The 72,089-nt window shown below is 38.8% G+C and overlaps 1 protein-coding gene across 1 annotated transcript; it reads right to left on the bottom strand.

The window, feature by feature from the left end:
* Positions 1 to 67,109: 67,109 nt before the first annotated feature.
* CXCL2 (C-X-C motif chemokine ligand 2) lies at positions 67,110 to 69,806 on the bottom strand. The gene is given in 5 exon segments (XM_069091726.1): positions 67,110 to 67,724; positions 68,424 to 68,507; positions 68,614 to 68,737; positions 68,958 to 69,087; positions 69,090 to 69,806. Coding segments are annotated over 5 exon segments (480 nt in total). The 5' UTR covers positions 69,219 to 69,806; the 3' UTR covers positions 67,110 to 67,711.
* Between the last annotated feature and the right edge of the window lie 2,283 nt (positions 69,807 to 72,089).

The raw sequence follows: 72,089 nt of genomic DNA, 5'->3' as shown, positions 1-72,089 counted from the left end.
CAACATCTGGGTTTTTCAAAGCCGGGGGGCTCTCAACAACAGCTTCCCAGAATCTCATCTGATCAAATCACAGAACACTTCTCAAAGTGAGCCCCAAAACAAAGCTACACATCAGGGCTTATATAGCCTTCTCCTGGCTCAGAGAATGTAACAACCTTATTGACCCCCTGGCAAATACAAAAAGTATCTACTGAAAAACAAGTCTCCCACCCCAGGCTCCAGGTGCACTTTAGCCTAGGGGCAGGGAAGATCTTAAAAATGTACATTCCCATTACAGACAGTGAGCTCCATTTTGGACATGCGGAGTTGAGATGTTTCCAGGACATACAATTTGCAATGTCCTATAGAAAACTGGTCATTCAGGACTGAGTCTCAGAGTAAAGTAGGCTGGATACATAGATCCTGGAGTCATCTGCATAATGATGGTACTTAAATCCATGGGAACTGATGGCATTGCCCCAAGTTAGGGGTATGACATGGATGGTGATCCAGTAAAGAAGACTGATGAAGAGGTAGGTGGTGAAGAAGAGAATTTTTACACCAAAGCCTAGAGAGAAAAGAATATGCAGGAGTGGTCAGTAATGTCAAATGATCGTTTGAGTAGGCCATTAAGTATTAGAACTGAGAAAAGATCCTCAGATTCAGCAACTAAGTTTTTATTGGTTAATCTGAAGAAGGCAGTTGCAAATGATTAATGAGTTCAAAAGCCAGGGGTCGAGGTGATCATGAGAGAAGAAGTGGAGTACCTAAAGAATTTGGCTAAGGGAGGGCAGATAGCGAGTAAAACTTTGAGAACATAGGAGAGTCTCCTGAAGGTTTTTGTTTTGTTTTATTTTGTTTTTAAAGTATGAAGGAGATCTGGGCATGTCTGAAGGAAGTAGGAAATAAACTAGTTGATATGGAGAGATTGGAGGGGGGAGATGATGACTGAAAATGCAGTCTCCTGTCAACTGAGAAGACAGGAGGGAGTGTGATCAAATGCAGATACTGGGAGAAAGAAGAGAAGGGTGGGAGAATATGGCAAGGTGATGTCATGTCTTTGAGATGAAGAGAATGGAAGAAGTTAGTGCTTAATACATGCTTTTCATTTAGCTATTCATGAGTAGTATACTTCCCATAAGCCTGAGACCCATTCAGTTGAGTGGGAGTGGAAAACTTGACCCAAGTTTCTACCTTCAAGAAAGTGTCATGGAGCCCAGTAACCATAGGAATACTTACTAGATGTCATTAGCAAAATGGGTTCTAATCAGTTGCCTCCCAACTGAGAGCCTGGTTGCCACACACTCCTTTCAAGGACATCAGAACTCTACAGATTAATTTCCGCTGTAAATGCAAAAGAAGTGGAAGTTAATCCATTCATCTTTACTGATAATAAGGGCATTACTCTCTTTTGTCACTAAGAAAGGTGAGCTGTGATATTGTGCCCCTTGGGATTATAGTGAAAAGGTACATTTTGGTTTAGTGATCTTCCTCCACTCCAAGATATGCCAAGTCCTGACCTCATTAGTCTCTACCAAGTATTATGATGGAGGATAGAAGACTTTATTGCAATTTATTGTTGTTGTTGTTGTTCAGACCTGTGAGTTCATTGATATAGGAACCTGCTAGTGTGTAAGTTTGCTCTACTAATGTATGTCATCACCTACCTTATGACTTCTAGCCATAGATATAGATATGGCTAGATTATTAATTTTTCCTCATTTTTTTTGCCTTTTGGAGGGAAATTGGGGTTAACTTGCCCAAGGTTACACAGCTAGGTTTGTGTGTGTGTGTGTGTGTGTGTGTGTGTGTGTGTTTGTGTGTGCTAAGTGTCTGAGGCTGGATACAAACCCAGGTCCTCCTGATTCCCGGGCTGGTGCTTTACTCACTGAGCGACCTAGCCACCCCGATTTTCCTTTCTTTTTTTTTTTTTTGAGCAATTGGGGTTAAGTAACCTGCTCGAGGTTACATGGCCAGGTGTTTCTGGGTGGGTGCTAAGCGGATTCGATTCCCCAGGTCATTCCGACACTGGGGCCAGTGCTCTTACTCGCTGTGCTACCTGGCTGCCCCTTTCCTCATTCTTAAAAGAACAAGAGACTACATGGCTTAAAAGTGTTAATACCTTGGCACCCTCACTTATCTTTCTCAAGGACAGAAGAGAAGGATTACTCAAGTTTGGCTGTCATGAGTGAAGCAGAGAAGGAGGGGAAAACAGTTCTCAGTCATCTTGGGACTTGAACACAAGGAGTTTCAAGGAAATCCAAGGGGGAATTTTGGGAAATTCACTGTTGTTCAAGAGAACAGCAGTGATGGCACAATGGTATTCAGGAGGGAGAGGGTCTGCTCTGCACATGATCACAGTTCTCTTTTATGAGAATGTGTTACCTCCAGCCCAGAGCTCATGCAGGAACCAAATGGTGAGGCAAGATTTCTGTGCCATAATAACAATAAACATTTATATAAGCTAAGCATTTTCCCATTATTATCTCATTTGATCCTTATAATAACCTTGGAAGATGGGCACTATTATTATCCCCATTGTACAGATGAGGAAACTGAGGCAAACAGGAGGTTTGAGTCATATAGCTAGTATCTGATGCCAACATTTTGTCTGCTATACCACCTAGAGGCCTCAGGGTCTTAGCAAGGGCAGAGCCCCCTGTCAAGAGAAAATGCCACAGGAGCTTCTGTGTGCACCATAGGCTCTCCAGAGTTCAAGTCTCTGTACTTAGAGGAGAAGCTAGATTTAGATCTGGAATTTCTGAGTCTTTCATCTAATATCTAACCTTGTGGATGTCACCAGTTGAATGCTAGCTGGCATTTCCTTTATACTTTTGCTTATTTCTGTGAAGAGTAACCAGGGAACTAAGAGTGAACTTGATTTTACTTGCTGCCAGAGGTGGGAAGTGACTGGAAGATCAACAAGATCCTACAGCTCTAGGATACGGGGACTTTTCTTCTAACCTGGTTAAAGCTTATTTACATCTGGGAGAAATGATAGGCATATGGTGGGTGTACTATGAGGTTTTCTTGTGTTCATTCTATGCCAAAGACTGAGAAGTTCTTTGTTTTTGAGGCAAGGGGTCTCATTTTCTTTGGTTTCCTGTAGGGAATTGCCTCCTAAACTGAACTGCTATGTATCATACTAACTTGAATTTATGTTAACATTGTTGTAACTATATATTTTGCTTCAATTTATGTTACTTCATTTTGAATTTGTTCTAATTTATGCTGATGCTATTATATCCCACAACTATGTAGCATGGCTATTAGTTTGCACCGTTGTGTAGTATGCTGAATCTCTGCTAATATGTAAGCTAATTTCTAATTTATACTACATTATAAAATTTTCTGATTTCTCACTTTGGTACTAAAGATTGGGTGTTCTTTGGGTACATTTCAATCCAAAGTGAACAGTATGGATTTAAAACATTTAGACAATTGATTTAGGGATTTTAATTAAACCTATAGAATGACTTTTGATACTAGTAGTACCTAATTTTTGCTGAAAAGAAAGCTAAGGGAAATATCTGAATGGAATGTGAGTGTTAAGTTTCAGGAAGTACCCCCCCAACAAAAATGTTAAGACGTCCTAGTTTAGTGAAATATGAAATGCTTATTAAATGTTACAGGAAGGCAGATAGGGACCTCTCTATGCTCTGTGAGTTGCCTGAATAAATGGAACATTTTAATTTCCCTAGAAAGATGAACTGGAGAGAATGCCTAGAAATTAGTCACTGATTTCTTAATGGAAGAAGAAAGATATAAAACTCAAGATTTTCCTGTAAAGGGAAGGACTATGTGAAGATTCTAACACATGTGTGTGTGGGGGGGAGAGAAGAGTTCACATCTGGTGGGAGAAAATGAGTTTTGTACACAATAAAGTAGGGACTTCACTTCAGAAAATGATGCTTTTCAGGAGAGTTGCCATATTAAAATGGTACGAAATCATTTGAGTCCTGGATAGGATATATCATAGTGAAACTACTGCAGTTGCAAGTTATCAAAGTGGAGAAATGGACAAAATTTTCTCTTCTTTATATTGCTAGCAGTATAGTCTTAGTGGGTTGTAGTTTTTTTTTTCACTTTATTTGAACACTCTGGATTTTGGCTATGATATTCATGGGTATTTTCTGTAGCATATTGCTTCCAGGAAACAATTATATGTTTTTCCTAGTATCCCTTTGCTCTCATGTCCTCAAAATATGGTATCTTCATTTTGCTGGGTCATGGTTTTCATTATTCTTAATATTTGTCCTTGACATGTTTTATAGCTAGTAGATATTCAGCTAGTGGATATTAGTAGATATTAATGATAGTAGATATTTTGTGTGTTTCAATTTTTCATTCTTTTGAATTTGTTATGATGTTCTCTTATTCTCAGGAAAGCATTGAGTTCTCTTTGCTCCATTCCATTTCTCAGAGTGTTCTCTACTTCAATAAAGTGAAATAGAACCAAGCAACATAAGATTTAGGATGTGGAAGGATTAATCTCTCTCAAAATACAGTAGTAGTAATTATAGTTTTATTAAGAATCATTAAAGGATACAATAATTTTTTTTTGCCTCATCAGAGGAGAAATCTCTCTTTCAACCCTACCCACCACAATTGCTGAGAAGGAAATGTCAAACCCCTCTAGTATCTTTGCCAAGAAAACGCCCCAAAGGGGTTATGGAGAGTTGGATATGACTAACATAAAAACACAACGACAAAACATTGAGTATTTTTGTGGGTAACTTGTATTAGGGGAGACCCAAGATATTAGCCATGATCAAGTTTTGTTTTAGATACCTTTGTGGAAGGTTCTAGGTGGAGGCTTTAATGACCCAAAAAGAACCTCACCCTCTTGAAAGTGAATGCTTCCTGGAATGGACCTGTCTGGAATGGCCAGACTTCCTTGTGGACTCTGGGTGACATTCATTGTTTTTTTTTTTTTAGAGAGTATTTTCTATGCTATCTTTAAGGCAACAGGAAGTCACTGAAAAACTTCATGAGCAGGAGAGTAACACTATCAGTCTTGTGCTTTAGAAATAGCAAGTCGGCAGCTGTGTGGAGGATGGATTAGAGAGGGAGGCCAAGTAGGAGGCTGTGTGCTACAATGGGATGAGAGGTGTGTTTGGGCTTAGATGGCCAGTCTTGGATCCTTGATATGTGGGTAACTTTGGGCAAGGTACTTCACTTCTCTTGCCCTTGATTTCATCATCTGTAAAATGAAAAGATGGGATGGCATAACTGCTAATACTCATTCCAGCTCTAAACCTATGATCCTACCTCATATGGCCTTTTTTGAAAGGAAGTAATTTTATAAGCAGGATGTACCACTATAGTGGAAAGAGCCCTGGATTAGGAGACTGAAGATCTGGGTCCAGATTCTGGCTCTTCTCTTTCCTTCTCGTGCAATCTTGGACAAGTCGCTGTGCTTTTCTCAGGTAAGTTTCTCATCTGAAAAATGAGAGGTTCAGAATAGATTCTGATGCCTAAAATCCCTTTCATCTCCCTCCATCTGTAAAGAATGTGAATGTAGGGGCGGCCAGGTAGGGCAGAGAGTAAGAGCACTGGCTCCAGTGTCGGGATGACTGGGGGATAGAATCCCAAGCTCAGACACTTAGTACCCACCCAGAAACACCTGGCCATGTAACCTTGAGCAAGTTACTTAACCCCAATTGCTTAGGGGTGGCCAGGTGGCTCAGGGAGTAAGAGCACCGGCTCCAGGGTCGGGATGACCTGGGGATTGAATCCGGCTCAGATACTTAGCACCACACCCAGAAATAACTGAATAACTGGTCAGTAGTATAACCTTGAGCAAGTTACTTAACCCTGATTGATTTAAAAAAAAAAAGAATGTGAATGTAGGGGTGGCTAGGTGGTGCAGTGAATAGAGCACTGGCCCTGAAGTCAGGAGGACCTGAGTTTAAATCCAGTCTCAGACACTTAACACTTTCTATCCATATGACCTTGGACAAGTCACTTAACCCCAATTGTCCTGCCTTCCCCCATCCAAAAAGCAAAAAAAAAATGTGAACCTAATCATATGGACTTTAGTATTATCTGATACACTCATTGTTACAGAGGTAGAATGGGTCTAAGTCAACATCTTGTCAAATGTCTTCATTTTACAGATGAGAGAACTGAAGCCCAATGATATGATCTATCATTCATTAATTGACATTTGTGCAGAAAAATATAATCTTGAAGACAGCTAATTGCCCTCAAGCAATTGATTACTAATTAAATTGATTGATTTAACTTCACCTTTCTTCAGCTCTACTTGCATATTTAGGCAGCTAGGTGCTGCATAGTGGATAGAGAATTGGGTCTGGAGTCAGGAGGACTTGTGCTAAAATCTGGTCTTAGATATTTACTAGCTGTATGACTCTGGGTAAGTCACTTAACCCTGTTTGCCCCAGTTTCCTCATCTTTAAAATGAGCTGATGAAGGAAATGGCAAATCACTCCAGTATCTCTGTCAAGAAAATCCCAAATGGGAGCATGAAGAGTCAGAATGACTGAACACCAACAATAACACTTGCAGATTTATTCTTAAGTATAATGAGGAAGTTGAAAGTAGGGTGCCATCACAATACAAACACAGCAATAATGTATTCTTTAAAAAGTAAAAAAAAAACATAAACAATTTATATAGATAAATCACTTTTCTTATTTGGGTCTCAGTTTCCTTAATAGTAAAATGTAGATAATGCTAATACTACTTACCTTACAGGGAAGTGCCAAGAGCTTTGTGAATCTTATAGCACAATTATTTTGCAGTTGAATATATAAATGTAGAATATGATTGCCAAGCCAAACAATTGATATTTTTCTTGTATCCTGTATTTTTACACAAACATCTCAAAAATGTGTTTTTGCAGTCATCGAATTAATATACTTCAATTATAATTCCCAGATGTTTTCAATTTTCTAATAAAAGTTTAATTTCTAGTAATAAAAGTTAGATTAAAAAAATGATCTCATGACCTTAAGTCATTCTATAAGCCTTTCATACATAAATTATTCAGTAGAATTTCCTTTAGCTACATTGCCGCCTCTTGTGGTAGACCATATTTTCCCCTGGACAACTCTTTTTCCCAAGAAAAAAAACTAATTTTTTCTCATTGAAATTTCCACATATCACTCATTTTTCTGCTGCCAGAGATCAAAGAGAACAAATATAATTCTTATTTTGCATTATGGTTCTTCTGATATTGGGACATAGTCTCCTCTTCCAAAGTTAAACATTCCTAGTTCTCTCAACTAATCTTTAGATGACAATCTTAAAGTTATTCATTATCCCAGTTGCCCTCTTCTGAAGGTTCTCATTGTTGTCAGTGACTTGTTCAAATAATGGTGTCCAGAGTCAAACACATTGCTCCCAATATGTTCTGAGAAGGATAGCATATAGTGGGACTATGACCACCACATTGCTGGAATGCAGCCCAAGATTAAATAATGAATGGTGGGCAAATTGTTGAGTAAGATATTATTGTGATATGCTTTCATTTTGAGACAATAATGCTCTTGTTTATTTTTCTACTGGAAGTAGGCTAACTCAGAACATCTAAACTTCACCAGAGACAGATGGAAATCATGTCTTTTCCTTTAGTTAGTTCTCTGTCAATTAAGTATTAGATTTCTTGACATACATACATGTTTCATTGTTCTATTTTGTTATGTTTTTAGTTCTATGGTTTTTAAAAATGGGTATTATTCCAAGGATCAGGAGAAGGCCATTTTAAATGATGAAATTAACTTTTTCTTTCTAGCTTATTTCCAAACCATTGTTGGCAGAAGTACAAATGAGCTACTAAGAGCTGAGAATCTTTGTCAGATTGTAAAATATCCACACCCCAAAAATGTTTGATTTTTTAACTTTCAGTGGTCCTGTTTTGTCCTCATTGAAAACATAGTGAACGCTCATAAATATATCGATGTGCTAAGAAACAGAATTGTCCCAGAAATAGAGAAGATTCCAAATGGATATAGAGTTATAAGGCAACTCTGTGCCTTACTACATGTCAAAAATATTAATAAATATATTACTGAGATGGAGACAAACATGCTTCAATTGCATAGGAACTCACCTGATTTAAATGTCATTGAAAATCCATGGGTTATAATCAAAACTTGACTTGGAAAAAGAGACTATTCATCAATTCTACGTTAAAAGTAATTAAGAGAATATGTGTCAAAAATCTTTTGGACTTTTCATGATTACTAAATCATGAAAAAACATATCATTACAGTCAGAGGAGGATACAATTCATGTTGAAAGTTTTCCTAAAGATGGAAGAACTAGTAAGGTTTGTTGTATGTCTGATAAGTTTAATTATTTTACTTTGTCCCAATTAATTTGTACACCACCATATATAGCATTATATGCTTTCATTTCCAAATCATTTCTTTCTGTTAAAGGAATTGGGATGGATTGCAAAATAATCACTGTCTTAATGTATTAAAAGACTTGTTAAGTGGCTCAGAGGATAGAGAGCTGTTCTGGAGGCAGAAAGACCTGTATTCAAGTCTGGTCTCAGAAACTTTTTAATTGCCTCACCCTGTGTAATTCACTTGCTTTAGTTTTCTTATTTGTAAAAAGAAGGTAATAATATCACCTACCTCTCAGGGCTGTTATGAAGACCAAATGAAATGTTTGTGAAGCTCTTTGCAAACCTTAAAGCACTACATGATTGCTAATCAATATGGTTGCTAATGTATTATATTAATTCATGTATTGTAAGGCACCTCAGCATATATATTATTATCCCAGGGGGCAGAACTAGGAACAAAACATGGAAGTTGTAAGAAAGTGGGTGTTGGTTAAAAAAAACCTTTTAAACCATTTCATCCATCAAAAAAAAAATGGACTGAAACCCTTCAGAAGGCAGTGGGGTTCCTAGTTCTTTGAAGGTCTTTCAGGAGGGTGGTAGATGAGCACTTGTGGATACTATAGAGTCTTATAGAACACTCTCAACAATATTTGAGATCACTTGCAACTCTGAAACTGATGATTTGAAAATTGAGATGGAGTAATTATAGTTCTGCTTGAAAGATGATGTCAAGTTGAAGAAGTGGACTGGTCATGCTAACAGTCAGTGGAAAGTCTTAAGAGAATTTCAGCATATGAGCGCATCACACAATCACAGTGATTAAGAGTAGGAAGGCACCTCAACAGCCCAACCTCTACCCAAAAGGAATCCCCATTCCAACTTATCTGACAAGTTGGCATCCAATCTACTCCAGGCATTTTCTCCAGTGGTTGCTCATGCATGGAATGCTCTCTCTTTTTCATCTAGTCCTGCAGGCTCCACCTCAAGTCCCAGATAAAATCCATCTTTTACAGGAAGCCCTTCCTGATCCCCCTTAATTCAAATGCCTTTCCTCTGTTGATTACCTACAATTTAACCTGTTAAGCTGCTTAGCATTCATTTGTTTCCACACTGTTTCCTCCTTTAGACTGTTAGTTTAAAGTGAGTCTACAGAGCAAGGATTGTTTTTTTTACCTCTCCTTGGATCCCTAGCACCTATCCCAGTGTTTAGCATGTAGTAGGCACTTAATAAATATTTGTTCATGAATAATTAGTTGATAATTACTAATAAATAAGTAATAAATGTTTGTTAATGAGTGATAAATATTTGGTGACAATAAATATGTATTGATTAAAAATAAATGTCTAGGGTAGCTTAGTGCTGGACCTAGAGTCAGGAAAGTCTGAACTCAACTCTGGCCTCAGAAACTTATTAGTTTTATGACCTTGAGTAAGTCACTTAGTCTCTGTTTGCCTCAATTTCCTCATCTGTAAAATAAAGATAATATTAATAAGTATTGCTAGGGTAGTTGCGAGGATCAAATGAAATAATATTTGTAAAGTACTTAGCATAATGCCTGGCATAAAGTAGGCATTGTATAAATGCTAACTGTTGTTGTTGCTGCTGCTGCTACTGCTGCTGTTACTATCTGGCTGACTGAAAACCTCCAGGGAAGTAGAATCCTGAAAATTATACTTCACCTAATGCAGTCCATCAATGGGCTCTTTTTTTGTTTCTACATCATAGTACTAACTCATATTGAGCTGTACTCTGTTAAAATCCCATAGATCTTTTTCAGAACAAGTGCTGTTAATCAAGTCTCCCCTATCATGTACTTGTGAAATTGATTTTTTGTACACCAGTGTAAGACTTTGCATTTATCCCTATCAAATTTTATGCTTGATGGCCTAATCTGTCAAGATCCTTTTGGATCCCAATTTCCAAACACATTCATTGTACTGGCTCTCCCAACTTTGTGTCATATGAAAATTTGATGAGCCAAAAAGATTTTTCTTTATCCAGATTATTTATGAAAATATTAAATGGTACAAAAGCAGAGATCTCTGGCATGGTCCAATGGAGAACTACTGTTTGAGTTCAGTTATCCAATCACTGTTGCATCCATCTCAATGTATCATTTACTCCATCTTCTCTACAAAAAGAGCTTTTTTGAATAAAATCTAGGTAAACTCCTAATATATCAATTTAGTGTCTCTATCATAAAAGGCAAAATATTACCACTGACAGTGTGTGTTACAGATGGCAGCAATGTTGATTGATTTCTTTCCATAGAGTCACTTACAACAATTAGCAAAATAAAAATCCCAGGGGAATGATGAGGTTTCCTAACATAGACAGTATATTTACTGCGGTTAAAAATGTTACATGTGGCATAATGACCACAAACCAAAATTACGTTTACTTGAATATTCTTATTGCAACAACCACAGAACAGATATTCATGATTCATTTTTCAATTTCATCTGTGTACTAATTTTTAACATCTGTTCTATGATGAGTTACTTTCCAGTTAAAAAAATGTTTAGAACTAATTCAATCCCTAAGTATGTGTTTTCTAAATTTTTACAGACAATCCAGTATTGTAAGAAGAAATGCTCTACAAGTGGGCTTTTTGCAATAGCTTGGTCAACCACTAATTTCATAGTCAAAACTTTCATCTACTAATCTCTCTTTAATGTTGATTTCTTAAAAATGTCAAGTTCTTCAAATTAGTGCCATTTCTTTTTGAGAATAATGTATCCAACTTCTTCTGGTCATATCATCTGGAACACTCCTCATGAGTGAGTTACAAAAAAGGCAGTTCATATTTGAGGCACTTCATGGATTAGTACCTATCAAAAACTATAGCTAATGAGCCCCTATCATGTTTTTACCTTTAGCAACTAATAATAGAGCATATGAATTCAAAACAAAAACACTTAACAGAACTACATAGAAAACAAAAAGACAAGAAAGATTTCCCCATGCATACATGAAATACACACTCCTGAAGGTTACCACACTCCCAATAATGGAAAGCACATATTCAAAGAATACATCTCACCATGTAACATCATTAATAATGCATATTTAAGATGTATACATTTCCAAAGAATGTGAATAAAGAGGCACATGCCAGTAACTTTGCATCAAGGGCATACATATAGGGACCAGAGCATGTATGTGACCAAGGCATATAGTGCCTCCAATCTTGCAGGATTGCCAATGTCTGTTTTGTTTCTGTCTTTTTGAGGCAGTTTGGTAGCTCAGTGGATCAAGAGCTGGGTCTGGAGTCAGGAAAACCTGTGTAAAAATCTAGCCTCAAACATTTACTTATTAGCTATGTGACCTTGAAAAAATCACTTAACCTTTGTTTGCCTCATTTTCCTCATCTGTAAAATGAGAATAATATTAACAGCTACCTCAGAGTGACTGAAAGGACCAAAGGGGGGGGGGGGGAAGAGTCAAGATAGTGGAGTAGAAACAGGACTTCCACAGGACTCAAGATTCCATCTACTCCAATTCATGTAAAAGGGGAATCTGAATAAACTTTGGAGCTACAGAACCCACAAAATGACACAGAGAAGCTAACCTCCTACTGAGAACAGCCCAGCAGGTCAGCAGGAATTGGCCAGTGCAGGATTCAGGGAGCCAAGCCCAGCCCCAGGGGAGCAGGAGGTTTAGCCCCAGGGAAAGCCTGACCAGCCAGCAGCTGAAGAGACTTCAGATCACCAGCAACTGTGGTGGTTACCAGAATTATCAAAACATAGATGCAAAGGACAAAGTGAGATGTCAGTGCAGTGTGGACTTTGGGATCCAGTAGTTGGGAGTATGGTTGGCCTTTATCTCCTGGAGGGAGAAGCCGCTGAGGCTCTGCAGACATGCAGCTGCCCCCATGTGGCAGCTTCAGCTCCTGGTGTGCAGAGTGTAGGGTGACAAAGCAACCAGTCAGAGGGGTAATTGCTCTTGCTTTAACCTGCTTGGATTAGGATTGCGGTCTAGGGTGGAGGTCCTGAGGTGTGTGACCAGCTTGCTAGAGCATGTGGAGGCTTTAGAGAGGGCACCCAACTAATACCTCCGGCAGCTGAGAACCCAGCGTTTGGAACAAAGCTCCCCTGTCTGTTAGCAGAGTCCTACTGTGGCAAAAAGCCCAAAAGTTAAGTAATTGAGTGGCAACATGAGCAGGCAAAGGAAGCAAAGCAAACAGAAAAATCCAACATTAGACTCCTACTTTGGGGACAAATAAGATCAAAGCATGGAACAGGAGGAAGACAGTGAAATCAGAACTCCTGAACCAAAAGCTTCAAAGAAAATTATGAGCTGGTTACAGGCCATAGAGGAAAATAAGAAGCAGATAAGAGAAGTGGAGGAAGAATTGGGAAGAGAAATGAGAATGATGCATGAAAATTTTGAAATGAGAGTCAACAGCCTGACTAAGGAAAATAACACCTTAAAAAATAGACTAACTCAAATATCAAAAAAGGTTCAAACAGGCAATGAGGAGAAGAATGCCTTAAAAGGATGAATTTGCCAGATGGAAAAAGAATCCCAAAATCTCACTGAGGAGAATCATTCCTTCAGAATTATATTGGAGCAAATGGAAGCTAGTGACTTTATGAGAAATCAAGATACTGTTAAACAGATCCAAACAACTGAAAGAATAGAAGGCAATGTGAAATATCTCATGGGAAAAAACACTGACCTGGAAAATAGATCCAGGAGAGATAAATTAAAAATTATTGGACTACCTGAAAGCCATGATCCAAGAAATACCCTAGAAATCATCCTCCAAGAATTCTCAAGGAAGACTGCCCTAATGTTTTAGAACCAGAGGGCAAAATAGAGGTTGAAAGAATCCACCAATCACCTCCTGGAAAAGATCCCAAAAAGAAAACTCCTAGGAGTTTTATATGGCCAGGCTCTGAAATTCCCAGATCAAGGAGAGAATATTACAAGCAGCCAGAAAGAAACAATTTGAATATTGTGGAAACACAATCAGGATAACCCAGGATTTGGCAGCTTCTACACTGAGGGATCAAAGGGCTTGGAATGTGATATTCCAGAGGTCAAAGGAGCTGGGATTAAAACCAAGAATCTCCTATCCAGCAAAACTTAGTATCACAGGGGTGGCCAGGTGGCTCAGCGAGTAAGAGCACTGGCCCCAGAGTTGGGATGACCTGGGATCGAATCTGGACTCTGATACTTAGCACCACACCCAGAAATAACTGGTCGTATAACCTTGAGCAAGTTACTTAACCCCAATTGCTTTAAAAAAAAACTGAGTATCATGTTTCAGGGGAAAATATTGTCATTCAGTGGAATAGAGGACTTTCAAGTATTCTTGATAAAAAAAACAGAGTTGAATAGAAAATTTGACATTCAGATACAAGAAGGAAGAGAAGCATGAGAAGGTAAACAGGGAAAAGGAATCATAAGGAACTTCTCAAAGTTGAACTATTTACATTCCTACATGGAAAAATGATAATTATAACTGATGAAACTTTTCTCAGTATGAAAATAGTTGAAGGGAATATATATATATATATATATATATATATATATATATATATACACACACACACACACACACTCATACATATACATATATGTCTATATAGGAGGGTATATGGGCATATGAATACATATGTGAATGTGTGTATATATGTGTACAGGTATATATAGATAGGGGGCACAGGACCAATTTAACAGGAAGGGATGATACTTAAAAGGTCAAATTAAGAGGTGAGAGAGGAATATAATGAGAGGAGATGTGGGGAGACAGAATGGGGTTAACTATCTCATATAGAAGAGGCAAGGGAAAATGGTCACAATGGTGAGGAAGAACAGGAAGGCAAAAGGAAATGGGTCAACCTTAGTTTCATTGAATCTGGCTCAGGGAAGGACATACACACTAAATAGGGTATCTCACCCTACAGGCAAATAGGAGGGAAGGGTTTGAGAGGGGCTATGATGGAAGGGAGGGTAGGCTGGGGGGAGGGAAGTTGGAAGCACCCACTTTTGAAAAGAGACAGGATCAAAATAAAGAATAGAACAAGTGGGAAGTGAGATAGGAGGGAGGGAAATATAATACATCTTTTACAATATATCTACTATGGAAATGTTTTGCATATCTACACATGTACAACCTATACTGAATCTCTTATCTTCCCAGTAAGGGTGGGAGACAAGGGAGGAAGGGAATGAAACTGGAATTCAAAGTTTTATAATCAAATGTGATATATATATATTTATTGTGTGTGTGTGTGTGTGTGTGTGTGTGTGTGTGTGTACTATTATTAATACCATCTTACATGTAATTGGGAAATAAGATATACAGGCACTGGGGCATAGAGATCCACCATGCCCTACTGGAAAAGTCCAAGGGGGTATGGGAGAAGATATGGGATAGAGTAGATTGGAGGAGGGGATATCCTGTGGGATCGCTATTTTGGGGTGGTGATTAGGGGGAAAATGGGGAGAAAAAAACTTAAAATCTGGTGGAAATGAATGATGTCAACCAGAAGTTAATAAAGTTAATAAAGCATTTGGAAGAAAAATAAAAAAGAAAGGATCAAAGGAAATAATATTTGTAAAGTGCTTAGCACAATGCCTAGCACAGATTAGATACTTAATACTTATTCTCCCCTCCTCTCTGATGGACATTGCATTTTGTCACTGGATGTCTTCACAGGAATCACTGTCACTGAACTTGTTTATGTTATCATCATCTGGGATTTAGATGATAGAGAGATGAGAAAAGGCCATAGAACAGAAATGTGAGGAATACCCACAATCAGGGGGTAAGATGCAGATGATGGCAGAGAAGACTTAGATTGAGTGGTCAGATTGGTAAGAGGAGAACCAGAAGAGAGCAATGTCACAGAAACTCCTAGAGTAAAGATGATTCAGTAAAGGGTGACCAGTTACATCAAAAGCACCATAGAAGTCAAGAAGGTTGAAGAATAATCAAAGATTTCCATCTCCAGTGCACTAATCAGAGAATTCTAGCACAATTCATTATTGCTACTTCTATCCCTTCCTAAAACTTACAGTTTGTTTCTTCTATTAGAAACCCAATTTGGACTAGATTATCCTTTATTCTGAAATACCATGTAAGCTCCTTAAGGACAGGGAACAGGGTTTTGTTTTTTGTTTGTTTTTTGGTCTTTTTATTCCTTTCTAAAGATAATTGAATTTTGTAATAGAAAACAAAGCTTTTTGTAAAAGAAAGCACATCTGTTATGTGGTACAGTACTGTGACCCCAATGCAGTGATGCTATTTTGTCCTCTTTGAGGATTAAGGACAACCAATCAACCAACATGACATAGAACTGTGAAAGGTATTTTAAGGGATACAAAAGAAATAAGATGTAATTTTCCCCTTGGAGGAATTTATAATCCAATAAAGGAGACAAAACCTATATATGAAATAATTTGCTAATGACAAGTGCAAAACCTCATGATAAAATAACATGTCTAGATTCTCCCATTAAAAACATGCCTAATGAATTTGTGTACTCATAAAGTCATAGAATTTTTAGGCCTAAGGGACCTTGGGAACATATTGTCAAATACCCACCTGAGCAAGAAACCCTGCTCTAGCATCTGAAAGCTATGTCAGGAAGTAATCCTTCCCACTTTTAGACAGCTTGAAGTGTGAGGAATTCCAGTAACTCTTCTATTCATTGCAGATGGATACCTCTTGAATTCCAAAGAGTAATAAAAATAATTAACTGAATCTTAAGATCATAGTATTTAGAGCTGGAAAGATTCTCAAATACCATCTCCAGTCCTGTAATAGAGACTTCCTTTATTGTTAGTAAGTTAACTTGTTCTGAAAGTATAAATGAGAAAATTGAGACATGTCATTAAGAACCCAAGAAATTTATCTTTAGGGTTATATATTAAGGAATAAGTTTCCCATCTGTATACTTTATAATTTGGGGACAATATTTCATTTCTTTGAGTACCTGTGATTTTACGGCTGTGAGTACTCTTTCACTAACTCCCATTGCAACTTTTTATGATTTACTAAATGGTCCTCAAGAGTATTATATCCCCCAAATCCATCACCCCAAAGCCAACATGGCAATAGTAACAATTAGCATTTTATAGAGAGCTATAAGATTTGCAACACACTTTGTGCATGTCATCTCATTTGGCCCTCACAACGACCATATAAGGTAGGTGCTTTTGCTGTCCCCATTTTACAAAGGAAGATGCTAATGATGAGTGTTTGTGTTAAATCAACAGGCCCCAAAATGCAATTCATTATTTTTTCTCCTCCTAAGCAAACTCTTGCTTCTAATTCCCTTGCTTCTTTTGAGTCTATCGCAATCTTTCCAAACTTTTGGGTTTTCAGCTTTGAAATCAATAAGCTAATACGTATTTATTAAGTGCCAACTACAGGCATCTAGGTGGCTTATTGGATAGTATGCAGGATTTGAAGTCAGGAGGACCTGAGTTCAAATCCAACCTCAGACACTTATTAGCTGTGTGACCCTGGGCAATCACCTTAGCCTTGTTTGCTCCAGTTTCTTTATCTGTAAAATGAGCTAGAGAAGGAAATGAAAAACCACTCCAGGATCTTTGCCAAGAAAATTCCAGATGGGGTCACAAAGAGTCAGACACAAGTGAAATGACTGAATAAGAACAAACCATGTGCCAGACAATGTGTTAAGACCTGGGGAAAGAAAGGCAAAAGACAACCCCCTCTCTCAATGAACTTACAGTCTAATTAGGAAAACAAGAGGCAAATAAGGTATATCCAGGAAAAAAAAAAACAACATATAGCTTCCTAAATGTAGGTGACTTGCCCAAGATCACACTGCCTACCATTTCTGAGACAGAGATTTTGATAGGTGGGTCATTAGACAATAGATGTACATGTCACTGTTATGTTCATATTCAAAGCTTCCCTGTCCTGATAGATCTTGGCAGGGTTTGCATTCTATTGGCATAGTTGTCAGGAACCTAGATGCCACAGTGGCTATTAGATTGCAACCTTAAATCTCCATTATTTTTAGTATTCAAGTATTAACTTATAGTCCCCCTACTTAACAAACAGAGTGTGTATCAAAAGTATGTTTGTATATCAGTTGTTTGTAATGGGGAATACATTATTCCCTCATAAGCAAAACAATAAATTGTGAGTAAGTTCTTAGAATAACCAGAAACATGTGTTGAGTCCATCAGAAAATAGTTATTTAAATTAATTAAATATGTTAGTCATATTGCATGTTAGATAGAATTTTGTAAGTCATGCTGGGAACCTATCTACAAATCATAACATAGTTTCTTTGGGGAAATGCACTCAGCTCCAAATAACTGACTTACAAACATTTAGGGAATATATTTTATATATAGGTTTGATACTGACTACTGTTGTTAGACCTTCATTTCTTGAAAGGGACCAGTGACATCATGGAGTGACTTGACTTGTGTGTGAATTGGATTTAAGGTCATCAGCCTCACTCTCTCTTCCATAGTCATCAAATTCCAGGGTCAGGACAAAAGTGAAGATGGGATGCAGTGGGTGACCATACTGTCTTTGATGTCTGACCAAGCTGTAAGCATTCCATAACACTTGGTCATTCTGCCTTCATCATCACTGCAACAAATTGTTCTCATCTGCCCATCCCACCAGGGGTCTTTACATGCCTGGGGTAGATACCTCATTCACTCACTGAAGGGTTTGAGCCCTGTCGCTTACCTCAACTTGGTTTAGCCTGAGACAGCTTTACCAGGATGCATTGCAGCACATACTTCTTAGAGTCACAGGTGAGAGTCAGGTGACAGATGGACACCAAAGGTGAATGAACACCCCTGAAAAGGGCTCAGCAAGCTCTCATGCCAGAGGTCCTAGTCCTGAACACAAGGCTGGAGAGGAAAGAAGCCATTTTGTGGACATAGGATCTGAGAGGGCTTGGAAGGAAGGAGGGCTCACTATATGTCAAGAGAGGCCAGGTAAGCTGGCAAGAAAACTGTGCTCAACTGGAGTCAGCAGGAACTGATTATGCATAAACGTAGGGTAGGGCTTGTGTCCTACAAATGGCAATGTCATATATTATCATATTGGCACTCAGATTTGGACTTTGAATATCCACATAATCTGTGGCCTTCTCCCCATTTGTCCCACCTTTATCCAGACTCTGGGACCACATGGAGTAGGCTTAATCATGCAGTCCTGAACCCAAGAGGGTCAGTCTCTCCTTTTAGTTCATTGCCCCCTGCTTGGAATAGCACAAATAAAATTACCCGAAGTGCTCATGATATTATTCAATTCATTACCCATTTTTCTTAAATATGGACAAAAGAGAAAAGAGGACCCCAGCTCCCAAATAAGTATTACAGTTGCTATGGGCCTTTATTGAACTCTCCTGAAAATACAGTAGATGCAAAAAGTCACTGGAACCTTTGGACAAAGAATATATAGAAGACAAAGTCCTCAAGTAGTGAATTATCTTCCCGGAGAAGGGAATTTAATTTAGAGCTGCCATAAGAGCAACTGTAATGTTCCAATGGGCAGCTGGGTGGCACAGTGGATCACATCCAGTATCTTTGCCAAAAAAAACCCAAATGGGTTAGTTAGTCACAACTGAAACAACCAAAAAACCTTCCAAAAAGTTGCTTTTTTTCATAGAAAGATATATGGTCCTCTCAAGACTCCTACTATCACATTGTAATTTAGATTATTGACTTTCCTTCTACCCCTAGGTAAACCTATTTTTAGTTCTATTGAGAAAACAATCCTCTTCCTGTGACATCTGCATTGAGCAACATACTAACTTAACTTTCCATGTAAGATTCTGTTCAGAAAATATGAGGACTGACTTCTCCTTCCTCTGTAGGACACATTACATCAACAAAATATCCCCCTGGGGTGGCCAGGTAGCACAGCGAATAAGAGCACTGGCTCCAGTGTCGGGATGACCTGGGGATCGAATACGGGCTCCAACACTTCGCACCCACCCAGAAACACCTGGCTGTGTAACCTTGAGCAAGTTACTTAACCCCAATTGCTTAAAAAAAAAAAGAAAAGAAAACATCCCCTTATAAAAGGTCTATGACCAAACTCTCAAAATCAGAAACTCTCAAACACATGAGGACACATGAAAAGTTTGTTCCCAAGAAATCTTTCTCTGGTCAGAAAAGTATTATTGCATTATCATACTGACCAGGAAATTTGAAATTCAAAATCCTACCTCCTCTACATAGGAGTTAAAGTTCATAAAGGCTGTTTATGAGTTTACTTCTCTGGTCAAGTAGAAATATTCATATTTGCCACTTTTATGTCTGTCTGTATGGTGTCTATCATTGCCCCAGTTACTGCCATGTAAAGGAACTAAGGAAATCCAGCAAGAGATCTCAAGGGACTGCCTTGTTTTCAGAAAAGGAAGCAGAAAGGCACAAGGTAGCCAGGAGCTTGAGGCCTGCCTTGGAACTCCTCTCTCAGGGTAACTGGACAAGCATATCTAACTCACCACCTGCTTCTACTGAAGCTGCCATTAAGCTATCCCTGGAAGAAGGGGGAGGGGAATCCTACATCTCCTAGTATTTTACACAGAGGAGAGGGAGACAGGAAAGAGGGGGGGAGGAAGGGTGGGAGGGAGAGAACAGGGAAGGGGAAGGGTGGGGAGAAGAGAGAGAATGGGGAAGAGAGGGAGAGAAAGAGAGACAGAAAGAAAGAGGAAGGGAGAGAAAAAAAGGAGAGGAAATAAGAGAGATGGAGACAGTGACAGAAACAGAGAGGGATAGATACCAAAAAAAATTTTTAAAAACAGTGAGAAAGTTCAGTCACAGAGCATAAGAAACACAGTGTGATAGCAACAGAAAAGAGTGAGAAAAAGAGATACACCAAGACAGAGACTATAGTTTACTTTTATAAACCACAGAAAGGACTCCTCTCAAAATATACCTTCTTTCTGTTACTCAGTTAACCAATCATGTTGAATTCCCTGTGTCCTCTTGTAATGTAATACCAAGCAAAGGCAACTTCCCAGGTTCAAAATACCAGCATAGGTGCTCTCTATTTTATTCAGTAACAAACCCAGAACAGAGAAGATCAAAACATGACATCATTCAAAATACAGCATTTACTAAGTGTGATTAAATAATCTCCAAGTACTACCCCACCCCAGGACCTTCCATTCATTCAATCAATTACAAAGTCTCTGTTCTAAATACTTCTCCACCCCTAGGCTATACCTTAATTAAGTCCACCACAAAGCCCCTCTTCTCAAATGGAGATTAGTTTCCAAACATAAGGTCAAAAGTTCCCCACCCCTGGATCACAACTGAATCTACCCCAGAGTTACATCAAGTTTAAACACAGCATTTAATACCCAAATGGAGGTCTTTTCTTCATCTTGACATGAGGCAAGTTCTCAGCAATCTTAGTTCCTGGGGAGACAAGGCTTAGTAAGGCCATAAGATACATTGCCAGTCCCTTCATGAATTTATCCTCTGTCTGTAGAACAGTCCTAGAACCCCTGAACACATTAGCAAAGCCCTCTCCCAGGATTTCTGTAAACATACAACAAGAAAATCCTTCTTCAGGGCTTCCGAACCAACAGAAAGGTTCCCAGACCCCTGCAACAACAGCATTGTCCTTCACCAGTGGACAGTATTCACTCTGTCTGCAGGACAGTCTCCAGACCCCTGCAACAACAGTACTGTCCTTCACCAGTGGACAGTATTCATTCTGTCTGCAGGACAGTCTCCAGACCCCTGCAACAACAGCACAGTCCCTCACCAGTGGACAGTATTCACTCTCTGTCTGCAGGACAGTCTCAGGGCTTCTTAGTGAACAGCCAGGTTCCAGGACTTCTTCAACAAAAGGACTGTCTTTCACCAGTGGACAAATCTGGCAAAACAACATCAAAACAGACAGACAAAGTACCAGCAAAACAGCCATGTCTCCTCAGTCCTTGGCAGCTCAGGGGGCAGGTCTCAAAAGTCCAGGGCAATTCAAAGTGGCCCCCAGCAATTCTCTTAGTTTCTCTCTCTCCACGAGGTGCTGCTTCCAAAAAAATCTTCCGCCTCTCTCTTGTCTCTCCAAATCTACGTCACCAGCTCCTCCCAGTTCAGGACTTTCTTTTCACATCAACAAGTCCATCCCACAGGTGGGATTAACAAGCTCTGGGTTTTAACACAATCAATTTGAAAACCAAGCCAATACAGGGGAATCTTTAATTGCCATTACTATCACACCTCTCAAGCAGTTTTCAGTGGGAATGTCTATAATTTTAAGGAGAAGTGTCCTTTAGATAACAGGGAAAACTCCACATCTTGTGATCTCATGAAGATTGTTAGTTAGGGAAACCATCAAATTGAGCAGACTCTCCTGAGTAATCCCATTGGATATGGAATTATGGAATAATATGATATTCCTAAAATTACTTTCTTGATTTATTTTTATATCTATATTCTGAGAATAATCTAATATGTCATAATTCTTTAAAATAAGGTTCTATCCAATTTCAAATCATAGGATGCATTGAAAAATATTTTATACCTATAATATTTTGCAGTTGTCAAGGTACAGTCACATTATTTCATTAAAGAATAGTCAAAGTTATATTTATTCTTATACCCTTCAACTCTTATCTCTCAAAAAACTTTTCTCTGTTTTGCTTTTTGGTTTTTTTTAAGCAATTGGGGTTAAGTAACTTGCTCAAGTTTACACGGCCAGTTATTTCTGGGTATGGTGCTAAGTATCAGAGCTCAGATTCAATCCCAGGTCCCGACTCTGGGGTTGGTGCTCTTACTCACTGAGCCACCTGGCTGCCCCTTCAATAAACTTTTCTTTAAACCAACATATATTTTGTATGTGTGTTGCATATTCTTGCCTTTTTCTTTTCAAAGGGATATTTCTCTTCTCTTTTTTTTTTGCTTTTTTTTTAAGGGCAATTGGGGTTAAGTGACTTGGCCAAGGTCAGATGGCTAGTTGTTGTGGTAAGTGTCTGAGGCCATATCCAAACCTAGGTCTCCAGGGACGGTGCTCCATTCACTGCACCACCTAGCTGCCCCCAGAGGGATATTTCTTGTCCAGTCATATTTATTTCAACAGTTGTTCACTTTCCTGTACTTTTGTGCTTTAATCACTGAACTCCACCATGATCCTTGCCCCATTACTTATCCTTCAACTTAGGTCATTTTTTTCCCTCAAAATTAACTGAATATTTTACACAGACCAAAAGAATTATTGCACAATACTGACTTTTCCCTTTAGCCTCTGAACAAAGATTTCAATATCATGTGGTTTTGAGATCTCCCACACACACGCCTCTGGAATGTCAGAATCCCACTTTTTTCATAATAGTTGGACTTCAATCAGATTTTCTACCATGTTCTTAATATGTAGAGGTAGTGTCAATAGTGACCAGTTGTCCTAATTTTTTTAAGAAAAAAAGAAGACTTCAAAGAAAAGAGTCTTTATTCAAATCCAGCCTCAGACACTTAACACAAAACTAGCCATGTGACCTTGGGCAAGTCATTTAACCTCAATTTCCCTACCTTCCCCCCTCCAAAAAAAAAACCCAATAGAAATGAGAAGAGGCTTTAGAAAAATCAGATTGTGCTGAAATGGGAAGTCAATTAAGCAAGTATTTATTCACCATCAACTGTGGTCAAGGCAGGGTACTTTCCCCATTTATTTAATTATTTTGAACATTCATTTTTCAAAATTCTGATTTCCAAATTATCTCCTTCTCTCCCACCCTTCCCCATTCATTGAGAAGGCAAGCAATATGATAGCAATTATACTTGTGAAGTCATACAAAACATAAATTCATACTATGCTGCAAAAAAACCCAATAAAATCAGAAACATTTTAAAAGTGAAAAAACTATGCTTCAATCTTCACTCAGAGTTCATCAGTTATCTCTTGAGAGGTGGATGGGATTTTTTATCATGAGTCCTTTGGAATTGTTGTGAATCATGGTATTGCTGAAAATAGCTAAGTCATTCACAGCTGATCATTGTACAATATTGCTGTTACTATGTACAATGTTCTAATTCTTCTTGTTTTACTTTGTGTGAGTTCACTAAGTTTTCTCAGATTTTTCTGACACCATTCTGCTCATCATTTCTTGTAGCACAATAATATTTCATCACAATAACATACCACATCTTGTTCAATGATTCCTCAATTGGTAAGTATCCCCTCAATTTCCAATTCTTTGACACCAGATAAGTACAAATATATCCTTTCTCTTTTCTTTGATCCCTTTGTAATACAGATCTATTAGTGGCGTTGCTGGGTCAAAGAGTATGCACAGCTTAATAGATCTTTGTGTGATAATTCCAAATTCTTCACCAAATTCCTGAACCAATTGACAATTCCAACAACAATACATTCATATAACTATTTTTCCACATCCCTTCCCCAGAATTTGTCATTTTCCTTTTCTGTCATGCTAGCCAATCTGACAGGTGATTTGCATTTCTCTAATCAGTAGTGATTTAGAATATTTTTATGAGACTATTGATAGCTTTGGTTTCTTCTTCTGAAATTTGCCTGTTCCTATCTTTTGACCATTTATCAACAGGGGTATGGATTTTATTTGGGCAAGGAATTGTTCGAGATGATGGGATACAACAATGGATTAACTCTGGCTGTCAAGTAGTTCATTTTCTACAGGGAAACCATGAGCTAATTCAGATAAGTAAATCTAAACTATGTAAGAAACAAACTACCAAGAAATTTTGAGGCCATGGATTCATTAACAATTTGTGGGAGGACAAGGAAAAGCTCTAATACTTGATATGAACCTTTGGAAGGAGTTAGGAATTCAAAGAGATAAAGGTCAGGAGGGAGAGCAATCCAGATATGGGAATGAATTTGTGCAAAAGGATGGAGTCGGAAGATGAAACGTGATATACAGAGAAAAAATAGGTCAACTGGTATAGAACAAAGAGAATGTGAGGGGGTGTAACATAAAATTAGGTTAGGACAGGCTAGAGTCAGATGGTGATCTTTAAACACTAAATAACTTTTGTATTTGATACTAAACATAACAAGGAGTCATGTGGTCAGACCTGTGCTTTAATAATACTAATGTGATGGGCATAGGGAGGATCAATCAATGACTAGAACTTCTATAGATCAATAATGGACAAAAAGAAACAGATGAGAGAAATGTGGTAAAAACAGAATTAACAAGACTTGGCAAGTGCTTGGATGTGAGAGGTAATGGAGACTATAATTTCCTTGAAGGCAGATTCCGTTACTTTTATATTTATATCCCCAGAACAGCGTTTGTCAAATAGAATTTAATAAATACTAATTAACCAATTAAATTTCAAGGTTACAAACCTGGAAGCCTGGAAAGATTTGGTAGCTTCAAAGGAAGTAAGAAAAGTTAGCTTGTTTAGCTAAATATGATGAATTCCATTTTTGATACTTTGAGTGTGAGATGCTTATGAAACATCCAAGTAGAAACATCCAGAAGCAAACTGATAATTCAGAACCATACCTAAGAAGATGAATGAAGACTGGATAATTAGACCTAGGAATTATCTCTTGATAACAATTAAATCCCTGGATGCTGATCAGAGGGAGGACATACAGAGAAAAGGCTCAGGACAGAACTGTGAGGAAACACACTCATACATTGGGGATGAAGTTTATATAACAAATAATCCAACAAAGAAGATTGAGAAGGAGGAGACATACTGTTAGGAGGAAAACTTGGAGAAAGTAGCTTCATTAAAACCCAAAGAAGAGATAGGAGCTAGAAGGAAGGTATATTCAATAGAGTTGAAGTTATAGAAGATCAAAAAGTAATGGGAATGGGATAAGACCATTGGATTTAGCAATTAATGGATAAATCTTGGAGAGAGTAGTTTGATCAAGTGGTGCAATTGTAAACCAAATTGCAAAGCACTGAGAAATAGGTGACGAAGTGGTGACAATGAACCTAGATAGCTTTTCTCAGTTTGACTAGGAAAGGTAGGGGTGATTTAGCTTGAGGAAATGGCTGGGTTAAGGTCTTTCAAGGTTTGCTGATGATGTTTTCTGGAAAAGGAAAGGAGTCAATGTTTGAAGAGTGATTGAAATTTAGGATGATAGAGAGGACATGAAACAAGCTCCTGGACTATATATGGTTGCATCACAGTCCCAAGTAGAGGAGGGTGACATCATCAAGCAGAAAAGCTGTTTTTGCATAAGAGTAATGCAAAGGAGAAGAGAATGGGAGTTGACACTGAAGGAATTTTAGATGTAGAATTGAGAAAGGTGTTTTCATAATGATAGTCTCTATTTTCTCTATAAAATATGAGGTAAGCAAGGACCTCTGCTTAGAGGGAAAAAAGTGATGCAAATTGACAGAGGAGAGGAGAGGAGAGGGAGAAGGAGAGGGAAGGGGAGAGAAAGAAGGGAGGGTATACAATATAATGAGGATGAGGATGCTCATTTTATATTGTGATTATTTTCCTTCTTCCTTTAACTGAACTGAATTATAGTCTAATAAAGTATAGGGGAGGGTAAGTTTTCTGATAAAGATGAAACTACCTGTATAAGGAGAAATGTAGAACTATACAACTCTCTGTTCCAGTTTAAAAGCAACATGTTTGCATGGATATTCATATTATTAATGGCAAAGTGTTGCTTATTATTGAATTATACACTTACATCAATTCTCAACTTAGCCTCATTTTGTTAACCACATATGTATACCCTTACAGTCCTTTGGTTCCACTTATATTTCTTTTTTCTCTGAGATATTTTTTAAAAATGCATATGTTATCACAAGAAAAACCAATGGTGGCTCAAAGTCACACCAGATGGACTTTGTTAAAAGGGGAATGAACTGTCAGTATTTGCACTACTTTGTGTAAACTTCATTTAAGTGGAATGAGTGGGAATAAATGTGGGTAAAAAAATGCAAATTAAGAAACTTGGGAAATAACCTTAGCAATAATCTACCCTTATTGTACAATCCATTTCTTAAGTAACTCTTTTAAAGAAATATTTGCTATGATTTATTATTCATACTTATTCAACTTTTACACCATTTCTCCATCCTTCTCCAGCCCCAGCTCCCTCAAAAATAAAGATCATCCAGAACCAAAGTAAAATCTGTTGGTTTATTACAAATTAAAATATCAAGACCAAATGAGACTGTGTTCTTAGGTCAAAGTGACATCTTTAGCTATAACTTCATATGTTCCTTTGCTTACAGGAAGACTGATCTGAGCAAAAATAAATATTCACAAAATTAATTTGGTAACAGGGTGTAGGATAGAAGATTAGAAGACTATTGAAAAAGGAATATTGACACTACCTGGTAAATGATTATCTAAGATAGAGTAAGGAAGTAGAGTGAGTCAAAAATGACTTCTGCATAGCGTAAAATATATCTTTAATATCTCATTTATTTCCTCCTTCTTTACGACTGCCTTTTGCCTTAAAGTAAGAAATCACCTTCCTTTATAATGCTAGTAGTGTGCTCCACCTACTTGGAATGTTGCTTCCCATTTCTCACCCTCCAAGATAGAACTTGGCTTTTAAAATCCTGCTAGTAATTTTCTGCAAGCATTTATTAAGTGTCTACTATATACTAGGCACTGTGCTAAATCCTGGGAATACAAAAAGAGGCAAAAGACAGTCCCTGCCCTCAAGAAGTTCACGATCTAATGGTGGAGACAATGAACAAATATGTACAAGCAAGTTATAGATGGCATAAACAGGAAATAACAGAGAAGGCAATAAAACTAAGGGGGACTGGGAAAGGTGTCCTGTAGAAAGTGGAATCAGGGCAGTTAGGTGGCTGAGTAAATGGAGCACCAGCCCTGGAGTCAGGAGGACATGAGTTAAAATTCGGCCTCAGACACAACACAAAAACTAGCTGTGTGACCTTGGGCAAGTCACTTAACCCCAATTGCCCTGCAAAACAACACAAAAAAAGAACAAAACACATAAATAAATAAATATTTAAAAAGAAGGTGGAATCTAGGAGTCATATTTAAACCCTGTTCTCCTTCATTACACTTAACATACAAAATAAAGTAAAAGAACAAGACAAGGGGGAGATAATCTTGCAAGCAGCTAAAAAGATGCCCTTCAAATAAAGCTCAGTCTCTGTGAAATTATTCCATATCTATAGGAAGTGAAAGGGAAGGTGACGATCTTACTTGCAATACAATGGAAATTGACCTACATGTTCTAAGTCACGACATATTCCAGCAAAGTTACACTTAACAACAAATTTAAAAAGAGAGATTTTCATTAAAGAGAAGAATTTAAATCTAGTGCAGAATCCAGATTTGAACAAAGTATTTAACATGAAAATTAATAAAATAAAATAAACTTAAGAAACTTAAACAAGTTTGCAAAATATGAAAAGATCAACATGATAAAGTAATGTTTGCCATGCTTCAAAGAAAAAAAATGTTGCTTTTAGAATTCTGAGAACCCTAGAGGGAACAGAGAGAGAACATTTAGTAGCAAAACTCATCAAGGATGGGCAAACAAAGGTAAGTATAGGGAGGGAAGAAGTTTGGAGGAGAAAAGTTGAATTAGTAATCCTTGCTCTGGGACATCATTTATGAGGGTTAATAGAAGAAAGAGAAGAAGTAGAAGGGATTCAATATTATATTCATGTGTGGGTTGAGCAAAGGAGAAAAAATATTTCACCTTGTCTATGGAACATTAAGAGAATTAAGAGAGAATATTATTGGACAAAACCTATGAGACTATAATGTGAATTATTCTAGAAATTGAATGGGGGCATGTGTGTGGAAAAGGTAGCTAGAAGACACAATGGATAGAGTTCCAGGTCTGCAGTCAGGAAGACTCCTCTTTGTGAGTTAAAAATTGGCCTCAGACTCTAGCTGTGTGATGCTGGACAAGTCATTTAACCCTCTTTGTCTCAGTTTCCTTAGCTGTAAAATGAGCTGAAGAAGGAAATGGAAAACCACTCCAGTATCTTTTCCAAGGAAACCCCAAATCTAGACACAAAGAATCAGACATGACTGAACAAAAACAGCAACATGTCTGTGAGAATAATTAATAGGTTCATCAAATTTGAATGGGAAAAATATTGAAGATTTTTTTCAGGATCTTAATATGGGGTTAGTGAACTTCTTAAAAACATTTTATTACTATTTCAATATAATGTGTTTCCTTTGTAATCCAATGTATTTTATTATTTTAATTATGTGAATTTAATAACATTATTTCATGAATAGGGGTAGCACTATAATAGGCAGTGGGGCAGGGTTCCAGAAGGCTGGTGTAACTATATTCACTTCTTTTCATCCCAAGTGAGAAAGTTGGAGTGAGCAAATGAAACAGCATGCTAAACAGAAACATCCCTGGCTCTAAAGTCAGAGGAATTGGATTCAAATACTTGTTTCTTATGTTCCCTGGGTCTCAGTTTCATCATTTGTAAAAGATGGGAATTGGACTGGATGACTTCTGAGGGTCTTTTCAGCTAGGTTCCTCACATTTCATGCATATTAGGGATTGTATTGCAGGAGTTGTACAACAGAAGACCTTCAAAGGAGGAGACAGATCCTCCTAAATTTGAATCTTTTTCCCTAAATTTTCATCCCTTTTCACTTTTTCAGTTCTAGAAAGAGACGCAATAAAAAAATGTCAATTAAATCAGGAGGAGAGTTTATGAAAAGGGGCACAGGAAGGACTGTGAATTGAAATCTTGCATAGACAGGACAAAGGAAAGAGAGAGAGTAACAATAGGAAAACACTATAGAATTAAAGAATCCCTATGGTAGGTCATGGGGTATGCAGGAAGAGAATGGGATTGATAACAGCTTAAGCAAAAAGAATCCAACAGATCCTTCTCGTGATGGTTTAGCAGATAAGCTGTTGTTGTTATTCAATCATTTAGTCATGTCTGACTCTTCATGACCCACAGATGATAATGCACAAGATCCTTCTATCCTCCACTATCTCCCAAAGTCTGTCCAAGTTCACATTCATTTTTTTCCATACCACTATCTGTCCATCTCATCCTCCATTCCATTTTCCTTTTGCCTTCAATCTTTCCAAACATCAGGTCTTTTCTAATGAATCCTTTCCTTTCATCATGTGGTCACAGTATTTAAGCTTCAGTGCATGACCTTCCAGTGAATGGTCTGAATTAATTTTTCTAGGCATTATCTAATTTGACTTCTTTGCTGCTGTCCAAAGAAGTCTTGAAAATCTTCTCCAGCACTACAATTCACAACTGTCAATTGGGTGCTGCTTAGCTTTCCTTATAGTCCAACTCTCACAACCATGCATTGCTGCTGGAAAAACCATAGCTTTGACTATATGGACCTATGTCAGCAAGATGATATCTCTGCTTTTTAGTATGTTGTCAAGGTTTGCCATAAGTTTCCTATGAAAGAGCAAGTGTCATTTACTTTCATGGCCACAGCCACCATTTGCAGTGATCTTTGAGTGCAAGAATATAAAATCTGACACTGCTATCATTTCTTCTTCCTCTATCCGAAAGTGATGGGACCAGTTACCAAGATCCCAGGGGTTTTTAATGTTAAGTTTCAAACCAGCTTCTACAGTCCTCCCTTTTACCCTCATCAAAAGGCTTCTTAATTCTTCTTTACTTTCTTCCATCAGGGTGGTATTGGCTGCACATCTGAAATTGTTTGTATTTCTCCTGGCAACCTTAATTCTGACTTTTGATTCATCCAACCTGGCATTTCACATGATGTAGTCTGCATATAAGTTAGATGAATAAAGTGACAATATGAAGGCTTGTCATACTCCTTTTACAATCTTAAATCAATTGGTTGTTTCATTTTTGGTTCTAATTGTTGCTTCTTGGCCCACATAGAGGTTCCTCAGGAGACAAGTAAGATACTGTGGTATTCCCATATTTTCAGCTTGCCTCATTTTGTTGTGATGAAACTAGTCAGAGGCTTTAGTGTAGGCAATGAAGCAGAAGTAGATGTTTTTTCTGGAACTCCCTTGCTTTCTACATAATCCAGTAAATATTTGGAATTTTGTCTCTAGTTCTTCTGCCTCTTCAAAAACCATCCTGTTCTGGTAATTCTCGGTTCACATGTTGAATAAGCCTACCTTGTAGAATCTTAAGCATAATCTTGCTGGCATGTGAAATGAGTGCAATTTTTCACTAATTTGAAAATATGCCAAAGATAACATTGCCCTTCTTTAGAATTGGGACATAAACTGCTATTTTCCAATCCAGTGGCCACTGTTGGGTTTTCCAGATGTGCTTGCATATTGAGTGCACTTTAACAGCTTCTTCTTTTAGGGTTTTAAGTATCTCAGCTAGAATCCTATCACCCCCATTAGACAATTGTTAACAGTGCTTCCCGAGGCCCCCTTGACTTCATTCTCCAGGATGTCTGGCTCTAGATCAGTAACGACACCTAATGACACCATCATGATTCTTGGTAATATTAAAATATTTCTTGTATAGCTTTTTTATGTATTCTTGCCACCTCTTCTTAATCTCTTCTGTTTCTTTTAAGTCCCTATCATTTTGATCTTTTATTGTGTCCATTTTTTACATGAAACATTCCCTTGGTATCTTAATTTTCTTGAAGAGATCGATCTTTTATCTTTCCTATTCTATCATTTTCTTCTATTTATTTTCATGCTAAGAAAACCTTTATATCTCTCCTTGCTATTCTCTGGAATTCTGCATTCAGTTGGATATACTTTTCCCCTTCTCCTTTCTCTTTCCCTTTCCTTCTTTCATCAGATATTTATAAAGCCTTAGCAGAGAGCCATTTGGCTTCCTTATTCTTTTTCTTTAGAATGTTTTTTGTTCCCTCCTCCTATACAGCATCATAAACCTCTGTACATAGTCATTCAGGCACTATACCAGATATAATACCTTACATGTATTCATCACTTCTACTTCCTATTAATAAGGGATGTTATGTAGGTCATACCTCTTCAGTCTGATGATTTTCCCTACTTTCTTCAATTTAAGTCTAAATTTTGCAATAGGAAGCTCATGATCTGAGCCACAGTCAGCTCTAGGTATTGTTTTAACTCACAGTATAGAACTTCTCCAACTTTGGCTGCAAGCTGTAATCAATAGGATTTCAGTACTGAAAACTGGTGATGTCCATGTGTAGAACCATTCAAAAAAGAGTGTTTGCTATGAGCAGTGACCTTGAAAAAACTCCATTAGTCTCTGCCTTGCTTCATGTTGTCCTCCAAAGTCAACGTACCTGGTATTCCAATGATCTTTTGATTTCCTACTTTAGCATTCCAGTTCCATAGGATAACAGATGTTATTATGGAGCAATGGTCAGTGATATTTGAAAGATAATGGAAAATTACAGAGATGCTACAAGAAGGACAATGTCCTGATTTTACAAAAAAAAGGAAGAGTTTAGAGGCTATAAACCATAGGTCACTGAGCTTGGCTTTGATTCCTAAGAAAATTCTTGAAAAGAAAAGCAATGCTTAATAAAACCAGATGGCTTCATTAGGAGCAAGTCATGCCAGACTATTCTCACTTCCTTTCTTGATAAGATTAGCAAACTAGAAGATATAAGGAATGATAAGGATATAGTTTAGCTAAATTTTGCCAAAGCTTTTCATAAAGTACGTCATATTATTCTTTTGAAGAAGATGAAGCAATATAGATGAGACAATAATACAATTAGATGGATTCAAAACTGATTAGATGGCCATCTAATGATGGTTTCTAATGATTCAGTGTCAACATGGCAGGAGGTCTCCACTGAGTCACTCAGAGGTCTGTGTTGTTTAGTATTTTTATCAACATTTTACATAAAGTTATAGATAAAGTACATCAGATTTACATATGGTAAAGCAGGGAGAAATAGCAGAACCCATCCATTGTCAGAGTTGAGATCCAAAAGGATCTTGACAGACTAGACATTGGATTGAATCTCATAAGATAAAATACTAAAGGGATAAATGCAAAGTCTTGTGCTTAAATATAAAAACTAAACTCCACAAATATATCATGGTGGACAGATCAGTAGTATCTGCCATTGTATGTATGATGGAGTACGGGCCAATCAAGTCACAGTCCTTAGAGCATATGAAATATGTTTGAACATTATAGTAAGATAATAACCCAAAGCAAATTTAAACAAATTGTGTCTCAGATAATCTAAAAAAGTAATAAGTATAGCACCAATGGGGAAAGGGGAGGAAAACCACTCCTAGACATCATTTAAGGACTACATGATTATTCCTTATTCTGCACAAATTATTATTAAAATAGAGAAGTCACTCTACAATATTCCTTTATGAGGCAAATATATCCCTGATATACAAATGAGGGAAGAGAGAGAAAGATAGAAAGAAAAGATCAGAAAAAAGAGCCTTAAGGCCCAATTCATTAATGGACATTGATCCAAAAATTTAAATAAATTTTAGCAAAGAGATTGCAACAATGTATCCAAAAAATTCATTAATATTGATTTGGATTTTTGCCAAAGATATAAGGATGACTAAGCAAGTAGCACAATGAATCAAAAACAACTGAAGCAACCAAAATCACATCATTGCATTCATAGATGGAAGGAAAACTTTTGACAAAATGGTAACAGTTATGTTTTTAAAATATATATAGGCAGGGGCAGCTAGGTGGCATAGAGGACAGAGCACTGGTTCTCTAACAAAGAGGACTTGAGTTCAAATCTAGCCTCAGACACTTGACACTTACTTGCAGTGTGATCCAGAGCTAGTCACAACATTGATTGCCTCAATATCTGTGTGCGTAGTATTCATAGACATACATATGTATACACATGCATATATACATGTGCATATGTATATATACATAGCAAAATATGTATATATACATATATATTGTTTGTATGTATATATATATATATATATGTATGTATTCACAAAGACAAAAAAGAACCTTACCTTAAAATGATCAAAACGACTTGAAAAAACCAAGAGCTAGCATTATTTTTAAAAGAGAAAAAAATTCATTTTAGGAGATGAAGTAAAGGTTTATTTTTTTCTCTCCACTAAAAGTGCTAGATAGGGCAATATAAGAAGGATTTTTAATAAATACATGTATATATGTACATATATACAAATACAATGAGAAAAATCTTTAAAGATATAGAAGACCAAAATAATTCAATAGTATTTTATCTTACTAGATTCAATCCAATTCTCTAGTCTGTCAAGGTCCTTTTGCATCTCAACTGACAATGGATGGGTTTTGCTATTCCTCCCTGTAATGGGAATGTAAATTTTAAAGATCTTCCCTGCCCCTAGGCTAAAGTGCACCTGGAGCCTGGGGTGGGAGGCTTGTTTTTCAAAAGATACTTTTTGATTGGCCAGTGGGTCAAGAAAGTTGTTACATTCTCTGAGCCAGGAGAAGACTATATAAGCCCTGATTTGAGGCTTTGTTTTGGGGGCTCACTTTGAGAAGTGTTCTGTGATTTGATCTGGATTCTGGGAAGCTGTTGTTGAGAGCCCCCCTCGGCTTTGAAAAACCCATATGTTGAAACCCAGATGTTGATTTGGTATGGATGTAATGGTTGGACAGTTTGGAAACTGTCTACTTGATCTGTTTCTCTGTCTTGATAATTCTGAGTGTATATTCTGAAGTTCAGGGTGCTGACCTTTTTCCCCTGAACTAGGTAAACAATACATATTTGACTGATTAAAGCAAGCTTGTTAACCCATTTTGAGTTGCTTTCCTTTATCAAAGCAGATGCAAGAACCTGTGTTGGCAGCAACCCCTGGGGATGCTGGGGTGTTTGCTGCTACACTCTCTGATATACCAGCTGTAAAGCTTGAAAGTTTCTGGTGGACTACACCAACATAATTTTTATGACTGTACTACCTAAATTAATCTACATATTTAGCAATATACTTATTATACTACCAAGAGAATACTTCAAAGAGATGGGGAAAATATTTATAAACTTCATATGGAAGGGAAATGTCAACAATTTCAATGCAAATAATGAGAAAACACAGATAAAAGGGGGTAGATTTCAAATTATAAAAGAGAAAATGCCATCTCCTACAGGCAGCTTTTCCTAGCTCCTCTAATTCCTGTGCTTTCCCTCTTTTAATTATTTCCTGTTTATCCTGTTTATAGCTTTCCTTGTAAAGATGTGTTTGCTTGTCTTGTTTCCCATTAGATTATAAAATCTTTGAGGGCAGGGACTGATGTCCTTGTATCCCCCACAGCACTTAGCACAGTGCCTAACATTTAACAGATATTTAATAAATGTTTATTGAATTGAATTGAATTAAAATTAATATAGAGACATGAAACATTCAAGCCAAACTCAGCTCCCTGGAGAACCATGTAAGGAATAAGGAAGAGAACTAAATGAAAGAAAGATTTAACAATCCTAAGGAAAAATGTCCTTGAACTACTCCTTGTCTAGGATTGCACCAGAAGACAAGGCCTAAAACATATAGAATTCCTACTTGAAGGAAAGTGTGTTAGGAAACTGTCCTGAAGCCAGGAACTTCCTGACTGTGGTTTGTGCCAAACCCCAAAGTCAAGGACTTCCTGCTCAAGGACTGCAAGAGACTAGATTGTGGTTGCATCTGGGGCTGAGGTTGGTGTGATTTCCCTATTAGGAACTATGTCAGAGGTCATGGTTTCCTGGAGTTCCAGCTCCAAATCTTCATCCCACATCAGAGTTCCAGTTTCAGAATATGGAAGGAGGCAATTTCTTAGCCAATTATTATAGCAGGAGAGTGGGGGGGACAAAGACCCAGCCACCCCATTCAGAGCTAAGACAGGGCAGTGTCAACTTGACTACAATAGGTATGCTACAGGTATACTGCAACAGGTTCCATTCCAGATTTGCATACCTCTTCCACTGAGCCCTTTGAAATACCCATTCTTTAACTAAACAATTTCCTTTCATTTTAGACTTCTTCCTTTTTTGCCCCATACCTCTTCTGCCACTTACTGAGGCATGGTTCCCCACCCAGTCACTTGGATGACACTATATCCTTGGCATCCTTTTCAGATTCTCTCATATCCTCAAACTTGTTCATCCCAGTAGAGGAGTCAGAGTACTGTTTGCTCCCCATAGACAATTTCAAAATTTTCCTTCCAGTGACATCACTCAACAACTTCTCCTCCTTTGAGGTTTACTCTAACTAAATTTATCACCCAGTCTAGATCCTGATTCCCCCACGATATCCTTCCTCTTTTCTCAATGAATTCTCTGCCTAGCCCACAATCTCCTCATTCACCCAAGCTTATTCTGATACATATGTTAAACATTTCAATTTCCCAGTTCCTCAATTTATGCAACTCTTATGATCTATTCTTATATTTGATCAATTAACAAGTATTTATCAAGCCCTTATCATGTGCCAAGCACTGTGCTAAGCACTGGAACTACAAAGAAAAATCAGAAACAGTCCTTGCCCTCAAGGAGTTTACATTGTAATGGTGAAGACAAAGTGCACAAAATGCATAGAGTTGACAGAAGATCACTTTAGAAGGGAAGGTATTAACATCTGGGAGTGTGGGGGGAGGAACCAGGAAAGACATTCTGAAGAAAGTGATATTTCAGCTGAGTCTTAAAGGAAGCTGGGAATTCTCAAAGACAAAGGTGATGAGGGAGACAATTTTATGCATAAGGGACAGTCATTACAAAGGTTTATATCAAGGGGATGGAGAATTCTGTGTGAAGAATTTCAAATAGGCCAGTATAACTGGAACAAAAAATCTGAGTATGAAAGAAATATGGAAGAATTCTTGGAAAATAGAAAGGGACTATATTGTAAAGATCACTAAATATCAAACAAAGGAATCTCTATTTAATCCTAGAGGTAATAGAGAGAAACCAAAGCTCATTGAGCAGGAAAGGAGGTGTTGTGTTCAAATGTGAGTTTTAGGAAAATCAATACATCAGCTCTGTAGAGGATGTGTTAGAGTGAGAAGAGACTTGAGGAAGAGAAGCCAATTTAGAAGCTAGAGAGATAATCCAGAGAAGAGGTGATGAGGACCAGAAGTGAGGTAGAGGCTATGAATGTGGAAATATGGGATGCATATGAGAGATGTTTAAAAAATGAAATGGCAAGAATTAGATCTATGGGGTAAGTGAGAGTATATAGTTGAAGATGGCAGTGAGGTTAGGAACCTTGGACAACTGGATGGTACCCTCAATAGTGATGGATATATTTAGGAAGAATATAATGGGCTTCCTTAAGACATGCTGAGTTTGAAATGCCCACAAGACATCCAGGTCAAAATGTCTAATAGGTGATTGATAAAATACCAGAGCTCCATAGTGACTAGAACTGGATTATATATTTATCTGGAAATTACAAGAATGAAATGATAATGATGAAAATAGAATCCACAGAAATTTATTAGATCACCAAGTGAAAAATATGGAGAAAAGAGAAGAGGGACAGAGCCTACCATTAAAGGACCTGGTAGTCCAGCAAAGGAGGCAGAGAAGGAGCAATTAGAAAGGTAGGAATAGAAGGAAGAAGAGTATAACTAAATCTCTCAGAGGAGAGAGTAGCTGATGTGGGCAACTATGCCAAAGGCTTCAGAGAGAACAAGAAGGATGCAGATTAATAAAAGACATTAAAGCTGACAATTAAGAGAAAATTAGTGTGTTTGGAGAGGGTAAACAAATTGAAAAGCATTTACTGAGTGTTTGCTATGTGCCAAGAACTGTGTTAAGCACTGGAAATAAACATGCAAATTTTAAAAATCTCAAATTCCAAGGAGCTTCAAACAGATGGATATAGCACATATAGGGAAGGGGAGGAATGTTTCGGTTTGGAAAATTACTACAATGATGAGTAGATCATACAGGGGTAGATTGACTCATTCTTTCCAGAAACAATGACAGAACTAATTTGATTATGGGTCACAAGCTGGGGAAACAGGTGGGGCAGAGGGTATATGTGTGGCAACATGGCAGCTGTTGAGAAGATGGTCAAAGAATAATGTGAATTTGGGTCCAAGACAAGTTTCAGTGGATTTCTGAGACTTCAATGTTAGATTTTCCAGGAGTGATAGGACTAATTCCCCTGGGTCATAATTTCTAACGCCAGTGAGACGTAACTGCAGAGAATGAAGAGTTATGAAGTTAAAAACCAAAATGAAGAGTGTTAAAACAAGAGGGAGAGGAAAGGGAAGTTAAAATATTCAATATATATGACCCAGAGAGAGAGGGAGAGAGAGCGAGAGAGAGAGAGAGAGAGAGAGAGAGAGAGAGAGAGAGAGAGAGAGAATGAGAAATGGGCTATTGGGGTAGAATAGAAAATTACATAAAGAAGAGTTAAAGGATTGCCTTTCCTTATCCTTATTCGGGGCCCAATTGAAATTGGACAGCATTCCTATGTAGTGGACCCACATGCCTAAGTCATGTGATTTTTTCCAGCACCACTTAGCGATGAATAAGTAGGAATAGAGAAGACAGTTAATGCCAATATTCTGGGGTTATGATGTGGCAAGCTGTGAGTCATGATTGGATAAGGGAAAAAATAACTTGAGAGGAGAAGATAATGTAGAATTCAATTAGTTTACTACAAGGTCATGATGGGTAAGAAAGGAAAGTATAGCCAGAACAGAAGAATGACCTTGAGAAAAACTGAGAATGGGAGGTATTTTCAGAGCAGAGATGAAGAATTAATGCAAATAAGGAATAGGGAGAGATGGAATTATAGGAAGGTATGATTAGATGGAGGAAGTTGTTATTGTTCTTAATCATGGAAGTGTAGCATGTGAGTGATTGTATGATCAAGGGTATGATCATTGTCATATATAGTTGAGGGAGAATGGAGTAATATAGAAATTGAGTGTAATGAAGACCTGGGAGGTTATGGTGTTTGAGGGAATTTGATAAAATTTCATGTATATTGTAGTCTCTTGGAGCACCTTGGAGGGTGAAGTAGATAGAGACTGGGCTTGGAATCAGAAAGATTCATTTTTGTGAGTTCATATCTGGGCTGGCTGCAAAATCTGGCATAGGCTTGGACTCCCAGAATCTAGAGGCTTGCTCTCCTGGCATTTGAAACTCATACAGTCAGTCAAAAGAATTGAAGCATGTTCTCACAGGGCCACACGTTAACCTCAGAAGAGACAAGACCCAAATCCCCTTCTTTTATAGCATTGTTTTTTTCACCAGACACCATTTGTGATTGAGTCAAACCACCAGAGTGGAGCCAAAGAGAAAAATGGCTGAAACTCTAGTCTGGTCCAGCCAACCTCAAAGTCTGTTATTTATTATGTGGTTAGCTAACAAGATCCAGCTACAAGATGTCTCAGCATACTTCAGTGACCCTTCAAGTCACTTTCATTTCACATCATCTTGACTTTCCCCAAAGTAGGTACCCCAGTCCCTTCAGGTGAGGATATGTTATCAGAGGTCCTGTGTGCACAGCAGTGTGAAGAAACCAACTCAAGTTTTCTCTCATGAGCTGAGTGTTAAATTTACAGGATGAGCATTTTCATTTCAAGAATAGCCAAACACTACAAATTAGAACTTGAGTTGTTGTTATGTTGATTTAAGAAAATGATGAAGAAAATGTTAATGATGCTGATTAAATTCAAAAGTGTACGTGTGTGGGGCGGCCAGGTAGCACAGCAAGTAAGAGCACAGGCTCCAGTGTCGGGATGACATGTGGATCGAATCCAGGCTCAGACACTTATTACCCACCCAGAAACACCTGGCCGTGTAACCTTGAGCCAGTTACTTAACCCCTATTGCTTTAAAAAAAAAAGTGTACATGTGTACTTTTCCCCCCTGGAAAACCAGTTGTTAAACATTTACCAGCATTTACCATTTTCTGTGCATGTACTAGTTTCTATTAAATATTGCCATAATTATTGTACCATGATTACAAGACACTGCAATTACATTAATTAATGTAATATAATTAATCCCTATACAATCATCTCTTTTTTCTTTGCACATTGAAATGTTTGTGCTTGATGATTGAAAGTTTATAATTAAAAGAAAATTAAAATATCATAAATCAACAATTGTAAAAAGTATTTGTTACTAAAAAAAAATAGAAAAGACTATTATAATAGATGAGACAAGAAATACCTAGAGACAAAAGTTCAGTACCTGATTAACATAAAAGTACAAACTCCAAGGGGACAGGCATGCTACTAGATAAGAACTTTTAAGAAACCTGGAAAGTATTAAATTGAAAGCAAATTTAGACCAACATCTCAAATGATATGCCAAAACAATTTTCTAATGGTTAACCAATCTAAATATGATAGACTTTGAATGAGGAAGGTGCAGTCTCAATATTCACCTCTACCATTTACTAACTTTGACACAATGGACTTAACCTTCCTGAGTTTCTATTTGCTCTACTGCAAAATGATGATACTGTTACCAATAGGTAGTGCCACAGCTTAGTCATGAGGCTTAAATTAAATGTCAGTTAAGCCCTTTGCAAACTTTACAGTATTTTATCAAGGTCAGTTATTATGAATATTATGTGAGTAAGAAGATATGGAAGGTCCTATCTTTCAAAACAGATTAGAAGGAAATGACGTATGACTAGACAAGGGATTGAAAATATGGTAAAGTACAAAACTGATCGTTTTATTATAGAAAACTAAAAAGTATTTGCATGAAGACAAATATTGTAGCTAGAACTTTTTTTTTCAGTTATGGATTGGTAAAAAAAAATGTCAAATATCTCTGATAAAAGTATGACATCCAACTCTATAGAGAGCTGACACAATTTATAAGAGAAAGGGTGACTCCCCAATTGATATTTGGTTAAAAGATATAATCAAACAGGGTGTGGTTTTTATGTAAAGCATCAAAAATTATGTGAAAATTGCTCCAAATTCATTGTAATGACAGGAGATAGGACAAAATGGAACAATAATGACGTTTGACCTCATTGTCATCAAATTGGCAAAGAAAAGATGAAAATAGTCAACGTTTGAGGGGAAATGAGAAATGGACACACAAATGCTGGAGCTATAGAATAATCTAACAATTCAGGGAAAAAATTTTGAATTGTGTGTGAGAGGTTACAAAATTAATCATATTGTGTAATCTTGGGAGCCCATTATAAAGTTTGTAATCTAAGAATGTCAATTACAGGGGGCAGAGTCAAGATGACGGAGTAGAAAGACCTCCCCTCTGCTCTGGCTTCCACTTTCCCCAATCCATGTAAAAGGAGACTCTAGACAAACTTTGGAGCTGCAGAACCCACAAAATGACACAGAGAAGCTAACCTCCTGCTGAGGACAGCCTGGCAGGCCAGCAGGAATCGGCCAGCACAGAGCTCTGGGAGCCCAGCCTAGCTCCTCTCCAAGGCTTTAGCCCCAGGGAGGGCCTGACCAGCCGCCTGCCAAGGACTCCAGATCAGCAGCAGCTGTGGCCGTTTCCAGATTTATCAACACATACATATGAAGGACAAAGTGAGAGGTCAGTGCACTCTGGACTTTGGGACCAGTAAGTGGGAGTGCATGGCTTTTGCTCCCAGGGCGAGAAGCCACTGAGACGCTGGCACAGCCAGCCAGCATCATGTGGCAGCTTCAGCTCCTGATCTGCAGAGAGTAGGGGGACCAAGCACCAGTCTGAGGAGTAATCGCTCTTGCTTTAACCTGCTTGGATCTGGACTGAAGTCTAGGGTGGAGGTCCTAGGGTGTGCAACCAGCTTGCCAGAGTGTGTGGAGGCCTCAGAGAGGGCACCCATCTAATACCTCCAGCAGCTGAGAAAACCCCAGGGTTTGGGACAAAAGCTCCCCTGTCTGGTGGCAGAGTCCTAGAAAACCCCAGGGGCCAAGTGACTGAGGGCGACATGACCAGGCAAAGGAAACAAAGCAGACAGAAGATTCCAACATTACAATCCTATTTTGGGGACAAAAAGTAGCACAGCATGGAACAAGAGGAAAACAGTGAAGTCAGAACTCCTTCACCAAAAACTTCAAAGGAAAATACGAGCTGGTTACAGGCCATAGAGGACCTTAAGAAGCAGATAAGAAAAGGGGAGGAAAATTTGGGAAGAGAAATGAGAACAATTGAAGAAAATTACGAAATAAGAGTCAACAGCCTGACTGAGGAAAATCACAACTTAAAAAATAGGTTAACTCAAATGGCAAAAGAGGCTTAAAAACGCAATGAGGAGAAGAATGCCTTAAAAAAGCCGAATTTGCCAGATGGAAAAAAGAATCTCAAAAGATCACTGAGAAGAATCATTGCTTCAGAATTAGATGGGAGCAAATGGAAGCTAATGACTTTATGAAAAATCAAGATGCTGTTAAACAGATCCAAACAAATGAAAAAATAGAAGGCAATGTGAAATATCCCATAGGAAAAACCACTGACCTGGAAAATAGATCCAGGAGAGATAATTTAAAAATTATTGGACTACCTGAAAGCCATGATGAAAGTAAGAACCTAGAAATCATCCTCCAGGAAGTTCTCAAAGAAAACTGCCCTGATGTTTTAGAACCAGAGGGTAAAATAGAGGTTGAAAGAATCCACCGATCCCCTCCTGAAAAAGATCCCAAAAAGAAAACTCCTAGGAATATTATAGCCAGGTTCTGGAATTCCCAGTTTAAGGAGAGAATATTACAAGCAGCCAGGAAGAAACAATTTGAATATTGTGGAAACACAATTAAGATAACCCAGTATCTGGCAGCTTCTACACTGAGGAATGGAAGGGCTTGGAATATAATATTCTGGAGGTCAAAGGAGCTGGGATTAAAATGAAGAGTCAACTACCCAGCAAAACTGAGTATCATGTTTCAGGGGGAAATATGGTCATTCAGTGGAATAGAGGACTTTCAAGCATTCTTGATGAAAAAACCAGAATTGAATAGAAAATTTGACATTCAGATACAAGAAGCAAGAGAAGCATGAGAAGGTAAACAGGGAAAAGAAATCATAAGGAATTTATCAGAGTTGAACTATTAACATTCCTACATGGAAAAATAATAATTGTAACTTATGAAACTTTTCTCAGTAGTTGAAGGGAATAGAAATATATATATATATATATATATATATATATATATATATATATATCTATGAGGGTATATGGGCATATGAATACATATGTGAATGTGTTTACATATGTTACAATTATACATAGATAGAGGTCACAGGACCAATTTAACAGGAAGTGATGATACTTAAAAGGTGAAATTAAGAGGTGAGAGGAATATAATGAGAGAAGATGGGGAGAGACAGAATGGGGTAAACTATCTCATATAGAAGAAACAAGGGAAAATGGTTACAATGGAGAGGAAGAATAGGAAGGCAAAAGGGAATGGGTCAACCTTATTCCTATTGAATTTGGCTTGAGCAGGGAATGAAATACACACTAAATAGGGTATCTCACCCTCCAGGAGAGTAGGGGGGGAGGGAATGAGAGGGGGGATGATGGAAGGGAGGTCAGGCTGGGGGGGGAGGGAAGTTGGAAGCACCCACTTTTGAAAAAGGGATGGGATCAAAGTAGAGAATAGAACAAGTGGGAGGTGGAATAGGAGGGAGGGAAATATAGTCAGTCTTTTACAATATATCTGCTATGTTATTGTTTTGCATTAGCCACACGTGTACAACCTATATTGAACTGCTTATCTTCCCAGTAAGTGTGGGTGACAAGAGAGGAAAGGAATGAATCTGTAATTCAAAGTTTTAAAATCACATATTCAAATATACATATATATACACTATTATTAATACTATTTTACATGTAATTAGGAAATAAGATACACAGGCACTGGGGCATAGAGATGCACTGGAAAAGTCATAAGAGGTATGGGAAAAATATGGGAGAGAGTAGATTGGAGGAGGGGATATCCTGTGGGACTGCTATTTTGGGGTGGTGGGTAGGGGAAAATGGGGAGAACATTTATAACTCAAAATCTGGTGGAAATGAATGATGTATATCAGAAGTTAATAAAGCATTTGAAAAAAAGTCAATTACAGAAATCTCCCCAAAATAATCATAGCAACACTATCTAAATTGCAAACATATCAAAACAAAATTGATTGGGGGTAATACCTGAATCAATTATGGCATGTAAATTAAATGGAATGAAGAATATGAAGGAAATGAAGAAACATGAAAAGATTTGGATGAACTAATGCTAAGTGACTCAGTAAAAACAAGAACCACCCCCTATAAACAATGACTACAATTATAAAATAAAGACACCACCAAAAGACAGAATAATTCAGGGCAAATTCAGAGTTAATGTTGGTTATGATTAACTGATATCAGAACATAATTTTTCCTCTTTGTTAAGAAACAGTAAATTCTAATAGTGAAGTTATATGCAAAATACTTAGATTATTTTTTCTGAACTGGATTTTAAGGGTGTGCATTGATTAAATTGAATTTTAAGGGAAACTAGTATAGGGTATGCATTGATCAAAAAAGAACAAAAGGAAAACAATTTAGTAAAAGAATAGTAGAAGACAATCACAAGAAACAACATAATGCGAATAGCTTTTTGCTTATAATACTTCAATTTTTTTTAAATGCTTCTTGTGGTATAACTGCTAAGTTAAACTTCCATCACGTAACTAACCTTCCCAGGGCCCTAAAATGACTCCCACTAGCCTACCTCATTGTCAAAACTACTTTGCCCAACTTCCAAGGCTTTCTGTATTGTGAGCCCATCCAATACTATGTACCTAATTTATCTCCTACTGCCATCTAATATGTATTCATTCTTTCTTGATATTAGATAAATGAATATTGTAAAAGAGAGTGCCTGGGAGACTAAGAGATCACTTAGAGGTCCCCCAGGCAGTGAAAGTCCGTCTCAGAGTCTACTAGAGTTGTACTGGCCAATAAAACAGGCATCACTGCTAGACATATATTGTAAGATAGTCCCCAAAGATAGCCACGGCTCCAAGGATCATGACCCTTGAAAATGTAGAGAAATCTGGTTATGGATTACAGAAAGTCCCCATGTTCAGAGGCCATCAGAGAGCTACACCTAAGGGGAACCTGATGAGTATCCCATGAAAGGAGGAAAGCCTTCCAGGGCCAGAACGTCAAATGGACCCCTTAGGCATTTATAAACATATTTTCTCAGAACCATTGTAATTTTTTTCGGAACCTAAACTCTCCAAGTTTGAGGTAAAGAAAGAGCTTGGGGGACATTTTTTTTCTATAAATTCCTTTCTTTAAAAAAAGGAAGCTTAAAATCATTTTTTTTTATTAATAATGACTTTACTGAATGAGGGCTCCCAAGCAACAGTACTGGAATCCTTTGGGTATTACTCTTAGAATCCTGAGGGGAGCATTAGTCACTGTCCTCCAGGGATCCAACCATGGCCAAACAGACCAAGGGGGACATCAGTATGTCTCAGACTTTCTGAGAACAGTGATTGGGATATCTTGTGGTTGTGAAAGGAACAAGCCATTGCTAACATGAAGTCACTTATTTTAAGCCTGGTTCTATAGAAACTTGAGCTGATTCTTGAGCAAGGGTACAAAGGACTGAAAATGAACAAGATGAAAGAAATAGCATAGCAATAAATAGAGCAGCAAGTATAAACAGTTTTTCCTTAGGGTCTGACCACAAACGGGAGTAAAAATATAGAATTTCCCAAACAGTCTTAGTGCATTTTTAAGCTATTAATGTTTAATAGCTTACTAGGCCAGGATAATGTGTCTTCTAATAGAGAAAGAACTCAGAATACAGACCCAGTTACCTCTCAGTCTTGCATATAAGTGGAGTCCTCAGGAAATATCTCTTGATAAATTAAATGATTCTTTGTAAAATTATAATGATAATAATATTTTGGAATTGAAAGGGATCATAAAAGCTATCTAGTTAAAAACCTTTCATTGCACAAATGAGTAAACTGAGGTACAGAGGGTAAAATACCTACCCTAAAATCACATAGGTAGTGCAGAGCCAAGATTCAAATCAAGGTCCTTTGATTCAAAATTTATCCTTTTTTTTCCTTTTTTCACTATTCTACATTGCCTCTAGATATTGTGGATGTTGTTTGAGTTATTTTCAGTTGTTTCTGACTCTTTGTGACCCTTTGGGGGTTTAGTTGGCAAAGATACTGGATTGGTTTCCATTTCCTTCTCCAACCCACTTTACAGATGAGGAGACCAAGGCAAATAGGCTTAAGTGATCTGTCCGATGTCACAAAACTAGTTAGTATCTGAGGCTGGGCTTGAACTCAGGGCTTTCTGACTCTAAGCCTGGTGCTGTATTCACCACCTAACCACTCTTACCCTAGATATTAGCCGCAGTCAATAGTGGAAGGGGGGATGGAGATAATGCTTAGGTAAAATTCATATCCCTCTCTTAATCTTTTTTTTTTTTAAAGCAATTGGGGTTAAGTAACTTGCTCAAGGTTACATAGCCAGTTATTATTTCTGGGTGTGGTGCTGAGTATCTGAGCCCGGATTTGATCCAGGTCATCCTGACACTGGAGCCGGTGCTCTTACTTGCTGAGCCACCTGGCCGCCCCTAAGCAATTGGGGTTAAGTAACTCGCTCAAGGTTACACGGCCAGGTGTTTCTGGGTGGGTGCTAAGTGTCTGAGCCCGGGATTTGATCTCCAGGTGTTCTCAACACTGGAGCCGGTGCTCTTACTCGCTGTGCTACCTGGCCGCCCCCCCTCTCTTAATCTTATTGCAGGTAACATAGTCATGGAGAAATGTTTTAGGATACAGATGAACTTCATATTTATTTGACCTATGATGAAGAACACCAAGACATGCTGCTAACCATCCCTAATTCATTTATCCCTTTCTCATGTGGCATGGTTTCAACTCCCTTAAACACGACAATCTAGCTCAAATCTCTTTACTTCCTTTTTCCTCTTCTTGTTCTGTAGTGGTGGAGATTGTTTCCCCATCACCTTCACCTCTGAGGTTTCCTGACTTTTTGAAAGACTCAAATCCCATCTTCTTCAGGAGCTTCTCACCCCCACCCCTGTCCCTCAATGCTAGTGTCTTCTCCTTTCCCCTTACCTTTATCTACTCTGTACATATATCACAGGGACACATATTATTCATAGACTTTCCCCTTAGAATGTGAACTCCTTGAAGGCAGGGATTATGTTTTTGTTTAGGTTTGGTTTTCCCCTTTCTTTCCATCCTTAATGCTTACTACATTGTCTGGCATATAATCGTGCTTAATAATTCTGGTTGACTGACTGACTGTCTGGACAACCTCTTCTTCCTGAAATATAATACCCAGAATTGAACAAAGTACTGCTGAAGTCATCTGACCAGGACAGAGTCCAATGGGACCATTTCCTTGTACTGAAAACTATAGTAATGTTTTGCCTGATAGCTGACTTTGAATGGTTGCTTCTTCACACCATTGCCTTTTTTGCACCTACATAAACTCCAAATTTTTTCACCTAAAAGTGATACTCACCCACATCTAATTCAGTAAATATGTGTGTAATTTATTTTAGTAAGTTTAGGACTTTCTATTTGTATCTATCATGCTTCCATAGCATCATTATTCCATCCTGCCAATATGCTGTGACATTCCTCCTTCCATCATGTAATGAATTATATTAGCTACCTTTACTAGTTTTGTAGTAATTAGATATAGGATAAGAATGCAGTAGTTGTCTTCATTAAAATGGGACCTCTGGGTCCAAGCCACCCAAGTAGAATCTTTTGCCAGAGGTATCTGGGCCACGAAGAGCCTATATTCCTTTGGTAATGTCACACTCTTGGCTCAGGTCCCAACCTAGAAACCTGGGAGAATGTCTCTTAAGTAGGAAGAACGGTGCAACAATCCCCCATTGGCAAGTGCCCAGCTATTTCTTCCTCTCACTTGTTCAGTGCAGACTGATTTACATTCAAGGATCAGAGAGGCTTTAGAGCTGTCAGGATCCTTACTGATTATGCAGACCAGCCCCTAAGTGAGGAGGCTACTGAAGGGATAAGGAAACATAACCAACCAGTAACAGCCCAGAAAATCGTCCCTAAAAGGGAAGTTCATTTTGTTCTTGAGGGGAAGGCACAAGTCAGGTGGAGACATGATGAAACAGTTCCATGAAGAAGACCTGGTAAGCTTTTTCTAGACAATTAACAAAGAAAACAGAATAAAGGGGAAAAGCTGGCGGGGCTAAAGCTGGTGGTGGGAGTTGAGGTGGAGGAGGAAATAGAGAGAGATTAGCCAGGTGGCATTTCCCTGTACCAAGGACCCTGCAGCTCCTAACTCAAACATAACCTCCAGGCTTTCTTGTAATAACCTATGTCTGAGTTTGTTTGTGATTCTTTGGAACTGGAGGAAGGAAAAGTTGGAGTTTAAAGGCTTCTTTCATTAACCAATAGAAAAGGGTACTTATTACTAAAATAGTACAATAAGAACAGTTTGTATAAATCATTCTTCCTGAGAGTTTTAGAAATACTCGCATAGCAATAAAACAAGAAAAAAAACCAGGAATTTAATTTTTTAATGTTACTTTTTTACAAGTCACATCATTATTTCCTTAGAGAATCCTAGAAATTAAACTAAACATTAATTGAGATAATTAAACACATCAATAACACATCAGGATATAAAGTAAAGCAACACAATTATTAAAAGATAGTTGTTCCCTCTCTTTAAAAATATTTAAGCAAAGTCTAAATTATTTGAAAGGGATTTTAGAGAAGGAAACGTTTTTCAGGTACTTAGGAGACTAGATAGTCTCTGAGACCCCTTCCAACTCTGAGTCCCTGTGATTCTAGAAAATCTCTTTGATAGGGAACACAGAAATAATATAGAAACAAAGTAGTTCCATTTTTCTCCTTATCTCCTATTAACATTAGTCCCAGAGAGTGTCCCCACCCCTTCCTTGTTCCTGTTGTCTGTTGTTCAATCAATGTGGTTGTATTCAACTCTTCATGACCCCATTTGGGGTTTTCAAGACAAATATACTGGAATGGTTTCCCTTTTCCTTCTCCAGCTTATTTGACAGACAAGGAAACTGAGACAAACAGTATTAAGTGACTTTTTTTCCAGGGTCACACAACTAGTGTCTGAGACCTAATATGAATCTGTGAAAATGATTCTTCTAAATTCCAAGCCCAGTGCTCTACCCACTGCATCATTTAGCTGCCCCTTTTTCTTCTAGCTCTCAGCACATGTCTGCAATGACCTTTGCCAGCCTTCCATTTATTTGGGGTCTTATCTTTCCTGAAACTATGATTATTTTCCCAGGCCTGATCTGTTGCTACAATCATCCTGAGAGCAGTATCAAACAAATTAACAATCCAACGTTCAACTGGTTGCTTATTGCTTGGCCTTTATGAGAGTTGGGAAACCGTGAAAGATTCACTGGCACTGTGCACAAAACGCACAAACATAACCTGCCTATATCTCCATTTCTAGGTGTTCAGATAGGATGTTAGTCTGTTTTAATAACCAGGTTTCCAGATTCCATGGTTATAGTAGCAATGCAAAAATTCTAGAGATAAGATGAATAGACATTTAAGGAATCTGAAATAAAGCAGTAGTTCTGAGCTGAATGTTCCAAGTATCTCCTGACTAGTCTATCACCTTCTCATCTCTTTCTTTTCCAGACTATGCTCCATATAGAGGCCAAAATAATCCTTCTTAGGCATTTATCTGATGATATCACTGCCCCGCTCAGGAAAGTTCAGAAAACTCCTTTTGATAAAAATATAACTGGACTCTGTACTCCATCTCTTAACCTTATCACAGATGCTTTCCTCTATATCTGGAATGAATTACTTCCTCAATCCTACATCTCAAAATCCCCTGAAGTTAATTTTTATTTCTTGTCACTATTCCCTCATCAACTTTGCCCTTCTGCTTAGACCAATCCCCCTCCTTTTTTGGACTCTGTTTTCCTGTTTAATTTAGCCTATCTCTAAACCAAACTCCTTGCATGTATGCATTCAATCTCCCTTTTTCTGATCATATAAGAATAAGATTCATGAGATATATGTCCCTCCTTTTTCTGTTTGCATACTTTTCTCAGTCACCTCAATAAAGAGAAATAGCTATTTTTCTGCTCTCTTCCTTATTTCTTCCTGGTTATATTCCTTTCCCATTCTCCTTTCTTTACCTCCTTAAAACCAACAAAATGGAACAAAGCCATACTGAAACCCAATAGTTTTGTCTTCCTTTCTCTATCTCTTCCTTCCTTCCTTCTTCCCTTCCTTCCTTCCTTCTTTCCTTCCTTCTGTCCTTTCTTTCTAAAATATTGAAGGCCGTCGAATTTTGAAGGGAAAGTTTTTTCTTTTCCTATTAGACTAATTGTCTCCTTTTAGACTATCAGTATTCCATATAGACCTTTCCAATTGCCTAAATATATTTATCTTTCCAAGTTCTTCTTGTCTCTTATGTTTACACTTCAAAGATCCTGCCCATCTCTGGTCATGTCATCAGAAAATTTTGAAATTCCTTTGTTCTATTAAAGGTTAAGTTTCTCCAACATTGGAAGATCCCTAGTTTTGTCACCTAAGTTATTCTTCATTGTAATCCTTTATCTTTTGTTTTGGGGATATTGTATTCCAAGATTTCCTCATTACAGTGATTGCAGAATAGTCTTATATTATTCTAAATGTGCTTCCTCTCTTTCTGGTTAAGTAATTTTTTTTTTCCTTTGACCTGTAAGTTTTAGATTTTGACTGTGAAAATCCTGAGTATTCTCTCTCTCTCTCTCTCTCTCTCTCTCTCTCTCTCTCTCTCTCTCTGTCTCTGTCTCTCTTTGTCTCTGTCTCTCTCTGTCTCTCTGTCTCTGTCTCTGTCTCCTCAGTCTGTCTGTCTGTCTGTCTCTCAGTAGCCAATGAATCCTTTCTAAATTCACTTGCCTCTCTGGTTCCTTCAGATCTGGGAAGTTTTCTTTCATTATTTCTTGAAATAAATTTCCAGATTTTTTTGTTTGGTTATTGTTTTTAAGAAAGAGTGAGCAGCATTTCTTAAATTAGAGTGAGCAGCACTTCTTAAGTTATCTCCATTCAATCTGTTTTCCAGGTCATTTGTTGTTACTAGTAGAGAGCTACATATTCTTCTAATGTTTTACTCTGTTAATTTTGTGGTATTTTAAAAAATTTATTTATTTTTAGTTTTCAACATTCATTTCTACAAGATTTTCAGTTACAATTTTTTCTCTCCCCGTCTTTCCCCTGCCCCCACCCCAAAATAGCAAGCCTACTGAATACCCCCTTCCAATCTGTAATCTCTTATATCCTCCCCCTTCAGCCCCTAACTTTCTAGTAGGGCACGATGGGTTTCTATACCCTAGTACCTGTATATCTTATTTCCCAGTTGCATGTAAAAACAAACAAACACATTTTTAAACATTTGTTTTTAAAACTTTGAATTCCAGATTTTTTTCCTTGTTCCCTCCTCACCCACCCCCACTGAGAAGATAAGCAATTCAATATAGATTGTCCATGTGTAGTTTCCCATATCATTTCCATAGTAGTTTTATTGTGAAACACTAACTATATTTCCCTGCATCCTATCCTGCCCCCCACTTAATCTATTTTCTCCTTTGACCGTATCCCTTTTCAAAAATGTTTGCTTCTAACTACAATCTGCCCTCCCTTCTATCTCCCCCCCCCCCCTCTTATCCTCTACCCTTCTATTTTCCTGTAGGGTAAGATACTCTATATAGTGTGTATGTTATTCCTTCCTTAGGCCAAATTCAATGAGAATCAAGTTGTCCTATTCCCTTTCACCTTCCTGCTTTTCCCCTCCATTGTAACAGTTTTCTCTTGCCTCTTTTATATGAGATAATTTACACTAATCTATCCCTCCATTTCTTCTCCCAATAAATTCCTCTTTCAACTCTTAATTTTATTTTTACATACCATTCCTTCATATTCAACTCATCCTGTTCCCTCTGTCTATGTATACATGAATATACAAATGCCGACACACACATATATATATATATATATTTGTATACACACACATACTCCTATACATACATATGTATGTATGTATGTATATATATACATTATATTCCCTTCAACTATCTTCATGCTGAAAAAAGTCTTATGAGTAACAATTATTATTTTTTCCATGTAAGAATGTAAGTAGTTCAACTTTAATAAGTTCCTTATGATTTCTTTTTCCTATTTACCTTCTTGTGCTTCTCTTGCTTCTTGTATTTGAAAGTAAAAGTTTCTGTTCAGCTCTAGTTTTTTTCATCAAGAATGCTTGAAAATCCTCTATTTCATTGAATGACCATATCTTTCCCTGTAGAATTATACTCAGTTTTGCTGGGTAGGTGATTCTTGGTTTTAATCCCAGCTCCTTTGACCTCCAGAATATCATATTCCAAGGTTTTGATCCCCTAATGTAGAAGCTGCTGGGTATTATGTTATCCTGATTTTGGTTACACAATACTTGAATTGTTTCTTCCTGACTGCTTGCAGTATTTTCTCCTTGACCTGAGAACTCTGGAATTTGGTTATAATATTTCTAGGGGTTTTCTTTTGGGGATCTTTTTCAAAAGGTGATTTGTGAATTCTGTCAATTTCTATTTTGCCCTCTGGTTCTACAATATCAGGGCAATTTTGCTTGATAATTTCTTGAGAGATGGAGTCTAGGCTCTTTTTTTTCCTTTTGAAGCAATTGGGGTTAAGTAACTTGCTAAAGGTTACATGGCCAGGTGTTTCTGGGTGGGTGCTATTTGTCTGAGCCCAGATTCGATCCCAGGTCACCCGGACTCTGGGGCCGGTGATCTTACTCGCTGTGCTACTTGGCCACTCCTCTAGGCTCTTTTTTTGATCATGGTTTTCAGGTAGTCGAATAATTTTTTTTCAAATGCTTTATTAACTTCTGATTTATGTCATTCATTTCTGCCAGATTTTGAGGTACAAATTTTCTCCCCATTTTTCCCCTACCCACTGCCCCCAAAAGAGCATTCCCACAGGATATCCCCTCCTCCAATCTGTTCTCTCCCATATTTTCTCCCATACCTTTTCGACTTTTCAAGTGGATCTCTATGCCCAAGTGCCTGTATATCTTATTTCCCAATTACACGTAAAATAGTATTAATAATAATGATGATAATATATATATGTATATTTGAGTATTTGATATTAAAACTTTGAATTCCAGATTCATTCCTTTCCTCCCTTGTCACCCACCCTGATTGGGAAGATAAGCAGTTTAGTATAGCTTATACATGTGTGGCTAATGCAAAACAATAACATAGTAGATATAATGTAACAGACTGACTATATTTCCTTCCCTCCTATCCCACCTCCCACTTGTTCTATTCTCTACTTTGATCCCGTCCCTTTTCAAAAGTGGGTGCTCCCAACTTCCCTCCCCCCTAGGCTGCCCTCCCTTCCATCATCCCCCCTCTCATCCCCTTCCCCCACTACTCTCCTGGAGGGTGAGATACCCTATTTAGTGTGTATGTCATTCACTCCTCAAGCCAAATTCAATGGGAATAAGGTTGACCCATTCCCTTTTGCCTTCCTATTTTCCCCCTCCATTGTAACCATATTCCCTTGCCTTTTCTATATGAGATACTTTACCCCATTCTGTCTCTCCCCATCTCCTCTCATTATATTCCTCTCTCACCTCTTAATTCCACGTTTTAAGTACCATCCCTTCCTGTTAGATTGGTCCTGTGCCCTCTATCTATGTATGCCTGTAAACATATATACACACATTCACATATGTATTGATATGCCCATATACCCTCATATATATTTCTAATCTCTTCAACTACTGAGAAAAGTTACATCAGTTACAATTATTGTTTTTCCATGTAGGAATGTTAATAGTTCAACTTTGATAAGTACCTTATGATTTCTTTTCCCTGTTTACCTTCTCATGCTTCTCTTGTTTCTTGTATCTGAATGTCAAATTTTCTATTCAACTCTGTTTTTTTTTTTTCATCAAGAATGCTTGAAAGTCCTCTATTTCACGGAACTACCATATTTTCCCCTGAAACATGATACTCAGTTTTGCTGGGTAGATGACTCTTCATTTTAAACCCAGCTCCTTTGATCTCCAGAATATTATATTCCAAGCCCTTCGATCCCTCAGTGTAGAAGCTGCCAGATCCTGGGTTATCCTGATTGCGTTTCCACAATATTCAATGTGTTTCTTCCTGGCTGCTTGTAACATTCTCTCTTAATCTGGGAATTCTGGAACCTGGCTATAATATTCCTAGGAGTTTTCTTTTTGGGATCTTTTTCAGGAGGTGATGGGTGGATTTTTCAACCTCTATTTTGCCCTCTGGTTCTAAAACATCAGGGCAGTTTTCTTTGAGAACTTCCTGGAGGATGATTTCTAGGTTCTTACTTTCATCATGGCTTTCAGGTAGTCTGAAAGCTTCTTGATTTCTCATAAAGTCATTAGCTTCCATTTGCTCCAATCTAATTCTGAAGCAATGATTCTCCTCATTGAGCTTTTGAGATTCTTTTTCCATCCATCTGGCAAATTCAGCTTTTTAAGGCATTCTTCTCCTCATTGTCTTTTTGAGCCTCTTTTGCCAATTGAGTTAATCTATTTTTTAAGATGTGATTTTCCTCAGTCAGGCTGTTGACTCTCATTTCATAATTTTCTTTCATCATTCCCATTTCTCTTCCCCATTTTTCTTCCACTTCCTTTATCTGATTCTTAAGGTCCTCTATGGTCTGTAACCAGCTCGTATTTTCCTTTGAAGCTTTTGGTGCAGGAGTTCTGACTTTACTGTCTTCCTGCTGTTCCATGCTTTGCTCCTTGTTGTCCCCAAAATAGGATTGTAATGTTTGAATCTTTTGTCTGCTTTGTTTCCTTTGCCTGGTCATGTCGCCCCTCAGTCACTTGACCTCTGGGCTTTTTGCCACAGTAGGATTCTTCCATCAGATGGGAGCTTTCTTCCTGATTTCTGGGGTTTTTCGGTTGCTGGAAGTATTTGGTTGCCCTCTCTGAGGCCTCCACATGCTCTGGCAAGCTGGTTGCACACCTCAGGACCTCCACCCTAGACTGCAATCCAGATCCAAGCAGGTTAAAGCAAGAGCGATTATCCCTCAGATTGGTGCTTGGTCCCCCTACACTCTGCAGTCTAGGAGCTGAAGCTGCCATGTGGCCCTGGCTGGCTGTGCTGGTGTCTCACCAGCTTCTTTCCTTGGGGGCAAAAGCCAAGCACTCCCACTTACTGGGTCCCAAAGTCTAGACTGCACTGACCTCTCACTTTGTCCTCATCTATGTGTTGATAAATCTGGAAATGGCCACAGCTGCTGCTGCTCTGTAGTCCCTCAGGCCAGGGGCTAGTCAAGCCTGCCCTGGGGCTAAAGCCTCAGAGTGGGGCTGGGCTCGGCTCTCAGAGGGCTGGGCTGGCAAATTCCTGCCAGCCTGCTGGTCTGTCCTCAGAAGGAGGTTAGCTTCTCCGTGTCATTTTGTGGGTTCTGCAGCTCCAAAGTTTGTTTAGAGTCCCCTTTTTACATGGATTGGGGAAGGTGGGAGCTGGAGCAGCAGGGAGGTCCTGCTTGTACTCCGCCATCTTGCCTCACTACAATAATTTTTAAATTATCTCTTCTGGATATATTTTCTAGGTCAGTGGTTTTTCCAATGAGATATTTCACATTCCCTTCTATTTTTTCATTTGTTTGGATCTGTTTAATAGTATCTTGATTTCTCATAAAGCCATTAGCTTCCAATTGCTCCAATCTAATTTTGAAGGAGTTATTCTCTTCAGTGACTTTTTGAAATTCCTTTTCCATCTGGCAAATTCAGCTTTTTAAGGCATTCTTCTGCTCATTGGCTTTTTGGGCCTCTTTTGCCATTTGAATTAGTCTATTTTTAAAGGTGTTATTTTCTTCAGTGCATTTTGGGGCCTCCTTTAGCAGGCTGTTGACTTACTTTTCATGATTTTCTTGCATAATTCTCATTTCTCTTCCCAATTTCTCCTCCACTTCTCTTACTTGATTTTAAAAATCCTTCTTGAGCTCCTTCATGGCCTGTAAGGAGTTCATATTTTTCTTGGAGACTTTTGATGCAGGAGTTCTTCCTCCTGCTCCATGCTTTGATTCTTTTTGTCCCCAAAAAAGGATTCTATTATCTGTTTGTGCTTCTGTTGCTTGCTCATTTTGGCAGCCAATTACTTGACTTTTGAGCTCTTTGCCACAGTAGAACTCTACTTCCAGAATGGAGATATCTATGTCCCAAATCACTGGGGTTTTTGCAGCTGCTGGAGCTATTTTATGGGCACCCTCTCTACAGCCCTCACTCACTCTGGCTCACTGGTCACATACCCCAGGACCACCACCCACGACCATGATCCATATCCAAGCAGGTCAAAGCAAGAGTGCTTCACCTCTGGATGGTCTCTTGGCCCCCCTACAATATGCAGGTCAGGAGCTCCTGAAGTAGCCATGCAGTAGTGGCAGCAGCCATGGCACCTCCTCCACTCCTCACTCTGGGTGTAGCAGCCAGGCCAGAGTCTTCTATTGCCCACTGGGCCAACCAAATTCCACACTGACCTTTTACTTTGTCTTTGGGATTTATGAACTGAGAAGTCTGGAAACTGCTGCAGCTGCTGGTGATTTACTCTCCAGAAGTTTGCTCTAGCCACAGCTCCTTGGCACTGCCCGGGGGCTAAAACTGTGGCTCAGGCAGGACTGCCCTCAGCTCCCAGCATTCTGCAATGGACCCTTCCTGCCAGCCTGCTGGGCTTCCTTCAGCAGTAGATGTGTTTCTCTCTGTCACTTTGTGGGTTCTGTAACTCTAACGTTTGCTTAGAGTAATTTTTTACATGTTTTAGAGGAAGTGGAAGCCAAAGCTGCACGGAATTCCTGTTTCTACTCTATCATCTTGGCTCTGTCCTTTTGTGGTCTTTTTTTATAAATGTCTGAGTTTTGTTCAATTCATTCTATTTTTATTGGACACCACTACCTTGATAAGATTATCTACTTAGCTTTCAAATATTTATTCTTTTTTATTTTTCCCCTCAAGAGCTCTAATTTCATTTCTTCTGGCTCATCTTGGAGTCCTTTTTGGCCAATGTATTTTTGTCTTTCTCTCTATGTTGCTGCTGTTTGTCTTTTGTTTTTGAAGAACAATGACATCAGTGTTGGAGTCAAGTACCATGTGTCCAGCTGTGGCTGAAGAGACCAATAAGAGTTCCGAAGGCACTACCCTAGGCAGGACACAAGTGGTCTTTTAGATCATTTAGAGTGGAAGTGGCTCTGGATTTGGGCATCCAATATTTCCTTTGTGCTTCCATGCGCATACAGTATAGGACCTTCTTTGATATGGTCACAGCATGCTGGACAGTCCTGTGCCTGCATTTCCCATGTGTTGCAGTCAATACTAAAGTTCAGAGATACCTTGGGAGTGTCTATAAATCCCTTCTCCTGCACACAAGATGAGAATTTACTATGCGTGAATTTTCTGTAAGATAGTCTTTTGGATAAGGAAGCATTTGACATTTTAACTATGTGTGCAACCCATTAGAAATGAACCTTCTGCAACAGAGTTTTAATGCTTGGAAATTCAGTTATAGAAAGCATCTTACTGTTTATATAATCTTTAGACTATTCCTAAGACAATTCAAGTGGAAGTGACTCAGTTTATTGGCACGGGGCTGATACCCTGTCTGGATTTCCTGGCAGACAATACTATAGTCAGCCCAACAGCTCTGCAGATCTTCAGGTTAGAATGCAGCCTGATACCTATTCTCTCCCACACTTTCTTCTTAAGCCTCCCAACTGCTGAGCTAACTGTTGGCAATACGTGCATCAACTTCATCATCTGTGTGTACAGGCCTGAAGACTGTACTGCCAAGGTAAGTGAAGTTATCCACAGCATTTAAAATTTCTCCATTTACTGTGACCAGTGGTTGCACACAGGGATGATGCAGTACTGGCTGGTAGAGGACTTGACCGGGGCCTTTGATACTGCCAGTCATGAAGGCATATGGGAGATGCTGGCAAAACTAGGTTGCCTAGAGAAGTTCATCAGCATTGTATGTCAGTTTCATGATGACATAATCATGGGGGTTTTGGATGAAGGATGATGCTCTCATGCTATCCCAGTTACCAATGTGGCTCTACATAGACTTATTGTAGAGTGACTCCCTTCTTTGATTTTTGTCTTAATCCACTGTATTCCTTCACTGTGTTTTAATATTTATTTTATTTACTCACATTCCCATCCCTAGTTTCTAGTTTTGTAGTTTGTGCTAAGGCTGGGCTCTTCTCATTCTTGAACTCTTGGAAGAGGTGATCAGACTCTGCTTGATCTTGTCCCCTCTGAAATCAGTATGCCCCTGAAGTAAAAATTCTGGTTGGAGAGTGGGTGGGATTTAATTTTACTCTCTGTGGTAATCTCTGGGTCCCCCAGCCCAACACAAATGCTGTTCTTGGTCCTTCTCTGTCTCTTCTCATTGCATAATCCCCAACTTGGAGTTGGTTCTGCCATCTGCTATGGCTCTGACAGGCCCCAATCAGATGCTACAGACCATCCTCTTCTGCAGCTTCTTTCAAATTCCCTCAGGTAAGTGCTGTCTGAGTGCTCCCCTGTCACTCTACCTTCTACTGTGGAAGAAACACCTCCTTCATGTCTCTTTGAGTCTCCAGTGTCTTGTCTCCCTGCACCATGACTTATCAGAGAATGGCTCTGTCCCCTGCTGCTGTTTTGAAAGACTATGGCTGAGGTTCCACTAACTTCAGCCCCATTTAAAGGAACTTGTCCTCTCCTCTGAATTCAGGTCCTCCTCAGCCCTAGGCACAAAAGCCAAAATGTAACTCATTTGATCTCCATAACAATCCTGTGAGGCAGGAGCAATTTTTATTCCTATTTTACAGATAAGGAAACTGAGGCAAAATGCATTTACATGACTTACCCAGGGTCATAGAACTTGTAAAGGTCTGAGGTCACATTTGAATTTAGGTCTTCCTGACTCCAGACCCATTACTCTATCTACTGCACCAACTTACTGTCTCATTAGAATATTAGTTAATATAGTTAATTAGCTGATGAAGATAAAACTATATTGCACAAATCAATGGTGTTAAAGCAAAGTGTCAAACATGAAAAAATAAAAACAATAATGAAATAATTAAAAAAGAATGGAGAGGGTGGCAGAGTCAAGATGGCAGAGTAGAAGAAGGACCTCCCAGATGCTCCGGCTTCCACCTTCCCCAATCCTTGAAAAGAGGCCTCTAAACAAACTTTGGAGCTGCAGAACCCACAAAATGACACAGAGAAGCTAATCTCCTGCTGAGGACAGCCCAGCAGGAATCAGCCAGCCCAGTACTCTGCGAGCTGAGCCCAGCCCCACTCCGAGGCTTTAGCCCCAGGGCGGGCCTGACCAGCCACCAGCTCCAGATCAGCAGCAGCTGTGGCCTTTCGAGATTTATCGACACATGGATACTAAGGACAGAGTGAGAGTTCCGTGCAGTCTGGACTTTGGGACCCAGTTAGTGGGAGTATGTGGCTTTTGCCCCTGGGGCAAGAAGCTGGTGAGATGCCAGCACAGCCAGCCAGGGCCACATAGCAGCTTCAGCTCTTGGCCTGCAGAGTGTAGGGGGACCAAGCACCAGTCTGAGGGGTAATCTCTCTTGCTTTAACCTGCTTGGATCTGGATTGCAGTCTAGGGTGGAGGTCCTGGGGTGTGTGTCCAGCTTGCCAGAGCTTATAAAGGCCTCAGAGAGGATACCCATCTAATACCCCCAGCAGCTGAGAAAACCCCAGGGTTCAGGATGAAAGCTCCCCTGTCTGGTGGCAGAGTCCTACTGTGGCAAAAAGCCCAGGGGTCAAGTGACTGAGGAGTGACATGACCAGGCAAAGGAAACAAAGCAGACAGAAGATTCCAACATTACAATCTTATTTTGGAGACAAAAAGGAGAAGAGCATGGAACAGGAGGAAGACAATGAAGTCAGAACCCCTGCACCAAAAGCTTCAAAGGAAAATACGAGTGGGTTACAGGCCATAGAGGACCTTAAGAAGCAGATAAGAGAAGTGGAGGAAAAATGGGGAAGAGAAATGAGGACAATTCAAGAAAATTACGAAATGAGAGTCAACAGCCTGACTGTGGAAAATCACATCTTAAAAAATAGACTAACGCAAATGGCAAAAGAGGCTCAAAAAGCCAATGAGGAGAAGAATGCCTTAAAAAGCCGAATTTGCCAGATGGAAAAAGAATCTCAAAAGCTCAATGAGGAGAATCATTGCTACAGAGTTAGATTGGAGCAAATGGAAGCTAATGACTTTATGAGAAATCAAGATACTCTTAAACAGATCCAAACAAATGAAAGAACAGAAGGCAATGTGAAATATCTCATGGGAAAAACCACTGACCTAGAAAATAGATCCAGGAGAGATAATTAAAAAATTATTGACTACCTGAAAGCCATGATGAAAGTAAGAACCTAGAAATCATCCTTCAGGAAGTTCTCAAAGAAAACTGCCCTGATGTTTTAGAACCAGAGGGCAAAATAGAGGTTGAAAAATCCACCGATCACCTCCTGAAAAAGATCCCAAAAAGAAAACTCCTAGGAATATTATAGCCAGGTTCCAGAATACCCAGATTAAGGAGAGAATATTACAAGGAGCCAGGAAGAAACAATTTGAATATTGTGGAAACACAATCAGGATAACCCAGGATCTGGCAGCTTCTACACTGAGGGATCAAAGGGCTTGGAATATGATATTACGGAGATCAAAGGAGCTGGGATTAAAGTGAAGAGTCACCTACCCAGCAAAACTGAGTATCATGTTTCAGGGGGAAATATGGTCATTCAGTGGAATAGAGGACTTTCAAGCATTCTTGTTGAAAAAAACAGAGTTGAATAGAAAATTTGACATTCAGATACAAGAAGCAAGAGAAGCATGAGAAGGTAAACAGGGAAAAGAAATCATAAGGAACTTATCAAAGTTGAACTATTAACATTCCTACATGGAAAAACAATAATATATATACATATATGTATATATATATCTTTATATGAGGGTTTATGGGCATATGCTTACAGGTATACACAGATAGAGGTCACAGGACCAATTTAATAGGAAGGGATGATACTTAAAAGGTGAAACTAATAGGTGAGAGGGTAATATAATGAGAGGAGATGGGAAGAGACAGAATGGGGGTAAACTATCTCATATAGAGGAGGCAAGGAAAATGGTCATAATAAAGGGGAAGAATAGGAAGGCAAAATGGAATGGGTCAACCTCATTTCCATTGAATTTGGCTCAGGGAGGGAATGAAATACACACTAAATAGGGTATCTCACCCTCCAGGACAGTAGGGGGGCAGGGGATGAGAGGGGGATGATGGAAGGAAGAGCAGGCTGGGGGGGAGGTAAGTTGAAAACACCCACTTTTGAAAAGGGATGGGATCAAAGTAGAGAATAGAACAAGTGGGAGGTGGGATAGGAGGGAGGGAAATATAGTCAGTCTTTTACAATATATCTACTATGTTATTGTTTTGCATTAGCCACACATGTACAACCTATACTTAATTGCTTAACTTCCCAGTAAGGGAGGAAGGGAATGAATCTAGAATTCAAAGTTTTAAAATCAAATGTTTAAATGTATATATATATATATATATACATACACTATTATTAATACTCTTTTACATGTAATTGGGAAATAAGATATACAGGCACTGGGGCATAGAGATCCCCTGGAAAAGTCGAAAGGGGTATGGGAGAAAATATGGGAGAGAGCATATTAGAGGAGGGGATATCCTGTGGGACTGCTATTTTGGGGTGGTCAGTAGGGGAAAAAAAGGAAGAAAATTTGTAACTCAAAATCTTGCAGAAATGAATGATATAAATCATAAGTTAATAAAGCATTTGAAAAAAATATTTAGAAAAAAAGGAATGGATCAGGCACTTATTTGACGTTTTAGTGTGAACAGAGTTCTGTGCTAAACACTGAGGGGTGTTATTGGCAAAATCAGACTGTCCTTCCCTTCAAGGAGCTCACATTCTAATGAGGGAGACCATGCACACAGACAGTTCCAGCTGTAAGTCAAGTGGAAAATTTCCACAATCGTTAAGGCTCAGGAGCTAAGCAGATGGTCATGCCCCATCTTTAATGTCATTATTTAATGTCACAATTCCCAAAGCTCTTGATTTTAAGCTTCTGAACTATCCCTATCAGAGTCTGCAGGTAGATAGTAGTCAAGGCATTGGTGGTGGTTTGGCTTACCCAACACAGGCTGCCTCTTTTCTCTCCCTCAGGGTGCCTTGCTAGCTGAAGCTAGGCTGGCTTGCCTGCCCTATGAGTTGCAGTTCGTTAAACAGTTGATGTGGATAGAGGATCCCTTCTCCACTTGACTTCCCCAGATGATGACTGTGATGGCAGTCACTCAAAGGGCTTCTGTGCCTCTGCCTCTTGCTAGCAGGTCAGCAGTTGTTGCTGGTGCTGATCAAGAAGATGAGCTCCTTCTCCAAGATGATCTCTCCCTTCAGTGCAATATGCAATTAAAAGAAAAAAGAATGCTTCTACCATTTTGCATTTGTCTGGCAGGGATATAACTTCATTCAAGACATATTGTGAAGAATAAGGCAAGAAGCTGCTAGAATTAATGGAAAGTAACACCCAGAGAAAACCGTGCAATAATCAACAACTGTGTACAGCCAGCCCTTGGTCTATGAATTGAAAAGGAAATGTGAAGCAAGTCAGTAAGATGTGCAAATGAATAGGACTTCTCATTAGCCCATATTTTAATGCATCACTAATCAATGGAAGTCAAAGGCATAAGCCATTTGTAATCTCATGAAGTACAGTGGGTTAATCACAAAAGAGAAAACTCTCACAGGCAAAAAAAAAAAATCTCAGAAATCTAATCAGGTTAAAAAGAACATAAATTATAGTTCTGAAGATGAGAAAAAGCATAAAGTATTTTTTTACCAGTGTATAGGAGTCTGTAAAGAGTTTATCTCTGCTGCCTGAGGGTAAACTAAAGTGGATGAACAAGGAAACATTTCAATATATTTATTTATTTTAGTTTTCAACATTCACTTCCACAAGACTTTGAGTTCCAAAGTTTCTCCCTATCTCTTCCCTCCCCCATGATGGTATCATACATTCCCATTATCCTTTCCACCAATCTTCCCTCCCTTCTATCATCCTCCCCTTCTCTTATCCCCTTCCCTTTCAATTTTCCTGTAGGCTAAGATAAATTTCTTCAGCCGATTGCTTATATGTCTTATTCCTCAAGGAAACATTTCAAACTTGAAATCAGGATCTGCAATCCCTCCAAATAATCTACCAGGAAAATGAGTGAAATAAAACTCATAATTGTCTTTGAAAAATCCAGGGTATGTAACCTGCTTAAAGGCAAAATTAAAATGAGAAGAGAAGAAAGGGAAGGAAGGACAGGAATTAGAAGAGAAGAGAAAAAATGGGAGAGGAGTAGAGAATGAAAAGACAAAGAAAGGGGGGAAATGAAAAAAAAATCACCCAGAAGAGAAAGCCACATGAGGCAATGGCATAGGCCACCCATGTGCCAGAATGTCACAGCTTCAACAGTGGTCATCATGCTCTCCATATTTGGTTTTCTGCAACCCCAAGATGATGCAGTTCATTATTACTCAATCAGCAAGGACATGCAATATCGTTTTAACCCTAGATGGCGCTAAACTCAAGCCACAGACCAACGAATTTCCTCAAGAGTTTAAATCTTTTCTCAAAAGATTGCAAAATTCCTGCCACTCCCCAGAACCAGGCTTTCTACATACTTCCAGCTCACCTCTGACCTCTGGTTGGTTGAGTTTACACTCAGGCAAGGCTGCTTAGAATGTCCTGGTGAAAATGTTTCCTCTGGCAGTCCTCAGGGCCACTCTTGCTCCTAAATAATTGAATTATATCAAAGACCACACTATACAAGTACAATAACACTTTATACTATGTTGTCTCTTTTTCAAAGGTATAATTAATTTTTCATTTTAACTTGGTCTCATATGGATAATCATATTTGTATGGGAAAAATAGGAAGGAAATGCAGAATGGGGGGTTGTCAGCACAACCTAGGGCAGAGTTTATTCTCTGATACCAATACCACCCCCCCCAACCCCATGCATACACACTGACTGCTGATTCCAGTCTCATCTTGCGTCCTTGTAGTAAGAGAGAGAAATATGGAAGCCTGGTTTCTAGTCTCAAATTTTCAGTGTTCAGTTATGTCATTCCAAACACATAATTTAGTATCTCTTGGATTGAATTGTTCTCTTCTGACTGTTTTACGATCATTTTTATTAGTTATTTGTTAAAATCCCTTTGAGAACCTGCCATGGTGGAGCATGTTTGTACTCCTTGCTGTGGAAGACACTAAGTAAGCTATTAGAGTTGACTGAGCTCAAAAATTCTGAGTCTGGTGGCCCTCCGTCCTTAGAAACTCAACATTTAGGAGCTGGGCTTTGTGAACATACCCAATTGACTTCATTATCCCTCCTAAAATTCAGCACCTAAATAATGAATTTCCAAGGATGGAAGGCCACCAGGTTGCTTAAGGAGAGGAAAACTGACAAACCAGTTTGAAAAATGGAACCTGTTAAAGTTGGTTAAAGCCAATTAGCATCAGGATCAGCCTGTGAATGGCTATTGTGTGCCCAGACCTGGTGAGAGAGGCAGACCTAGTCTCAAGAACAAAACCTGTAAGGGAGATTGAAAAAAATGTTGCAAATTCAATGGCAGAGACAGGGATAGGACTTCATAATGAAAATTATCATGTTATATGTACTATAACATAAATTACCTGATGCTCCTATGTAGTAGAAAAAGAGCCTGGACTAGTTGTTAAAAGACACATGTTCAAGTTTCAGTTTTTTTCTCTCATTCATTGTAGGACTGCAACAAGTTATTTAACTTCTTGGAATCAGCTCTTAAGTGAGAAAGTAGAACAGAGTGACCCCAAGGTCCTTTCCCATTTTTTTCTTTTTAATTTTTATTTATTTAATTTTTATTTTATGGAATGGAACAAGCATTTCTATAACATAATACAACAACAACAAATTCTTGCACATAAACCTGCAAATTCATTATGTCCAACTTGCTATGCCTTAATGTGTGTATACTTCCTCATTTTTATAATCAATGATTATATAAGTCTATTTTTCTAGGGAACATCAGTCCCCACCTCCCTCCCATGGCAGAGTGGTCTTCTATAGGGACTGAATGCTTTCCTCCAGAAATAAAGGGAACAGCTACCTAGGAAATTTCATTTTTTTCTGAATAAGCTGTTTCAAGACTACCACCACCACGTCAAGGGGAAAGTGTGTTTCCAGAGTAGTTCTGCCACTCTTTCCCTGGAGTAATGAAAAGACACAAGAAGAGGTGGAGATGAAGAGAACTGGGCTCTAGTCCCAACTGCCACTCACTACATATGTCCCAAGGCAAACCATTTCCCAATTCTGAACTTCAGTTTCCAAATCGGTAAAATAAAGGTTTGGACTAGGTCATCTCTAAGGCTCCTACCATCCCTATTATTCTAGGGTCTAGAACCTTTAGCAGTTCATTTATATTTTCTTCACTTCCCTCCTTTGTAAAATAAAGAATTAGGTTAGAAAATGGCTGAGATCCTTTCCAGCTCTAAAGTGTAATGAGTCAAATGATGGCTGGTGTATTGTCTTTTTCCTATGAAAAAGTTCCTGTTCAGGGGCGGCCAGGTAGCACAGCGAGTAAGAGCACCGGCTCCAGTGTTGAGAAGACCTGGAGATCGAATCCCGGGCTCAGACACTCAGCACCCACCCAGAGACACCTGGCCGTGTAACCTTGAGCAAGTTACTTAACCCCGATTGCTTAGGGGCGGCCAGGTGGCTCAGCGAGTAAGAGTACCGGCTCCAGTGTTGGGACGACCTGGAGATCGAACCTCAGGCTCAGACACTCAGCACCACACCCAGAAATAACTGGCCGTGTAACCTTGAGCAAGTTACTTAACCCCGATTGCTTAAAAAAAAAAAAAAAAAAAAAAAGTTCCTGTTCCTGATTCCCAAGAGATGAAGTGCTCTGACTTGTTTATTTTTTTTCTAGTAGTGATAATGGTTGGTACGGGTACCACCACATCTTTTGGAAAGATGGATGACTGGACTTAGTACAAGAGGACAGAGAAAAATTGATGGATGACCTTTGTCTATCTTTCTGGTCTTCTAATATCTTATTCTATCCCATAGTCTCTGAGGACACAGTTACAATTGACTCTTTGCTGTTACTTCTTGCATTTCTCTACTCTGCACATTTTCACTGGTTGTCTTCAATGCCTCATTGTCTCCACCATCTGACTTTCTTTAGGTTCCAGTTAAAATCATCTTTTATAGGAAGTCTTTTCTAATCCTCCTTAATTCTTGTGCCTTTTCTTTGTTGATTATTTCAAATTTCTCCTGCCTATAGCTTGTTTGCACATGGTTGCTTGCCTCTTGCCCTCCCCTGCTCCATTAGGCAGTGAACTTCTGGAGAACAGAAATTGTACTAGGTTGGGGTTTTTTTGCCTTTTTTGTAGCCTCATCACTTAGCACAGTGCTTGGCACATAGTAAGCACTTAATAAATAAATGCTTGTTGACTTGATCCAAAGGGAAAATGTAATCGTGAATTCAGAAGCTAATTGTTCCACACAAGAGAACTATCCAGAATGGGTCTTTTTGTTGCATCCCAGAGCATCAAGAGAGGGAAAAGGTCAAAGTCAGGGAGAATTTTCTTTTATATGGTAGAAAATATAAAGGAAATTAGTATAAGGAGGATTTGAATTTGCCTTTCTCTGATGGGACAAAAGTATCTTCTCTCACTTCTTCCCTTTATCATAGAACAAGATTGTGTTGTATAGCTACCCATGAGGTAAGTTTGAGGGTAAGAGTCATGCTTCATCTGGGGAAGGGTTCCCTCCACTCGTCATTGTAAAGGAAAAATTTATAGAGTGTCTGTTGATTTTGGGAGATAAGCATTGGGAATTGGCCACTTATAAGAGAGGCCAAATGTTATCATTGATGAAGGAGGAGGAGGAAGAGGAGGAAGAGGAGGAGGAGAAACTACATAAAGACTAGAAATGAGAAAATTCAGAATCTAGACTTGTGTGGGCTTAGACAAAATATTTCACTTTCATGTACCTCAGTTTTCTCATCTGTAAAATAACTGTATTGGACTTGTTTATCTGTCATTCCCTTCATTTCTACTGTATCTTTGCACTCCCTGTAGTTATACACATTTCCACTTCTTTCTTCTTATGGAGGTAGGGGTTGTTTCTTCCCATTCTGACTCATTACATTGGCTTCTCTTGCTTAAATTGAGTAAACTTGTGCAATTGGAAACTGTCAAATGGAGATAAATCCCTGAAGTACATTCATGATTTGAAGAAAAGTTAATGCATTCAGTAAATCTGCATGACCAATTACAATTCTTCATATGCACTGTGATTAGATAAATTCAGGAATAGTTCTCTATGAATAAAGGTGAGTCTTTCTTAAATAAATTAGTTGAGTCTGGGCACGTTCTTCATTTCTGTCTTTATTGATGGAAGAGGTCATATGCTCTGGTTAGAGAGACAATTTGAAAATATTTGTTCAAAATATGCCTTTGACATATTAGCTGAGTGACAATGAACAAAGGTCACTGAATCTGAGCTAACTCTATCAGATGGAAAATTATCTGAATTGGTGTGGGAAATTCCAAACTAAAAACAAATAAAACACAGTCCAAGCTGCTGTATTTGGTCTACTTTATTCGACCTTGATGTGTAATGTTAGGTGTCAAGTACTGTATTTAAGGTTCTCATGATTTGGATTCAAGTGAAAAGTTTGCTTTACTCTCATTTAATTTCCTATAAAATAAGTGGAATGAGTCATGCCAATATTTCAACACCCTCCACCCTCGTTAATAAAAGCAATTCAATCTGATTGACACTTGCAGAATGTGAAAACCATTAACTGCATAGAAAATGGTATCATAAAAATGTTTTACCCTTTAAATTATAAAAACCACCCATTTAGGATGCATTCTCCCCACTTCCAATAAAAGAACCATAAACAAATAATGGACTTTCTCAAAATGGTTTATTTCATAGACTTTATAGTTATTTATTAGCAATAAATATTTAAACCTATTTTAGGACATAAATAGAATTAAGAACATTGCGTATTTTGACACTAAACATGACAGTATGCCATACAAAGAAGACATTAAATGTCTATGGGTTAATTAGAACATTACAGTTCTCAATACTTCAATATAAATACATATAACAACGTCAAATAGTTCTCTTAAATAATGTTTGTGGTCAGCTCCCACATGAGCTCCTCATGAAAATCACAGTCCACCTGAAATAGGTACAAAATAAATGATTTTGAAAAAAGCTGAAAATATCACATTTAAATGAAATACACAGCACATGAAAGAAAAACTGAAATAACTGGTTTGGTAAAAAGTGAAGAGAAGAAATCAGTGTAAATTGAACAACTAGTTTCGATCACACTTTTTAAAACTACCAAATAAAATAAATAAAAGCATTGCAATAAAGAATTCCAAGAAGAATCATAGATCCTTGGCAAAGTACTGTGATTCTTCTGGCTCTGGAGATCCATGTTCTCAAAATGGAGTTGCTTAGGCATTGCAAGAGATTATCCTGTCTTTTGAAGTTACTAGTTGGAGCTGCTGCAAAGAAAAAAAATAATTGACATTTAATTAAACGATCTATAACTAGAGACATTTCCTGAAATCTTGAAGTAAAGTAGGATTCTCTGGATATGGACATAAATCCAACCTGACTATAGCTTGGTCTACACTCTCATAGTAAAGCAAAGAAAATCCATCAAATAACCCATTTATTTTTGGATGTATTGACTAGTAAAGGCTTCCCCCCTGAAGAGATGTGTCTTAAATCTTAGAAAATTCAGATTTTTAAAGAGTGGGTGGTTTTTAAAAGACACTTTCCAATTCCATTTCACATGCTGGCAAGTAGGCAGCCTGGCATAGTGAACAGAGAGCTAAACTTAAAGCCAGGAAAACTTGAGCTCATGCGCTACCTGTGGTATATGCTGGCTGTGTGACCCTAGACTATCTTGTGAAATCTTAAGCTCAAGAGGTTCCCACCTGCATTGGTAAAGTGAGTTTCCTCCCCTGGCAGTTCCTGGTACCAATGAATTCATAGGTCTAATGCCTATCACTCTGGTATCACATATAATGACAATATTAATTTCAATTTGAGGGTGGAATTGTGAAAAGAAAGAGTGCATTGAGTTCAATAGAAACTATGGATTTAGACACTTTCCCAGCCCTGACTTCACCTCATTTAAAGAGGGTTGGGTGGGAAGAGACTGGGCATCTTTCTAGGTATAGCAAACTGATAGTTACCTTTTCAGAACTTTCTCCACTATTTTCTTAAGTTGGGGAGCCGCGGGATTAAGACAACTTTCTTTTCCATTCTTCAGAGTGGCTCTGCAAAGAAGAGAGAAACCTTGAGAAACTGATTCCTAGGACCAGAGAGGGCGAAAATGTTGAGGAAAGAGGGAATGGACGCAGCAGTTGGCTGAGCCAAACTTACATGACTTCAACGTTGGGGCAGTGTGGACCAGCTGGGATCACCTTTAAGTTGGCGATGATCTTGTGGGAAACTCCCTGCACAGTCTGTAGACACTTGCAACGTAGCTCATTGGTCACGGGCGCTCCTGATGTAGAGAAAAGGGAGATAACTGTTACCTATAGCGGGTATGAGCCAAGCACCCACAGACATTTAGCCCTATCTCCTTGAGTCACAGCTGGGTTCCTAGCCCCATCTCTGCAAGGGCACACCAGATCCCCATCCCCACCTCCGCTGGGGTACAGCTGAAACAGCAGCTCCAGCTGCAGACAACTTCCCTCCAGCTTTTCCCCTTGGGCTTCTCTTACCGCTGGCTAACCGGACGGACGGCGTCAGGAGCCCGGACAGCAGACACAGGAGGAAGAGACAAGAAATCTGGCGGAGACTGCGGCTCATGGTGGAGGAGTTTGGTGCTTGGAGCTCAGGAGAGGAGAGAGCGAGGGCTGGCTGGTCCAAGACTCCTTGGTTCTGTGGCTCCCCATGCTCCGCCGACTGCTTTTATCCACTGGGTACCAGGTCCGGAAGCGGGAAAACCTACTGTCCGGGAAATTCCCGGGCCCCTGTGCCATGTCCTGACTCAGGAAGAAAGGCACAGAGCCCGCCCCCCGAGGAGGGGGGGCCTGGTTGCCCGCCAGCCCTCCCGGCTCAGGCTCGCGCTCCAGGGCTCGAAGGGCTCCCCTTTAGGACAGCGAGGCGCGCCGGGTTCTAACCTAAGGCAGAAGGAGAATGAAGCTGTCTGAATGTCGTTTCTTGGCCACGAAAGAGAGCCAAAGGTGTGAGGATCCTGGAGTTGGCAAGTGGGAGCTGGTATGGCTTCATTGAGCTCAGGGGTCTGTAGCCACGGCTTGTCAGCTCTTCCCGGGAAGTGTATTTGTATAAGCTCCCAAATTTGTAGACCCGCAGCAAAAATAAGATGCGGGTAGGCGGTTCTCTGGGACAGAGGAGCATTCCGCGGCTGCTTGGTGCCGCGGGGTCTGTGCGGATTTGACGGGGTACTTTGTAGAGGTCTGTGTGGGGGCTGAATTCAGGTTAATAATCGAGAGAGTGCCGCCTAGAATTCTAGGCGGAAAATCGGCCTTGGGGCTTATGCTGTAAGTGCAAAGAAGCCATCTGACCGATATGGCATATTTAATGTCAACCAACAAACCACAAAAAGGGGAGAGGAGAAAAACATTTATTAAACACAGGAACTTTACAATGATCTCATCAGATCTTCATAACAAGCCCGGGAGGAAGGTGCCATTATTACCCTAGTTTTACTGTTGAAGAAACTGAGTCACAGAGGTTAAGTGACTTGCCCAGGGTCACACAGATAGTAATTGTCTGAGGCTGGGTTTGAATTAAGTCTTTATGACTCTAGGCTCCGGTGGTTTATTCATTATTAAGTGCCTATTGTGATCCAGTACGCAAAGATTAAAATGACCGTCCCTGCTTCCAAGGAGATTAACTCTATATGTTTTGTGACTGAGTCAGAGGAAATCTAAACTTATGTAGTATTTCTAGGTCCCTATCAATGTGAGACTTCTAGGAGTCTAAGGTTATAAAAAAGTTTGTTTTTACATGTATAAACAAGGAGTTTACATAGATATGGCCTGACATGGTTCATATGTTTCTCTGAATGATTTCTCCTTATTACATTGTCGATCTGCCTCTCTCTCTCTCTCTCTCTCTCTCTCTCTCTCTCTCTCTCTCTCTCTCTCTTTCTCTTTCTTTTTTTTTTTCTTTTTTTCTTTTTCTCTTTTTCTCTCTTTTTCTCTCCCTTTCTCTCTCTCTCTCTCTCTCTCTCTCTCTCTCTCTCTCTCTCTCTCTCTCTCTCTCTCTCTCTCTCTCTCTCTCTCTCTCTCTCTCCCTCCCTCCCTCCCTCTCTCTCTCTTTCTCTCTCTCTCTGCATGTATGTATGTATATATAAAACATATATATATATATATATATATATAATATATTTGTCTCTATCTCTGTATCCCTGCCTTTGTCTCTGTCTCTTTTAGTCTCTATCTCTATGGCTCAGTCTCTGTTTCTTTGTCTCTCTCTGTCTCCTCAACTCCACCTCTTGTCTCCCTCTCTTCTTTCCCTCTTACACTGTCTCTCTGTCTTTTTCTCTTTCTGTCTCTTTCTATCTCAGTCTCCATTTCTCTTTGTCTCTGTCTCTTCTCTGCCCTTATCTCCCTCTCTGTCTCTTTGTCTGTCTCTGTCTTTCTATCTCTGTCTCTATAGTGTCTCTGTCTCTCTGTCTGTCTTTCTCTCCTTGAGTATGAAAAGGAAAGGAGATATATTCAAGGTGATGGTGAGATAGAAAGAAATAAAATACCAACACATTTCATACATATAGGAACCAAAAAAATCACTTATCCACTTAGAAATCCTTTAGAACAAGGTAGTGGTGCTGAGTTCATTGTTTATTTTAAGATTAATGTTGTAATAAGATCTCTTTGCTGCAGAGCTTCCTCTATGAAAAAGTGGAATTTCCAGCACATGAGCTGGGGCCAAAGCTGTCTTAGGAGTGTACAGAAGGACTGAGTTGGTATTGTACATTCATTATGAACTTCTGACTTTAAAACTAGAAGCAATACATTTCAGTGCATAGAATTTTATGAAGTATATTGATATGCTGTCACACACTTCATTAGATGCCAATTAGGTGGAAGGAACCTGTTAGTGGAACGGGGCTTAAATCCGGCCTACCAATGATACTTAGGTTAACTTGGCAAATGAGTTAGCCTATCTGGTTTTTAGTTTGTTGTTGTTCAGTCATGTCCAATTCTTCATGACCCCATTTGGGGTTTTCTTGGCAAAAATACTGAAGTGGCCAGATTTGAACTCAGGTCTTTCTGACTCTGGGCACTATGTTCTACCCACTGTGCCACCTAGCTGCTTTGGCTTCAGTTTACTCATCTGCAAAATAGGACGATTAGACCTCTGAGATTCTTTCTCAATCTGAATCTATGATTACTTTCCCAGATGACTTGAGGCTATATTTTATAATGACCCTGTTCAGCACTTTTTGTTCTTCTCTTATTAGACATAAATGTTAGAATACCTTAATTCACTGAGTGAGTTGCGGTTTTTCAAGGCTGCAATTCTTAGAACAGAAGCAAACACCCCCTAGCCCATTCAGTTGGAAGAAATCATTTGTCTTCCATTAAAAGGACCAGCAGCAATCCTCCTTGTACCAGGGAGTTAGAACCATGGTGAAGACTTTAGAGGCAGGATTGCAGGCAGATGGTGCAGCCAGCTAATCCCTGCTTAGAAGCCCTGAGAAGCCAGATGACCTGGGACTCCAGCACCAGGAGGGGTGTGGTCTAGCAACTGGTACATACTCTATAGGAAATGAGCTAAACTGAAGTTAAGCCCCTTCCCCTCCACAGACACAGAGATGGTAAAAGGGGAGGGAAGAGGAGGACACTGTCTCATGTTGGGGGAGTAAGTTTGTATATTCGTGA

This window comes from Petaurus breviceps, unplaced genomic scaffold, assembly GCF_028583685.1.
Source record: "Petaurus breviceps papuanus isolate PSGF00001 unplaced genomic scaffold, PetGlider_PUasm1.0 126, whole genome shotgun sequence".
Classification (NCBI taxonomy): domain Eukaryota; kingdom Metazoa; phylum Chordata; class Mammalia; order Diprotodontia; family Petauridae; genus Petaurus; species Petaurus breviceps.
The sequence above is the reverse complement of the archived record's forward strand: the minus strand, read 5'-3'. Positions and strand labels throughout refer to the sequence as shown.